Source organism: Vigna umbellata, chromosome 1 (genome assembly GCF_029865625.1).
Source record: "Vigna umbellata cultivar VRB3 chromosome 1, Vumbellata_1.0, whole genome shotgun sequence".
Taxonomy (NCBI): domain Eukaryota; kingdom Viridiplantae; phylum Streptophyta; class Magnoliopsida; order Fabales; family Fabaceae; genus Vigna; species Vigna umbellata.
In genome coordinates, this window is record NC_142165.1 from 85554921 (window position 1) to 85627009 (window position 72089).

Sequence of the window (72089 nt, forward strand, 5' to 3'; positions counted from 1 at the left end):
GCGCCATTCTTCTCCGATATTCTCCTTCAGCCGCCGCATCTCATCGGAGATTGTCCACTCCTCTGTCGCGCGCTGCTCTTCCTCCGCCGCATGCCTCTCCTTCCTCTTCATCGGGTGCTCTTTACGGAAACGGTGGCAGATCTGGGGCTGGCAGTGGCGTGGTGTGGTTTAGTTGTGGGAGGTTCGTGGGGGTAAGGAAGAAGCGGCAATGGAATGGAGGGAGAGAAGAATCCAAGAGCGAGAGGAGGCGAGAGCCTGGGGAGGGAGGCGAGAGCCAGGGGAGGCGAGAGCGAGGGGAGGCGAGAGCGAGGGGAGGGGAGGCGAGGCGCGAGCCAGGGGAGGGAGGGAGGGAGAGCCAGGGGAGGGAGGGAGGGAGGGAGACCCAGGGGAGGCGAGAGTGCGGAGGGTAGGTTAACTTGGGGAAAATTTTGGGGAAAAAAAGAGAGGCTTATATGCCTCGGGTCTGAGCAGTAGAGGCTTATGCCTCGGTCGTTCGTACAAACCGATGTCGTACAGTTCTTTTATTTCGGGTTCCTTTTAACCGCGTCAGAAACTGCGTCAGACACTAATAATTAGGCACCGGTTGTCTTTACAACCGAAGTAATATCTCTTTTTGGCACCGGTCTCGTCTGAACCGAGGCCTATAAAGTCTCGTTATTTACTAAATTGCCACCGTGTCTGAATAGACAGCGGTTTTGTATAAAAAGAGGTCTATTGTGCGAGTTTAAAAGTATATTTTGTACTAGTGAAAAGTTCATCGCATAACTACAACCACTTTGTATTCATATGTTCATGATTAATTATAATTATCATAGTTTCATATATCATTATACACATACAATAACTTTTATAATTTTATTGTAAATAAACATAATCTTTATAGTTTTATTATAAATAATTTCTATTTATATTTTAAGTAATTTTATAATTAAAAAAATAGTTAAGTTTAAAATAATAGTCAAATGAAATAAAAAAGTTAAATTAAAAAATTTAGGTTTAATACCTATTTTGGTCCCTTGAACGAAGACGGTTTGTTTAAATTGATCTTACCTTTCTAAAAAGGTTTACAAAGGTTCATTACAGCGTTAAAAATCTAAAGGTGCAGCTGTTCCCTGGCCACAACTTAATGAGTTGTCTACTTCTTCATTGCATAGGGTAAATTGATGTGTCAAATTTCAATTTTAAAAATTAAATTTAACGACGTGGAAATGTTTTAACAGGGGGTTAAAAGAAAAGAGATTTATGTTAGAATCAATTCGCGATTTGGGGTTGAAGAATATGGTGAAAGTGATGTTGAAATTGGGATCGTGGTGGTTCGTTTTTCAAGAGCATAGTTGAGGTTAGTGTTTTTCTTGGTATAATTTTGTGATTCTTATCTCGCCACAACCACTTTCCTCACCTCAATGGTGGCGCACAAAGCAAACGGTCATGGCTAGGGGTTTTGAAACCCACGCTAGAGAAGAACCAGCGAAAAACAGAATGTGAAACACAAATTAGAGATTTTCCAATTTAGGGTTTTTCCAATTTAGAATAAGGGTTTTTTATTGAGGTTCCTCCATGGTGGCACCAGAAAGGAAGAAAAACACTAGAAAATTGGGGATTTTCCTTAGGGTTTCTTAACAAATGTAATTAGGTTTTCAGATATTACAAAAGGAAATACTTTATCGAGTTTTAATTTCATTTTTTTTAATCAAACTATAATCAATCCATAGAAATTGATTACATATCTAGAATTCCTAATCAATTAAAGAATCACAAATTTGGTTCATGTTATCTCGCCTCTCGGAAGAAGTCATTCCTATCTCGCCACAACCACTTTCCTCACTTCAAGGACGAAGTTGCACAAACCATAACCCTAGCCCCTTTTCTTTTAACCCTCTGTCAAAATATGTCCATATCATCAACCTTTTAAAAAAAATCCAAAATTGACACGTCATTTTACCTCAAAGTGCCACACAATGAGAAGAAACGGACAACTCATTATGTTTTGGTCAGGAGGACAATTGCACCGTTAGATTTTTAACGCCGAAAGCAAAAAGGACTAACTTGAACCGTTTTGTAAACTTTTTTTAAAAGCTAGTACCACTTTGAACAAACATCCTTGTTCGAGGGACTAGAATAGGTATTAAGCCAAAAATTTACTTAAAAAAGTAAAATTAATGAAATAATTATTTTAGTTTGCAAAAAGTTTATTTAAAGAGTAAATTGAAAAACAAATGTGAACAAAAAAAATCTATTTATAAGTATAAATTGTTATTATTATAATTTTATTCAATAATCATATTTCATTTTAATATTTTTCTTCAATTATTAATGCTATTATTAGTAGTAGTATTGCTATTATAATTATAATCAATGGCAAAGTGTTAACCCTTTTTTTCTATGATAATAAAAAATAAATTTTATAATTTTATTATAAATGGTTTTTTTACATATTTTGTAGGTAATTTTATAATTAAAAAAATCGTTAAGTTTTTGGTTTTAAATGGCAAAAATATTTTTTGTTTTACAAAAATATTATATCATCAAAATGTATGACAAATTTTTGAATTCGAGACTCTTAATGCAATAGAAAATAATTTTACTTAAAAATATATGTAATATTATATTTAATAGTATAAATACTATAAAAAAAACTATTACTTTACCAACAAAATAGAATAGTTAAACTTAAAGAAAATATAAATTATTTTCACAGTTATCCAACATAACTATTAATATTCTATATTTACAAAACCAAAAGAAGAGACTAAGAATATTTATAAGATTTTTCTCAAAAGATAACTATAAACTACACATCTGTTTCATCCTTCTCCAGCTTGTTCTACTAAGACATCATCATTCTCTGTTCACACCCACTAGATGATCATTGCAACAAGAACCAAACATACACAAGAGCCAAAGAAAGAAACACACAAAGGGTAAGCTAATGTAAACAGAATCATACATAGAATCTTAAAGTTTCATCATACATTACATTTTATACTAAATTAACCAAACATCCTAATCATGTCATAGACTTAAATCTGATCATTCGGATATAGTATGAATGCCAAGCTATGGTGGGTTATACACTTGTGATGGCATTTACTGTTCATTAGAGTTATTGCTAATGAGTTTTATCCTACCACACACATAAGGATGACAAAAATATCCGCGTCAGGGAGTATCCATGAATAAAATATGTCAGATAGTTGGTACCTGCAAGTATTTACCATCTGCGGGTTATGAGTAACGGGTAATTTAATGTCCGCTTATAAATGGGTCGGGTGTAGGTATTATACTATTCGTACCCGCGGATATCCGCTACCCGCAAAAAGTAAAAATAAAAAATTAATTTATATTTTATTAAGTTAAATTTAATTAAAATTAAAATTAATTTATATTTTATAAGGTTAAATTTAATTAAAATTAAATTTTAATTTATATTTAATTTATATTATATTATATTTATATATTTTTTGTAATTTTAATTAGTTTTATTTTAATAATTTATAAAAATATTTTTTTAAAATATTTGTAGGTATCTATGGGTTTTAAAATACTTGCGAATATCTGCGGGTTTTAAAATACCTGTGGATATTTTTTAAAGGGCTATTTGTGCAGGTAGCGGATGGGGGTAGCAAGTGGATTTTTTTCGGGTCGGGTTGCGGGTAGGCACTATCTGTGCCCGACCTGTCCCATTACCATCCCTACACACACAAAGTTAGTCTATTTTGCGTCTTAGGCTATACTGGAACACCTTAGAATAGGGCTTCCTGCTACTCTTACCACATGCATCACTCTTCTGTAATTGAGAATAAATGATCATTGAAGTGTCAGGATAACCCCAAGACTGAGTTTCCTACATTCATAACAACACTTGATACAAACACTTAGAATTTCTCCTTAGAAATTCTTAATCCATCACTTTAAAACATATATCCACCTCGTTCAAACCATCGATAACATTCCATAAAGTATACCAAATCATGCCATAAAATAGCAATCATTGCTCAGAAGAAACCTCAATAGCCAAAGAAATAGAAAAAAAGAGAGAGAAAACCATGTACAATGGTCCTGAGCGACACCTTCTTGGCGCTAAGCACCATTCCTCTCGCAATTCTGGCACCTAAGCAACATCCCCTTGCTGTTGGATGTTAAATCTCTTACAATTTTGACGTTCAGATTCGCTGACTGTAGCTGAACGTCACACCAGAACATAAAATAACTATAATATATATTCTTTTGATCATATGAAGAGGTTAATAAAGTAGAAATATTCTATTTTTTTAAATATTATATAAATAATTCTTTTTAATTTAATTTTAAGGAGTTCAATTTTATATTAAAATATTATTTTTATTTAATAAACAACTTTTATATTTCCAAGACTAAAATTTCTCTCTTATACCAAATGCGTCCTTAAATATAATTACTATACTATATCTTTCTTTCTTGTGTTAAATATATACTATTATCATAACATATTCAAATAAAATATAATTTTTACTCCATTTAACAAAATCATCAAAATTTGGATAATTTCTGCTAAAAAAAATAATGTTACGTACCAAATCTGCTTACACTAACTTTTTTTTTTCTGTTATATCATATTTGTCTTCCTTTTTACAAAATGCGTGTATAGTTAATTTTATTCTATTTCATTTTTTTGTTAAATATCTAAAATATTCCTTACACTTTCCTATCTTGAAAGATTTCTTATCACAGTTTTTTTTTATTTCAAAATATATACCCTTCTCTTTTAATACATAAAAATTAAACATTTTCAGAACTGTTTTATTTTCAATAAAAAAAATATAATAATTTCTACTAAAAATTGTTTTTATAAGAAAAAACATTTGTTAATTTATTAGCCTATTCTTTTACCAAAACATATGTTACTAAGTTATTTTATTTAAACTATATTTATGGTTGTAAATTAATTTTCATTGAATGCTATCTCTAGTCCTTTTATATTAGCAACAAAATAGGTTTTGTGAGTTTAAGTAGCGTAGAAAGGAAGCAACATTAAGAAATCCATCTAATATTTTCCAATAACAAGGCATGTAAATTATTAATATAATGCGATTCTCTTTAAAACTGAATTTAACTCAGATTGTTTAAATCAAATTTTTTAGGCAATGTTTAGTAGGAGTTGGATTTGGTAGGATTTAAGCAAATCCGTTTATTAATTCACTAAAAGATTATTTGATTGGTTTAAATTTTTGTATTTTTTTTATCTTAAACTCAATCTTGAGTGAATCGAATCAAAATTTTGATTTTTTTATATTTTTCTTATTAAAAATAATTGTGATTTTGAAATATTAACATAATTAAAAAAATTACATAGTTTTTTTTATAGACGCCTTTAAATAAGTTAATAAGTGAAGTAATAATAAATTATCCAAACTAATTTAAAACACCCAAATGGAAAATATATCAAAATTTATCTAAAACATAAATATATAATATAAAAGTAAGTCTGGAGTTATTTGTAAGGGCTGTAAATTTATAAAAAGGGCCATTGGGTCCTATGTGGGGCAGCTGGCCCATCTCTCTAAGTCAATCTGACCTTAAGAAATAGCTCAGCAGATTCTAATTTTCTGAGCTTCTCTCTCTAAAAATTTCAAGCCCTAACTCTCTCTGCCTTCTCTCTAAATTTCCAGCTCTTTGAACCTTTCAATCTTGAGTTGGAGGGTGCTCAGACGTTCATCTCACCGAAGGCTTCCTTTTGAACCAATCACATTTTCGATTGGACCGATGAGTCAACTTTTCCCTTCTCTGTCTCCATTCTCAAACCTAGAACATGAAATGCTACTGGTTGTATGTTACTAGGGGGTTTTGTTTATAATTTTTGTTTGTTAAATCAAGCTCTAAGAGTTGTTACTGTCACCACCTTGGTGGTTTGTAGGGTTTGGTTGAGTTCTCATTTGGTGAAACACCGTAAATGAGCGTTCCTGTGAGCTTGGTAGTTCGACTCTAAGGTAAGGGGAGCTAGTTACAATTTTAGATGATGTATGATATGCTTGTCTGATTTATTTTGCTTTTACTGTTATGCTGTTTTGGTGATGAACATGTTTAAATTATGTTGGTTGAAAGTGAAGAAATTGTGTGATCATGCTGTACTGATGTTGATTTTACCTGGATATATTTGTTGGTTGTACTGACTGTTGTTGGAGAGGACTAGAGTATGTAATGTTGGTAATAAATAGGTGTGCAGGTACTGTGTTAGCTTACGGTAAAGGGAAGTGAGATAAGTGAAATGGGGAAGTAGAGTCTAAAACACTATAGGGCAGTTTGGATAACTTACGTTAATGAATTGGGACTTGTTGAGAGTACTGTGTTGGTAGGATAGAGGAATCTTAAAAGCCTGAGTTGGCACATCCCTGATCATAGAGCAGCCCTGACCTGGTCCAGTACGTTGTGACTAGTCATATGTGTTGGCGCCGAAGGTGAGACTGATGCGTTCAGACATCTGATTCTTCTCCGTTGACAAACTAGGTAGTAAAGAGTGGTTGGAATGGAATTGATGAGTTGGTCTTGTGAAAAGAGTAAAGGGTTAAGAGACTAATGTTTTATGCCTTTTGAGAGGAACTGAGGTAGAGGATTTGAGCCTAAGGAGTCTTGAGTGAAATTGGACAGTGGGGCTGGCTGATATGAGTCTATTAGAACTGGTTAGGGTCATAAAATTGAGCAAAGCCATTAGCAACATGGTAGGATTGAAATTGGGTCCTGAGTTAATAAAATTGGGTTTGGGGTCCTTTAGTTATTGAGTTTGATGTTTTGGAGTAGAAATTAAGTTGGTTTAGTACATCTAATTCCTATCCAAATGACCAATGAAATACTTTACTTTCATCTATAAACATGTTTCATATCAATATTAGTATTACAGATTTGAAATTGTTCATTTGAATATGTCTAAGATGCACCAGAACCAGAAAAAATCACGTTACTGTCACAGACTGATAAGAATAATCGATTATCTCAATTGATAATCAATTATTCTAGTCAGAGAGTTGTATCCTCTTCAAAGCTCTCGCAAATAATCGATTATCACATATGATAACCGATTATTGACGTCGAAAAATCATCCAGGACAGTTTTGGATGGTTTTTGGGGCTCCGAATATCATTTTTGGACGTTCTCTAGGTCGTCTTAGGGGTTTAGGCCTTTTCGAAACTGTTGGTGATGGTTTCAAAGTTATTTTCCTTGTCTAAGTATGATTTTACGGGGTTTTGTACTGTTTAGTGGTTCTCTTGGGACTGTTATTGTCTGGTAATGTGTATTGGATTGATTAATGTTGTTTGCTTGGCAGAGTGTCATGTATGTTTATACATTTGGATTGTCTGATGTGGGTTGCTTAACAGATTATTGTGTACATGTATGTATGATGATGTAAATGAATATGAAGAGGATATCTCAAGGAGAGATGACTGAAAGTGATGTGTAGGGTGATGATGTTGTTCTGTATAACTGTATGGAGCTTTGAACTGGTATGTCTATCCCTACACTCGAAGCACTGTTCATACTCAGATAGAGGAGAGCAGTGTAAGTGGTGAGAGTAGAGGGAGGTCCTCGTCTATAGTCTTAGAGTTTAGACATAGACAAATTGAGGGATTTACCTTGCATAGTATTGGGGAGTGCCAGCTGAACTACGCAAGTGCAAAGACGACCAATAGTTCGACAGTTATACTAATCCGGATGAGTCGCGTGAGTGTTTGAGTCATGGCTTAAAGTGTTATGTATTAACTGTTTTATATGTACTAAGCATGATGATTATTAATTGATTGAATAATATGATTATTGTCTGTTTATCTAGCTCACCCTTACTTTTGTGTTGTGTGCTGCTTGTGTATGTTTTTTTTCTTTGCGATGATCATCCACTTGGATGGGAGCAGATGTTGTTGAGGAAATACCTCTGGAGCAAGAGCTGGAGGAAAATGATGTTGCTGCACAGTCTACTTAGGATTTATATATTTAAACCTTTGGATATTAAATACTCTAAACTGTCTAAGTTTAAAAATCTGTATTATATTTTGGATGACTGTAATTTCGTATTTAATTGCAAGTCATACTCTAATTGTTCTCTTTATTGGAAATGTTGACTCCTAAATTATATAATATGATTATTATATTTTGGGACGTCACATTATTCGTATGAATAGATTAATATAATTGGATTAGATAGGGTTGGATTACGAGATGACTTGATTTAATAGACATGACACATTTATATAAATTAAAGGTTTAAATATTTTTTTGTTTTCAATTTTTTCAATTTTATTTAATGTAAATTATTGTTTTAGAATATTTAATGTGGTTTTAATTTTTATAAGTTAAATTTAACAAAATTGATTAAGTAAAACTCTTAAATAATATTTATTTTCAACGGATATGAATTCACTTCTTCCAAAAAGAAAACCATCAGTGATATCAGTTTCATTTTGGTAAGAATGAAAATAACAAAAACACCCAATACAACGATTTTATTGATGAGAAGAAGAAAATTATTATAAAAGGTTGATATGAGTAAACTTACAAATTTACATAAAATAAAACTACAACAATAAATTTCCTGATCAGAATCACTTCTCCAATCACTTCTACAACAATAATAAGTTAATCTGACACAACAATAAAGATTTAAAAACCAAGGAAAACACATCCAACTTAAGAAGAATTAAAGAAATTATATAATAATAATAATAATTTTATTATTTTTCTTTTACATTTTTCTTAGAAAAAGGGAAGAAATTTTAAAAAAATATAAAAAGTTATAATAAAGTAAAGTAATTTAATGTAACTAATTAAAATATTGAGATTAATTTTAATTTTTAGGGAGAAATGTCATAATAAAACATAATTTCAGTGTAAATAAAATTTATAAAATAGAGTATAATTGAGAATAATTTCTTTTTATTATTGTTGTTGTTAAAATTTGTAAAAACAATTAATGAAAAATAGAAGAAAAATATAAAATTTTATACCATTATGATAGAAACATCAAAATATTATAATCATGAACTAAATTATTTACAATTTTATTACAATGAATTGAAAAATTATGAGTTAAAAAATGGTGTAAAATCAATTAATGCACTGATAGATAAAATTAAAGATTAATTTAAAATTGAAAGTTAATTTTAATTTAATTGGTGTGTAAAATATTTGAATGGTTTTAACCTTAAATATCATTTTCAATGAACTTTTTAAAATTAAAATATTAAAATGAAAACTTAATCTTCATAATCAATTAGTTAATATTCTACTATTGAACAATTTTACTCTAATGACAAACTCTTAGCTCATATATTATTATTAAAGGTAATTAGTAAGTTTAATATAATAAATATTAATGTATTTTATGTTTAGTATAATTAAAAAAGTTATAATGGTCACATACATCTATTAAAGAAAAAAAATAACATTAATATACAAATTAAACTTAAAGGAATCATTAGTTATTTAAAATTTACAAAAAAAAATATCAAAAGATGAAAGACTCTTTTTTCAAGAATAATTGAATATTATAACGATAATTTTTCTTTTAATAAAATAATTACAAAAAACATATATTAAATTTTTTGTTTTAAGATTTCAATTTTATTTCTTATTGTATTAAAAATTAAATATCTCAATATTTTAAAAATTCCTTTGAAATATTTTTCAACAGTAAAAGAAATTAATTATCATAAATAGTTGGACATATTATTAAATTCATAACACTTTATATGTTACATTCATTAATACAACCCAAAAAGATATTTATTTTATTAGAAATACTATATTTATTTTATTTTTCATAAATATAACATTTAAATTATATCTTCTACTATAAAGTATTTTTTAACTTTTAAAGTCTTTTTCTCCTTCTTTTATTTTTTTTTTAAAAAAGAAGGAAGCTTAGGTCGAATTCTATTATGTATAGCTTTGTACTTTCGGTTTTTAATAAATATGTAAGTTCACTCCTTTCAATCTTTTTTAATAACTTTTTTCTTCTCATCAATAAAACTATTGCATTTTGGTGTTTTTATAATTTTCATTCTTTATTTTTTTGCAATAAATTATATGAATGTGATTATTTTGTGTGGTAGAGAGATCAAACTGTTCTCATTCCAAAAACAAAAGTGATGTGATTATTGTTCTTTAGGAAAAGTGAATTTACATCTAGTTGGAAATAACTATAAGGATTTTACCTACCAGGTCTTGTTAAATCCAACTTTTACTATATGCAGAACAGTCATGTAAGTAAATTATATTTATTAGAAAATTTATTAATAATTTTTTGAACTAACCAAATTATATTTATTGTGATTATTTAGATTAATTACTATTTATTAAATAATGATATCTTAAAAGTTTTTCAAGAGGAAATATATTACTTGTAAAATTTCAGAAAATGATATTTTAGAAGTGGTGGTAGTCTAAAAATAGTAAGAGTGTGTTATTTTAATATTAAATGAGTTTATTATAAATAGTTTTGTTATAAACGAGTTTCATTATTTTAAAACTTATCATCTTTTTATAAATCACTTTTCTAGAGTTTCTACATTCTTTCTAAGAGTTCTAACCCATGAGTCACCTCTTTAATGATCAAGAAATATCTAAATGATCACAACGTCAAGGCTTACCTATCCACCCGATCAATTTATGTAAAAGAGAAAATAAGTTTCAGGTCCTTTTTGCTCTTCGTTCTTTATTTGAGTCCATGCATGGAATCTTCCACTGCATGTGTAATATGAACTTTCCTTTGAGTTCATTGTTGATCAGAGGTCCTAAAGACTCTCTTTGATCTCTTTTCGATATTTTGTAGGTGTCTCTAGAAGTTCCTTGTGCAAGAAGTAATCAGGGTGTTCTTAGAGCTTTGTATCATCGGTGTAAGGTAAGGGAAGCTAGTGTTTGTATTTTATTATGTTTGTTGTGTAAATTTAGTGCTTGCATGCATGATAATTTGATTGGTGAAGTTGTAGGTTTGTACTAATATTCATGGTGTTTAAATGATGATCAATGATTGTGTGACGATTGAATGTTTGGGATGGTGTGTTTGTAATGCCTCTGTTGTCATAATTCTGCATGGTGAAGTTGTATGATGATTTAAAATTGAATTCAAAGTGTTTGGGGTAAAGAAGAGTCAATTACTTGGATTTTAAGGTAAAAAATAGAGGTTTTGATGAGTAAGTTTGAGAGATAAGTGTTGGAGTAAGGAAGTAACTGGTTTAACATTGTTATATGATCATTTGAGACTTGTTAGAAGTATTCTTTGAGTGAAATCTGATATGGAATAAAGAGGTAGTTCTTTGGGGTAGTTTTGGAGTGTTTTAGTGTAAAAAAGAGGTTTTGAGTAATAAGATTTCGAATCAATGAGTGTAAACAATTTTGGGCAGTTAGTATGTTGATATGAGACTTATTAGCACTTGTCTAATTGTTAAGTGAGAAAAAAATTATGGTGTAGAACAGTTGGTGCTATCTTAAGGTGAGTTTTTGGGTGTTTTTAGTCCAAAGTGAGGTTTTACATGGTGAGATTTTGAAAGAGAAGGGATGAGAGTAATTTGAGGTATTGAGGTGTGTTAGCAAGTGTAATTAAGCTTAGTTATGCAGTTGATGAACTGATTTGGGTGTGGGGAAAGTGTTCAAAGTCATAAAAAGTGATTTGGCCATAGTTTTTGGTTTTAACAGATTATGCTGATAACATAATAGATCAAAACAGAAGCCACTGTCTAATAGAGTATATTAATAACATAACAGATTAAAATAGAAACAAGAGTCTAATAGATTATGTTAATAACATAACATATTAAAACAGAAGCCACAATTTAATAGATTATGTTAATAACATAACATATTAAAATAGGTAGTTTTGTTCTATTTTGCTTTATATGAATTTTGTTCTGCCTTGACAGATTATATTACCAATATAATCGATTAATAGCACCAATAATATGTAATTTTGATTAATCTAAACCAAATTCACTTGTAAACATATGATTTATGTATTTCATTGTTTTTTTATGATCCTAAGCAATCTTATTATCAATTTTCATTGTGAAATAGATAATCAATTTTATTATCAACTACTTTGTGATACTTAATGGAATTGTGTATGGTTCTGTGATGAATGTTTTAAGGTTTCATGTGATAGTATGCAATGTTTTATGTGAAGTATATGTATGTGTGTGTGTCTATATATATATATATATATATATATGATTATGAGAGGTATATGATGAGGATGAATATATGGACATAATTCCATGATCCTCGTGGAGATGTTACATATTGGTGTCCTGTAGTGTTGTTTGTATGAATGGTCGGAGTTAATTCGAAGGTTTATCCTGAAGCTCTCAATAACCCCAATCTCAAGTAGAGATGAATTCTTATGTGGTAGAAAGTAGCAGGAGATCCTAGTCTATGGTCACCGGTTAGGGACATAGGTGTTGACGGACTAACCTTGTGGATGACATATGTTGGTGTTTGTATTTGGATTTGAATGGATATTGTTGGAAGCCACCACAAGTGCATGAACCACCGTAGCTCGACATTCATACTATATTCAAATGAGTCAAGTCTAATGTTATGATATGATTATGATGTATGTTTAGTATGTGTGTAATATAATATATAATGGAATTTTTATTATATTATGATGAACTGTTTCACCACTAGTTTATCCTTGCTTGTGTGGTGTTTGTCTATTTGTTGTTTTTTCTTTTACAATGATCACCTAAATTGTGTGAGGTTACGGAGATAGTCTTTTTAGTCATTCCAACGAGAGATGAGGGTGGAACAGATGGGGAGTAAGATGATTCTAAAGGTGTAGATCTCATCTTTTGTTAGTGATTATATCATCGTAATATTTTATTTGAGTAGTTTTATATTATTAGAATGAGATGTTACTGTTACTTTTCATTAAAAGTAAAATTGTTATATAAAAAAAAATATTACTTTTCAAAATATTAATTTTAGAAAGATACGATTTCAAAGAATGTCTAAAATTGTATGGCTGATAAAGAAATATTCATCTAACTTTTCTTATAATTAAAAATTAACGTGATGTTTTTACTGTAAAATTTGATTACTTATCACATTAAACGATTTAATAAAAGCAGTACAATATTTTGTTGTAATCAATTTACCAACTTGATTGTTGACACGAATCAGATATGTTTAATGCAGTTTCTTCGACTCTAATTTTCATATAACACATGGACTAAAAATATACAAATAATTTACAATATATCATTTAATCACAACCTACCTCATAATAAAAGAAATTGATATACAAACACATAAAAGTACAACAGACAAACTTGAACTATGGAGAAAGAAATGGATCAAACAGTAAGAACTTGAATTATATAACCAGAGAAGGAGTGAATCCAAAATATATATAACATAACGATAGAAATTATATGATATTTTGTGATAAGGATTTTAATGTTGTTGTTAGAAACCCTACCTCCCTTTCATTTAATACTGGAAAAAACAAAGCTTTTGTTTGAAGATTTCAACCAAAGCAAATGCAGAGAGCTCCCTTGGAGCCATTTTTGACACAGGAAGCACTCATAAATTTTTGGCCCAGAATCTTCTTACATCCAGCAATGCACTCAGGGAGGGTGCAATGATAAATTGGGATTGCAAATGCAGAATCCACAGGTTGTGCCTCCATAGCCACAGCTGTCACCACCAAGATCACAGTCAACATCTTTGCCAAATTTTCAGCCATGAATTCAAAGCTTTCTCTCTTAAACTGATTTAATTTGATCAATTCAGATGTGCAAGAAACAATTGGGTTGTCCATATTTATAGACGTTATAAGCGTAGCTCATTGCTATTAATTGCTTTAATATATAGATAACTTACCAAAGAAATTTTGTATACATATGTGTTAAAAGTAAGTTTGCCTTCCTGTTGGAACTTTTCCATTTTTTTAATAAAAGGGATTTTTTTAGTACTTTTCTTACGTTTAAAAACTTGCTCAAAAAAATTGATTCACTGAGAAAACCACATTGCCATTATATTTCCAAAAAATAGGTTTAATACCTATTTTATTCTCTTATTTGTTAGTTTTATTCAGAGTAGTCTTTTGAGTTAATAAAAATAGTCTTATCGTTTATAAAAATAGTTTAATTTGTTTTTTTTTTGTTGTCAATATTTAAAACGTTAACGGCGTAATGTCCATTTTAGCTAATATTTTTGTTGATTTCTTTGTATACTATCTTACTCTTTTATCTTTGTCTATTCTTATGTGTTTGTTTTCTCTTTTATAATGATCACCTTGATAGGACGAGCTTAGAGAGAATCTCTGATAAACAGTTGCTAGCTGGTAACAGAGTCGAAGAAGTGCTAGCTAGTACCAGAGCCGAAGAGGTGCTAGCTGGTAGCAGAGCCGAGACTTAGAATAGAATGTTTCTGTCGTATTCTTTTTTTTTTTAAGTTTATATTGCAGTATTGATTCCAATGTAGTATATCTCTGTGTAATCTACAATTTTATATATATATATATATATATATATATATATATATATATATATATATATATCGTTATTATATATTATTTTTGAATATTGTAATAACAATTTATATATTTTTTTCGAGTTAAACTGTTTTATAATATTAAAAATGTGATATATCTTATAATAGTTGAACATTGTAAAAATTAGAGATATTACAAATTTTACAATTAAAAAATAGTTAAGTTTTAAAAAAGGTCAAATGAAAAAAAAATAAATTAAAAAAAAGTTAGTAGAATTAATAAAATAGTTATTTTAGTTTAAAAAACTTTTATTTGAAAGGTAAAATTAGAAACAAATATAAACATATTTTTTATATATAAATATAAATATAAATAATCGATAGTAGTATTTTATTTCTTTAATACATGGATGAGATGGAGCTATGGTCTACCTACATGTTAATTTTGAATTAACTCTTTTCTTTTTAATTTAATTGTGAATTATTATAACTAATATGATATAATTTCGACTGAATCGAACGAGTTAATAGGTCGATATATATTCAAACAGGAGGAGTAGAGTTTATAGTGTCATAGTCGAAATATATTTAGATGTGTAAAATACAATGTTTAAATGTAATGTTGATGTAGATTACATTGATGATAGAAGAAAATTGAGTTATTATTTTTAATTATTTGGGTGTTGCTTCCTCCACCACCCTATCCTCCACCTCCCCACATTATTTTAAATACAATTATATCTTTAAGTTAAAAAGATTTTTACTTTTACCCTATTTTAAATAATTTAAAACCCTAATTTTACTTTCGTAGCACCCACCCACGGAACTCTCTTTCCCTTTCCCCATTTCCGTTTCACCTCCCTACCTCCCGCGCTTCCATTCCTTTTTCTTCACTTTTACAAAATCATTACGTTTAAAAACTAATTATATATCACATCTAAAATTAAAAATTTAAATATAAACTAACATAAATATACATTATTAAAATACATTAAAAAATAATAAATCAAAACATTTAATAATAAAACAAACCCTAAAAAAACGAAACCTTTAAACGGAGGTCGTTTAAAGGTTTCATTTTTTATTTTAGGGTTTTATGTCATGGTTTATTCGAGTACACACCTGGAGGAAACACCACACACGCACTACACCACTCCGCGCATTGTACCAGGAGAGCGACACTGCACCACCACGAGAGGGAGACTGCTTGATAATTCTTTCCACCACCACCAACCTTTGCAACTTGTAGTATCTCACAGTAGACCAAAGAAAGAGAGGAACAAGTATAATGTTAAAATGAAAGAAAAATATTTTACTCATACACGGTATTACAATAGGTTATTAGTGAAATAGGTTATGAAGGGATAAAATTAAAAAATAATAACCCTAAAAATAAAATTTTACTGAGGGGCAAAATAGTAAAGAGGAGGTGGAGGGAGAAAGGTGTGGTGGTGGAAGGAGCAACACCCTAATTATTTTTAAGTTAACGCATTGTATCTCCATCACTTGATTGATGTTTACCTATATGTTTTATCTAATTCACAATATACTTTAACTTTAAATGGAAAATATATTTTTTATTTTACAAAAATATTATTTCATCAATGTATGACAAATTTTTGAAGTCGAGACTTTTAATAAAATATAAAATAATTTACTTAAAAATACTATAGACGGATAAAATAAGTTGCACACAAAATAATGTTGAAGAAGTAAAGGGACGGACTTAAAAATTTCTATTTGAGACACTTAAATATTATACATTTATTTTATACTATTTTACCTTTTTTTTTTTTAAACAATACAAAAATTTACACATTTTTTACTATTTTATCTTTATAATCTGTGTCAAATGAATGTAAAAATGTGTTATAATTACTCTTTCAAAAATTGAATTTTTTTGGATAAGAGTTTATTTTATCAGCTTAAGATAGCATACAACAAACATCTTTTACTCAAAAAAATCATTCAATAATAAAAAGTTTGGAGATATGGTCTGACATTAAAAAAAAAAGGAAAGATGGTTATACTATTAAGTCTTATTATTAAATAAAGGTTAAACCTATTCGGAGGTCCCTATTTTAATATGGAAAAATTGACTTAATTGGGTCCTTACTATTAAATCAAGTTAACCCCGTTAAATTTTTGATGATGTGTAAGGGTGGAGTGGATATTATTTCAAATGTGGCTTGCAGAGAATGTTATAGATGGTTTTTATTAATCACGTGACATTTTAAATGAAACATTTTAAAAATTGGGGTTTTTCTGAAAGATTTTAAAATTAGGGTTCATTGAAATTTTAATTGGGTTTAAAATTGGGTATAACGGTTTTGCCGCCATAGATGACGACCTCATAACCATCGGAGAAGCTTTGGAAGCGGTGGCCATAGCGGCGGGGAATAAAGCGGTGGACCAAAATGACGCAGCTGCTATCAGCGCGACAGAGATTAGGGCTTCCGGGGAGAAGAGCGTGAGGTCCGGCGGCGTTGGTGAAACGGCGCAAGGGGAACAAAGTGTGGCAGATTGTGTCTGGGAGTGGATTCAAGTGTAACCGTGCGGTGTGGAGAAGAGGGGTAGATGAAATTTGCGCTTAGGGTTCTTTGTAGGGTTTGATTTGGGGTTCTTGGGCTGTTGCGTGAATTTGCTTTTCTCTGGTCTCGATTTCTGATGCAGGTTGTGTGAAGGAGATGACGGCCATGGGAGGAGCTTCGCGTCTTTTGGTTCATGATGAAGATGGTGATTTTTGGTTGTTGATGCGGATGCGCAATTCTGGGTTGGTTTCTGTTTGCAGGTGAATCTGGGCTTGATGATGAACGTAGAACAGAGATACTTCCATGGTTGACGTCCTGCCAATTTGAAGCTTCAGATTTTCTCTTCTCAATTCAAACTTCAATTAACCCTAATTTTAAAATCTTTCAGAAAAACCCCAATTTTTTAATTGTTTCATTTAGAAAATGCCACATACAAGCTTTTCATTAATAAAAAGCCATGTATAAGGGTCTATGCACGCCACGTCTCCAAAAAACAAGTTGATTTAAGGGCAGGGACCCAATTGATTCAATTTTTCAATATTAAGGACTTAATTGACAAAACTTAAAAGACGGAGATATTACTGGAACAACCTCACGAAAATGGAGACCTCCGAATAAGTTTAACCTTAAATAAACGATTTCTTCATGTGAATCTCCACGTTACTTAAAAAAAAATAAAGAACTCAAATAACAATGAAAAAAATAAGATGATGACATTAGCATACATTTCTAGGTAGAATGCTTTTTTTTACATTAATACTATATTATATTATCTTTAATCCCTTTTACATGTTTTTTTTTCTCAACTAAAATATTTGTAGTCTTTGTTGTTTGCCAATTTTCCTTTCCTCATCTTTATATTTTCACTTAATTTATTTTGTTTCACATTAGTCTGAAATTAATAGTGTTGGGAAGCACTTGACTTTGGTAAGCTCAAGATATGTTTTAGGAATTATTTCCGGATATAAAAGCGTGCTGTAATGTTTTCTTTAAATATATACATATATACATATATATATACATATATATATACATATATATATACATATATATATACATATATATATACATATATACATATATACATATATATACATATATATACATATATATACATATATATACATACATATATATACATATATATACATACATATATATACATATATATACATACATATATATACATATATATACATACATATATATACATATATATACATACATATATATACATATATATACATACATATATATACATATATATATACATATATATACATATATATATACATATATATATATATATAAAAAGGCATCTTAGTTTTCTTCAAAACTGTATCTTGGTTTTCTTTTTAAAAAAAGCTAGTTTTCTTGCATTAGAAAGCAGAAGTCAAACGTGAGATGAATGCTTGGGGAATCCAAACACCGGAGAAGAAGCGTGGAATCTTTCATGCTACCTGTTGCTGTTCTTCCTTACCTTCCCTCCCAATAAACCCTTTTTCCTCCTCTTCAATTCTCGCAAACCAAACACTGCCTCTCCAATTCTCTTGTCCTAATGAAGTTTCTTCCTCTTCGTTTTTCCTTTCTTTTTGCCTTCCTAATCGCGTTCAGCCTCGTCCAAACCTCAGCAACAACGCTTCCCAAACATCACAAGAATGAAGAAAGCGATGGGCATAGTAGACTTCATCGACCCTCTTCACGATCCCTTCTGTCTTTTCCACTGTCAGTTCCCTCAACTCTCGCATTTTCTTATCCGCGGAAAATAATTTATGCCACAATTTAAATTCTTGTTTTCCCCCTTTAATCTTGAAGTTCTTTTTCTAAAGAAACCTTTTTTGTTTTGTTTTTATCTAATATAGTCAAAAATAGCATCATGAGTTAATAAATTATAGTATTTTATTGCACGTGTGATAACTTCTACTCACATTTGTAATATTGATTCCTCTTTTGAGCCAAAAGTTGCAATCTTTTGACTAAGGTTCTGTTGTAAAATTTTGAAGATTATCCGTGTCTTTGTGTGCATGTTGATTCCATGCTTTATAGGTCATCGTGGTTTTGTAATAGCGTTAATTGTTTCTATTGATCAGTGGATTTCTAACCGTGTCATTCTGTTTGGTAAAATGTTTGCGTTTATAGTAGGGTTGCAACGACGGCACTGGTTGTGACCCTAGATGGGACTATGTATTTGGTGGACAACTCTCCTGGTTCCATGAAGGTGATATGGTCATTCTCTACAGGATCGCCCATCTACCAATCGTATAGAGCTCCCGTAGAACGGGATACTGATAAAGAAAATGCATCTGCAACACTAATTAGTGGATTCGTGGAATGTGGGGATGACTGGTCATTGTACATGCACGACAGACACTTTGGTAAAATGGTATCTGTTTTAAGATATATCTGAGCATTCTGACTGTTGTTTTAATGCTTTTCTTAAGTGAAGGCAAGTTAGTGGTGCTTTAAGGCAAATTTCGTGACTTTAACTCTTGCTTGGAAGCTGGACTTTACCCTTGTTTTTTGTTAGCATTTACAAGTTTGAAATACGAGTTGACATTTTATAGAAACAACATAGACTGATTCGTCATTTGAACAATAGTATAAATGGATATATGTTCCTAGCACGTGATTTCCATGATGTAGTGCTTCATTTGGTTGAGTGGTGGTATTGCTGGTGGTGGTTGCGGTGATAGTGTTGTGGGTGGTGACAGTTTGATCTTTCTCGCCGCCCCACCCCTGTAAATGAGAAAAATAGAGATAGTTTTTGTGGCTTACCAATTACTGAATTCAAAGAAGCAATCAATGCTTTTTGGCAGAAATACTGTTAATTGTCCAGATTGCTAAATTGAAAGCCTTTCAGTGTCTTGAGTTGAACTTCATGGTTCATGCTTTGATGCTTACAAGAAATGCAGCAGAATTCATTTTGTGGTAGTTGAACAGAGACTGAAATTTGTGAAATGCTTTATTGTAGAAGCATTTCAGCCATGCTTACATATACAATTCTGAATTAATTACATATATTATTTTCAAGAAGCGTAAATGCAAGAGCTGCCTCTTAAGGACATGGAGAAGGCAACATGACTGAAAAAAAATCACGAACCTGAAGGCATGTTGGTTTCAAGACATGTTGTGGACCATGGTTGTTTTGTTTTTTCCTATTTTACAGTCTTGTATCTATAACTAAGAAAACAAATAGAAAAATAATTTTAGTGGTACCCTGGATTATTCAAATATTTTTGTGCCATGGTGTGCAACAATTACTTATTCTAAAATTTCTTTTGATAGATCAATTATGTAGGGTGATCTTTGTTTCTTTTTAATAAAAAATGTTATAATATTTAATATGACAAGTAGTGTTTTCAAAGTTATGTTTGTCCAAGTGCCTCTATTTTCTTATGAATACTGAACTTCATGTTCTGTTGATTGGTTTGTCATATCTGCAGAGAATATCAGAATCTATAGCAGAATATGTAGCTCGTACTCCTACCCTTTCAGATGATGGAGCAGTGACACTTGGATCTAAAAGAAGCACTTTGTTTGAAGTTGATGCTAAAACTGGATCAATCATTCAAGTCCATGCGATGCCTGATCCTGTTAAACCTTGGAGTGATGGGAGGCAAAATGTTACAAATAGGGATCTTGCTGATCCTGTGAAACTAAATTCACCACAGCTGCTGCTTAAGATTTTTAGGACAGATTATTCCCTTCAATCTGTTAGTCCGAGCTCAGAAATAGTTTTGTGGACTATGGCATTAGCTGAATTTCAGGCTGTATTATTATGCCAACATTCCTCTTCTGATATAGAGGATGAATATGTTTCTGATAGTGGCCTCAATTTCACCATGCCATACCCCTGTCAAGAGATACGACAAGTCTTCCGCCTGAAAAAGAATTTTCTATTTGAACCTTCACTAATGCTTCCTTTGCAGCCAAATATTGATAGATTATTCAATGGTGACGATGATAATATGATGCTCCCTCAACCTCTCATCAAGATTACTACACCAAGGGAAGTTTATTTGAACAGGACAATTGAATGGCCAACTCCATTACCTCTTGTATTGTTTACCATCTTTCTGTTGGTAATTTCACTCATCTATCCTCTAGTGATTAAGGATCAAGAAACACCGAAGGACCAAAATAGTGAGTCTGAATTAAAAAGTTCACCTGCTAAGAAAAAGAAAACACATAAATCAGGAAGGAAAAATATGTCTTCAGAGAATGAGAAGGTTCTGACAGAAAAAGATAATGATAGAGAAGTATGGAAGCACTTCAATCATGTTAATGAAAATGTTGATGGACGAAGGATTGGTAAATTATTTGTTTCGAACAAAGAGATTGCTAAGGGAAGCAATGGCACCATTGTGCTTGAGGGTATATACGAAAGTCGAGCAGTTGCTATCAAACGTCTTGTCAAGGCTCACAATGACATAGCTTTTAAAGAAATAGAAAACCTTATCATGTCTGATTGTCATCCAAATATTGTTCGATGGCATGGTGTGGAGAATGATAACGATTTTGTTTACCTTGCTTTGGAACGATGTACATGCAATTTAGATGATTTGGTTCAAATTTATTCAGATATATCAGTAAACTCTACGTTTAGGAAGGACCAAGGTATTGGATGTTTGATTAAGTCCCAAATGGATACGTGGAAGGATAGTACACAGTGTCTTTGGAAGGAAAATGGCTATCCATCTCCTCTATTACTAAAACTGATGAGGTATTATGTATTTTTTCTTTGATGATTTATAATAAGCATATACTATACAAAAAAAAAATAAATCGTATTTTGCATGATATTAGATCTGTGATAGGTTTTGGTACTATCTTGAATTTGGACTAGGCCTAACACAATCCTAAAAGTTATCTTATGAGGTGAAGGTTGTCAAAGCCTTTGTCAGTTTTAATTTGGATATATCTATAGTAAGGAAACAAAACTACCAAAAAAGAAGGCAGATGGTAAATGTGGGTAAGGTAATTTCATTAAGTAGAAGATTAGATAAAATTGACTAAAATACAGTTTTTGGTTTTGAATGCAATAGGAGGAGAAACCAAGGAGATGAAATGGGTATGGAGGGTGGCACAAAATAATAAAATGAAGGTAATAAGTTATGATTACAGTTGGAGCAAAATGTAGTGGTTAATAAGAAAAAAAGCCTAAGAATAAGCATATTCAGTTACAACTTAGATTCGTGTAGTTGATCCAATTCATTTGAGGACCGAGGCAGATAAATCTTCCTTTTATGGAAGCTCATGCATGGAAGTTGGCTATCTAAGTTTATAATATTACCTTTTTTATTAAACTAACTTTCATTTTTTTGTATTGTGTTATAGGGACATTGTTTCCGGGGTCATCCATTTGCATGAATTAGGAATAATACATCGAGATATGAAACCACAAAATGTTCTAATAACCAAGGAAAGATCCTTATGTGCTAAACTTTCTGATATGGGAATTAGCAAATGTCTTCTTGAAAATATGTCTTCTCTGGGTAATAATGCAACGGGTAAGTATTCTTTATAAGATAAAAAATTTATTTGTTTTCGTAGCATTTTTAATGGGAATAGCTACTTAAATCTAGCATGAGATGTGTATATTTAGATTATTGTGGTGATGACATCTCTTAATATCTTCGAAGTATTTCAAAATGTTTTCGATTATCCTATGCATATTTTATAATATGATTATAGTTACTTCATTGAATTTGTGATCTAATTGTGGAAACAATCTTAGGAGTTGTTTCCTAATTTGATTCCTTATTTAATTTGGGTTATTAGTCTTATTGAATCAACATTCTATTACTTGACCTAATTATTTGTATAAATAAGACATTTGTTTAGTATTTTGTATCACATTATTTATACCATTTCTATCTAAAGTCATTATGTAGATAAATATTTGTCTCATTTCCCCTTCTCTACCCAAATTTTAGTTCTTCTATGTTATTTGAGTGATTATTTTCTCTTACTTTTCTGAGTTTGCTTGGAAGCAAACCAAAGTTTGACAAACTTATGACAGTCAACATTGCTATGAGGCTGGTTATGATTTTACTAGTGTCACTATTTCTTGAAAGTTTGATGGTCATGTGTTTACATAATTGACAACTGTTGCACTTTACACAACTGCCTGCCATGATCCCTCAGTGTTTCCTAGATTGCTCCGCCAACTACATTTGAGACTTCTAGTCCACCTACTACTCTCTATTAGCCCATGTGGGTTATTTTAGGTGGTTTGAGTTATGGGATTCTTGTTGTTCGACAATTGGAAATTGTAAATTTTAGTCTATCTTTAGAGACCAATGTGTGAATCCTAATCCTTAATCCAAGCGATTTCAATTTCAAGAGGTTGAATAAAACCATAAAAAAAAATTATAGAAACACTTTGTTGAAAATTAAGGATTGAGAAAGGCATAGGGTTCAATTTTCACTAACCCTCAACCCCTTAATTATATAAACTATGGTTTACTTCTAGTTGATTACTCTATCGGATTTACAAAAATTGGTATTCAACCCTTTTTTGTAATGGATATTGATATTTCTCTGGAGTTGATGGACTTCTTTAATCAAGAAGTCAATAAAGCCTCTAATTCTCAAAGAACAGACCCAAACTCAACGAATAGCCTCGTGTTATTCAATGAATAGAAGAATACAATGTACAAATTACACTCAAGGAAGCCTAACCTCCCTCCACTGGACAAAGTTCCAGTAAACTCAACAAACAAAGAATACAAAATAGTCCCCCAATTCCTCTAACTAACTGCTAACTGAAACTCTCTACTTCCCGCCTTTATTCTTTCTCATGTATACTTTTAATCCTCTATCAATACCCTCCTCCTCCTCAACAGCCTTGTCCTCAAGGTTGAAATCAGGAAACTGCGTTTTGATGTACCTAGGTGGCTCCTTCCATTCTTCCTTTTGCCACTGAACCAAAATCTGAGATGTCTCCTCTCCTTGCTGGTTCCTGCTTCTCCTTTGTAGTACTCTTTTGTAGGCAACTGCAATTTGAAAGCCACTGGTCCCACTTGTTTTTCAACCAGGAAAGGACTGTAATATCGAGCAGACAGTTTGGAATGCAACCTGGCAGACATAGACACTTGCCTATTGGGTCTAATCTTAAGAAAGACCCAATCCCTTTCTTTTATACTAGACTCCCTCCTCTTCTTGTTTTCATACTGCGCCATCTGATCCTGGGCTCTAGTTAAGGGATGTTGCAGCTGCTTGATAGCCTCATCCCGCGTCTGCAAATCTTGTGCCACTGCTTTATAAACCTTGTTAATGCAGGTGGCGGGCTTCCTTAAACCGTTTCAAATGGAGTTCACTTAGAAGCCCCTTGATAACTGGTGTTATACCAGTATTCAACCCCTGGTAACATAGTGCTCCAAAGCTTGGGCTGTTCTGAACAAAAACACCTCAAATAGGTCTCAAGTATCCTATTCAAAACCTCCTTCTGACCATCCGTCTCTTGGTGGTAGGCTGTACTCATTCTTAATTGGGTACCTTGTATTCTAAAAAGTTCCTTCCAAAATATACTGATGAAGCTGGGATTCCTGTCACTAACAATTGACACTGGTATCCCATGCAAACGCACCACCTCTTTTACAAAAACTTTTGCAATTATCCTGGCTGTATGAGGATGTTTTATGGGTATGAAAGGCCCATACGTACTTAGCCTATCCACCACCACCATTATCGTTTCAAACCCCTGAGATTTTGGCAGCTTGACCACAAAATCCTTACTCACCTCTTCCCAGATTGTCTTGTGAATAGGCAATGGTTGTAAGAGTCCCTGTGGAGATGATGCCATGTATTTATGTTGTTGACATACTGTTAGAAGTGGACTTTAAGCCTAACTCAAAAATTGAAGAGGAGATTTACATGGAATTGCCCCTTGGATATGAGGGGAAAACAGCTGCTAACACTGTTTGCAAGCTAAAAAAAGCATTGTATGGGTTGAAACAATCACCGCGAGCGTGGTTTGGAAGGTTTACTAAAGTTATGATAAGTTTGGGCTTTAAACAAAGTCAAGGAGATCACACCTTGTTCATTAAACACTCTAAATCAGGGAGAGTTACAGTGCTATTGGTTTATGTAGATGATATTATAATAAAAGGTGATGATGAGGAGGAGCAACAGCTGTTAGGCCAACATCTAGCCAAGGAATTTGAAATTAAGACCTTGGGAAAATTGAAGTATTTCTTAGGGATTGAAGTGGCCCATTCTAAAAGGGGAATATTTATATCTCAGCAAAAATATATCACAGATTTGTTGAAAGAAATTGGGAAGACATCATGCAAGCCTGCAAGTACACCAATTGATCCAAACATGAAATTGGGGAATGTAGAAGAAGGTACTGCAGTTGACAAGGAAATGTATCAGAGGTTAGTTGGTAGATTGATTTATTTATCTCACACTAGGCCTGATGTTGCATTTGCTGTAAGCCTTGTTAGCCAGTTCATGCACCAACCTAAGGAGGTTCACTTACAAGCTGCACTAAGAATTGTGCAATATTTGAAGGGAACCCCAGGTAGGGGAATTTTGTTTGAACGAAACGGGAGTGTAAGTGTGGAAGCATATACAGATGCAGACTATGCAGGCTCAATTGTGGATAGGAGGTCAACTACAGGGTATTGCACTTTAATTGGTGGAAATCTTGTGACTTGGAAGAGTAAAAAACAAAATGTGGTAGCCAGATCTAGTGCTGAAGCAGAATTCAGGGCAATGGCACAAGGGATATGCGAACTACTGTGGTTAAAGATCATCTTGGAAGACTTAGGAATAAAGTCAGATGAATCAATGAGACTTTATTGTGATAAAAAATCTACTATTAGCATAGCTCATAATCCAGTGCAACATGATAGAACCAAACATATCGAGATCGACAAGCATTTTATCAAAGAAAAATTAGATAGTCTAATATGTACTCCATATGTCTCTTCACAAGACAACCTTGCAGATATTCTAACAAAGGGGCTGAATAGTAACAACTTTGAAAGTATTGTTTCCAAGCTGGGAATGGAAAATAGTTATTCAACAGCTTGAGGGGGAGTGTTAGAATCTGTTTATCTGTATTAAAGTCTTTGCATTTATTAATTATATTTCTTCCTTATTTAGGAGATTATAATTATCAGTTATGATTAGGATATCCGTGAAATATAGGGATTCTTTCTTTAGGAGCTATTATTAGACTTCCTAAGATAGCTTTCTAGCATTGTATATATGGATTTGTAATATCAGCATAATAATATGTACATTTGATACCATCTCATGTAAAACGTATCAAATGTATATATTATTATGCTGAGATTACAAATCCATATATACAATGCTAGAAAACTATTTTAGGAAGTCTAATAATAGCTCCTAAAGAAAGAATCCCTATATTTCAGGGATATCCTAATCATAATTGATAATTATAATCTCCTAAATAAGGAAGAAATATAATTAATAAAAGCAAAGACTTTAATACAGATAAACAGATTCTAATACTCCTCCTCAAGCTGGTGAATAAGTATTTTCCATTCCCAGCTTGGAAACAATACTTTCAAAGTTGTTACTATTCAGCCCCTTTGTTAGAATATCTGCAAGGTTGTCTTGTGAAGAGACATATGGAGTACTTATTAGACCACTATCTAATTTTTCTTTGATAAAATGCCTGTCGATCTCGATATGTTTGGTTCTATCATGTTGCACTGGATTATGAGCTATGCTAATTGCAAATTTGTTATCACAATAAAGTCTCATTGATTCATCTGACTTTATTCCTAAGTCTTCCAAGATGATCTTTAACCACAATAGTTCGCATATCCCTTGTGCCATTGCCCTGAATTCTGCTTTAGCACTAGATCTGGCTACCACATTTTGTTTTTTACTCTTCCAAGTCACAAGATTTCCACCAATGAAAGTGCAATACCTGTAGTTGACCTCTTGTACACAATTGAGCCTGCATAGTCTGCATCTGTATATGCTTCCACACTTACATTCCCATTTCGTTCAAACAAAATTCCCCTGCCTGGGGTTCCCTTCAAATATTGCACAATTCTTAGTGCAGCTTGTAAGTGAACCTCCTTAGATTGGTGCATGAACTGACTAACAAGGCTTACAGCAAATGCAACATCAGGTCTAGTGTGAGATAAATAAATCAATAACCTCTGATACATTTCCTTGTCAACTGCAGTACCTTCTTCTACATTCCCCAATTTCATGTTTGGATCAATTGGTGTACTTGCATGCTGTCTTCCCAGTTTCTTTCAACAAAACTGTGATATATTTTTGCTGAGATATAAATATTCTCCTTTTAGAATGGGCCACTTCAATCCCTAAGAAATACTTCAATTTTCCCAAAGTCTTAATTTCAAATTCCTTGGCTAGATGTTGGCCTAACAGCTGTTGCTCCTCCTTATCATCACCTATTATTATAATATCATCTACATAAACCAATAACACTGTAACTCTCCCTGATTTAGAGTGTTTAATGAACAAGGTGTGATCTCCTTGACTTTGTTTAAAGCCCAAATTTATCATAACTTTAGTAAACCTTCCAAACCACGCTCGCGGTGATTGTTTCAACCCATACAATGCTTTTTTTAGCTTGCAAACAGTGTTAGCAACTGTTTTCCCCTCATATCCAAGGGGCAATTCCATGTAAATCTCCTCTTCAATTTCTCCATGTAGGAAGGCATTTTTTATGTCAAATTGTTGCAAGTTCCAACCATAATTATCTGCTAGAGATAATATCACGCTAACTGTATTCATTTTTGCCATTGGAGCAAAAGTTTCCATGTAATCCACTCCATAGGTTTGAGTGAATCCCTTAGCCACTAACCTTGCTTAGAACCTCTCAATAGACCCATCAGCCTTGCATTTTATAGTATATAACCACCTGCACCCTACTGGTTTTTTTCCATTCGGGAGAGCCACCAAATCCCAAGTACTATTCTTTTCTAGTGCTTCCATTTTCGTGTCCATAGCTTGTTTCCATTTTTTATCACTCAATGCCTCAGATAAAGAGGTAGGTGTGGTTGTGGTGTTTAGGCTTGTGAGGAAGGCTTTATGAGTAGGTGAGAAGTTTTTAAAGGATAGGTAATTAGCTAGAGTGTACAATGGCTTGGTAGTGCATTTCCTAGTCTCTTTCCTAAGGGCAATTGGAATATCTAGGTCCTCATAAAGGGATGCTGGACTGGATTCAGATTCCTGTATATTTGGAAAGACAGATTCCTGTATATTTGGAAAAACAGAGTTTGATGCATTGGAGATTAAAGGATTAGGGATAGTTACCTCATGTAATGTTGGGTTGGATGGTTGAACATGGACAGACTCTGGAATGGTCTTTGTCTGCCTTGTATAAACCAGATTTTTACCAAATCTTACATCAGCCCCATCTTGAGTCTTAGCTGTTACACTTTTAGTCCCTATTTTTGGTCCTAAGCTTAAGTCAGGAAGCATAAGGATATCATCTTCATTTGGTGCAGGCTCCCCCTGAAGATGATCTTTATAGAAGTAACTTTTGTGCTCAAAAAAGGTGACATCACGAGACACGGAGAATTTTTTGGATGGTGGGTGATAGCATTTATATCCCTTTTGTGTGGATGAGTAACCTAGGAAAACACATTTTAAGGCTCTAGGATCAAGTTTACCTCTATCACTACTGTGGACATGGACAAAAGAGACAACCAAAGATGTGTGGAACAAGGTGGTTGGATGTGGACACATTAGGATAAAAGGATGACAGGACCTCCATGGGGCTTTTAGAAGCTAGAATACTAGAAGGTAGTCTATTAATTAGATAACAGGCAGTGAGTACAACCTCCCCCCAAAAACTTTTAGGAACCTTATGTTGAAAAAGGAGAGCTCTAGTTTGGTCAAGAAGGTGTCCATTTTTCCTCTCTGCAATCCCATTTTGTTAAGGAGTTTTGACACAGGAGGACTCATGAATGATACCTTCCTTTTGACAAAAAGAAATAAGCCCATGATTAAAGTAATCTTTGGCATTATCAGATCTAATCTTCTTAATGCTAACACCAAATTGATTTTTTACCATTGAGAAAAAACTTTGAATCATAGAGCTTACTTCAGATTTTTGTTTTAGTAAGAAAACCCAAGTGACACGAGTGTAATCATCTATAAAGGTAATAAACCAACGAGCACCAGAAACATTTGTGACATTTGAGGGACCCCATACATCAGTATGAATTAAATAGAAGGGAAACGTGCTCTTATTATTACTAACAGGAAAAAAACACGTTTGTGTTTAGCAAGTTCACACACTTCACAATTGAGACTTGCCCCATCCAATTTGCTAAAAAGGGAAGGGAATAATAATTTTATGACCCTAAAGGAAGGATGTCCAAGACGATAATGATGGAGGAAGATCTTCTCCCTGCTGGTCTTTATTGAATCAGAGAAAAAAGAGTTGCTATTTCCCAGGGCTGATGGCAGATTTGGATTGTCCAAGTAATACAAGCCATTCCAGTCTCTAGCATGTCTAATCGTCCTCCCTGATTGTTGGTTCTGTATGATACAGTCATTGTTAGAAAAAATAACATTGCATGAGAGATCGTGTATGAGTTTTTTAATGGAGACTAAACTAACAGATAATTTAGGAATATGAAGGACATTTTTAAGAGTGATAGATGGGCTTATTTGAACATCTCCTTGACCTGCTGCAGTCATCAGAGAGCCATCAGCTATGGATATTTTCTTGTTGCTAGGGCAAGGGGTGTAAGAGGAGAAAATGTTAGATAAGGGTGTCATATGGTCGGTAGCCCCAAAATCTAGTATCCAGTATGGGTTAGGTTGTTTATCTGAGGCATTAAAGTCCAAAAGAAGGAAACTCACCAAACGTACCTGAATGCGCTAGAGAACAACTACCTGGTGATTTATCCAACTTGTTAAGGAAGGAGCGCATTTGTTGAACCTCATCCGGGTTTAGTGGAATTGGTCCGCTGCTATTTTCTTCATGTTTTGCAGCACCTAGGTGTGTTTGTCCGCCCTTTCTACTGTTGTCGCCTCTTTTTCCCCACTCCTTTTCACGATTTTGGGATCCCCAATCTCGACTAGGAGGTTTTCCATGTAGCTTCCAACATTTATCACGAGTGTGGCGAGGTTTGTTACAAAAGGTACACCACACTCCTTCATTTTTCTTTTCCATATTGGCGAGTCCCCCTTTTGGGAATCAACTATCTTGGCTGATCCGGTTGCTATCATGGCTGAGTTTTCCATGGTTGGGGATTCTAGTATTATTCCCCTTTTGCTTTCTTCACTTCTTACCATAGCTACCACTTCATTAATTTGTGGAACTTTGTCTTTGCCAAGAATCTGGACTCACTTGATCAAAATCAGAGTTAAGCCCTACCAAAAAATCATAGACTTTATCTTGCTCAATATATTCTTTGAGCATGGCAGAATCATCTGAGTACTTGGCTTTGATGACCCTGTAATGGTTTAATTCCATCCACAGTGATTTGAGTTGATTGGCATACTCTGTAATAGTCTTGGTTCCTTGTTTGGCAGCGATAGTCTTCACCTTCACATCATATATTTGGGCAGCATCTTTAGCTTTTGAGTATGTCTGCTCCACTGCATTCCAAATCTCCTTTGCAGAATCAAGAAACATGCAAGTATCAGTAATTTCTGGGATCATGGAGTTCCATAGCCATGCCATGATCATAGAGTCTTCTTCATCCCATTTTGTAAATTTGGGATCTTCTTTTGGAGGAGCATCATCAGTCAAGTGGTTAGCTTTCCCTTTACCTTTTAAAGTTATGCGAACAAGCTGGGCCCTTTTCAAATAATTCGTTCCATTTAAGCGGTAGGCAGTGTTGAGGTTCTGGAGTTGTTCCTGATTGGTTTGTGATGCAGTAGGCACCACTTCACACCGCGCCGCTTTCGGTCGACTCGTCGGACCTCCTCCTCTCTGTTCTAACCCTCCATAGCAACCATTGATGTCATCTTCGTTGTCTCCACAACTACCTCCTTCAGAAACGCAAACCTCGAACCTTAAGCTTTCTCTCGGGTTCGGTTTTTATTTCTCTTTGTTCCGCGAAACCCTAGGTTGTATTTTAGATCTATTTTCGTCTCTCCTTTCCGATCCTCTTAATTCGTCTTCGATTAGCGATTAAGGATGGTGTCGGACACTAGCAAGAAGAAGGCTGTTCAAAAGAAGGCTGCCGTCGCTGCCGTCGTCGTCGCTGTCGCTATCGTCTCTCATTGCACGCTTCTGCATCGCCAGACCTCCCTCTCATTTCTATGTTCTGGTTTGGTGCGTGCGTTTTGGTTTATGCCTCCACCAAATGACCAGGACCTTTCCTCCCCCTATCACCAATGGGTTCTCATTTCGTTTCTGTTTCTCAAGCAACAGTGCTTCGTTCCGCTGCTACCACAGTCGGCGTAGGGGCAGTCAGCCGTCGGCGCAGTCATTCGCCGTCACCGCAGTTAGTTGTTGCAACCTCTGCAGTTTGTCGCTGCTGCCACATTTTCTTTGATCAAGAGTTTCCGCTGTTTGCCGTGAGGGGAAATATTTTTCAGCCCCTGCCAAGAACTTTCTTCTTGGGTTAGAGTTTAGCCCGTACTTTTGTGATACAGTGTAAGTATCACTATTTGGGAGTAGTCCAGTAGAGAACTTAGGACCTCCAAAGTGTCTTTGATATTTGGTGTTTTTTTGGTTTCTACTTCCATCACTAATGTGAAAGGCTCTCTTCACCGTCAATGCTTTGTTATAACAGCTCACTGAGAGTTGTTCTTTGAGACCGCCCGCTGAATTGACTCTTTCGAAGTTATGGGATTTAGATTTGTCCCTCGTATGGATCGGTTCTCACCAGTTCTTCCACCTTCACGTTCTGTCATTGACGTGCATATGTTGTTCAGTTGTGAGGGGAAGAAAAGTTTCAGCTGCCGCAGGGTAGTTAGTCCCTGAAGGTTTGTTGTTGTTTCAGCCGCTGTAGGGTGGTTAAGTCCCTATAGGTTTGTTGCTGTTAGCCACTGTAGACAGTTCAGTTCCTGCAGGTTTGTTGCTGTTCAGGGCAGTTAAGTCCCTAAAGGTTCGTTGTTGTTAGGGCAGTTAAGTCCCTTAAGGTTTGTTCAGGGTGGTTAAAGTCCCTACAGGTTTGTGGCTGTTAGCCTTTTAGTGCCGCTGCAGGGTAGTGTAATCCTTGCAGGTCTGTTGTTGTTTAGGGCAGTTAAGTCCCTGAAGGTTTGTTGTTGTTTAGGGTAGTTAAGTCCCTACAGGTTTGTGGTTGTTAGCCTTTGAAGGCCTCCCATATGTTACTCATGGAAATCATGTTCTTGAAGTTTTGTTGTTGTTCGCCACTATTGATGGCAATCCAGTCCCTGCAGTTTGTTGTTGTTCGCCGCTGGAGGCCCTTCATCTGTTCTTGTAGTTTGTTGTTGTTTGCTGCTGCAAGTTATCATCCATTTTTTATGGAAATCTCCCTCGTCCAATCCTATCCAAGTTGAAGTTTCATGGTGCTAGTTCGCCCTCGTCCATTGCTGTCCAATTTGGTTTATTGACGTTCTCTACAATTGAGTTTGACTATTCCAAGATTGGTTCATACAATCTTGTATGATCTAGCTTGAGGGAGAGTGTTGTAATTTGAGATAATATCTTTAGAATCTTCCTAATTAGAGGAAATAGATATATAATCTTTATTGTATTTTACTTTCCTAGTTTCCCTTTATTTTACTTTCCTAGTTTCTTTATTTCCATTTTTAGGAGAAGTAGATTATTACCAATAGAAAGTATCAGAATGTATTTTTTATGATTGAGAATAAAAAATCAGTCTTATTTTCCACAAATCTGCTAGGCTTTAATTAATGTATTATTCTCGTGGTATAAGGTTTACTGGCTTAATTGTAGGTGGTGGCAGTTCAGGTTGGCAAGCACCAGAACAACTTGTTCAAGGGCGTCAAACACGGGCAGTAGATATATTCAGTTTAGGTTGCGTCTTCTTTTTCTGCATTACTCGGGGAAGACATCCATTTGGAGAACGTATTGAACGGGATATCAATATTTTGAAAAATCACATGGACCTTTTCTTAGTGGAGTTCATTCCTGAAGCCAAAGATCTTATTAGTCGTTTACTAAATCCTTACCCTGATCTAAGGTAAATCATTCTCATTCAGTGTGTTTTCTGGAGAATGGAAATATATTTTCATGTACATTCATAATTTTGCATTCTTTTGACTCATCTATTGATATGTCGTATGAAACAGTGAAGTCTCAAAGTCCAAAACTGATATAACTTTATGAATAATAACACAAGATGAAAAGTGTACCCTATTTTAGCAATATCTAATGATAAATCTAAGTATGTGTTCCCAAAGATAAACTCTCTTAAAAGCTTTAGCTTTTAGATAGAGGTCCATGAATGTTGTTATATCCCTAGCATTAGGTGTGGTTACAGGCTAGCAATTTCATATAAGACTTTGTTTCCAGGCCAAAGGCGACTGAAGTATTGTACCATCCTTTTTTCTGGAGTTCCGAGATGCGGCTTTCCTTTTTGCGTGACACCAGTGATAGGGTGGAAGTAGAAAATAGAGAGACTAGTTCTGATCTTTTGGTGACATTAGAAAGCATTGCCACAGATGCCTTGGGTGGAAAATGGGATGAAAGGATGGAACCAGCTTTCATTGCTAACATCGGTCATTATCGGCGGTATAATTTCAACAGTGTTCGAGACTTGTTACGAGTTATGAGAAACAAACTAAATCATTACAGAGAATTGCCTCAAGAAATCCAGGTTCTTTCTTCGTTCATCATTTATCAAATAAATTTGTTCTTTCGTGTTTATTTTGTTGGATAAGCTTTGCAACATGGTCGGGTGAGATTTCACTAACTTACCCGGTGGTGCACATTTCTGGCCCAAAATGAATTGTTTTAAGGTTTTCGATCGAAAAGATTGTGTCTCGATATTTTATATGATTTTCTCATGACTTATTTGTATCAAATCTCCCTGAGAATTCCCCTTGCAAGAACCCAAGTTGTTACTAAATTTATATTTTCAAATCGATTTTACATTGCAATACCAAACAAACTACTCTTATTGATATAGAACAAAAATTGGTACGTCATGCCGCAAATATTTACCTGGAATGACATTTTTATATATTGAATTCTGAGGGATAGTTAGACTTGTTAGTGTAGTCGACCAAGACTTTTCCCTCATCCGAACAAAAATTTTCTTGATTTGTGTGGAGTTCAAACTTTGTACTGTAATTTGAGGTTCCTAGTGATCCAATTTTAATGTTTATAATCTTAATTCTTAAATAGCTAGCTTGTTTCGGACTTTATAAAATTTCTTGTGATGATTATGAGTTTGTTCGTAAGGAATGAAAACAAGATTAACAAAGATGGATCAAGGTGAATGAAAAAGACAATATTGAATTTGAATATTGATTCTGCACACGCCTCGACTGTCTTTGATATAGGGTCAAATATATAGCCCAAGCAAAAAAATAGCTATGTGTGGTTGTGTAAAGAAACTGCTTTAAGAAACCGTAAGACGTTTATTATAAGCTGTAAAAATGGCTAAACTACAACATGCATATATGGAGTCTATTATGAGAGTTCTCCACCTAGACTCTATGTATGCATCTAACTAGGTGATCGAACATCTGTGAGCCTTTTCCCTTTTGGAGTGAGTTGCTATCCTTGTCTCATCAAAAAGTTACATCCTTGCTAATGATCAATTTTGAGGGTTTTGGATCTAACCTTCACAGTCTGTAACCCTGAACTCCTTCAGCATATTCAACGAAGATACTCTTCACAACTTGAGTTTCCAATTTGTCCCCTTTGGCATGAGCAAAAGCCAAAGAACTAAACACCCTCAGGTTAGAGTAATCAAATGACTTTTCACTCCAAACCTCCACTGGTGTTTTGTAATCGAGAGCAGATAGGGGCTCCTATTGATCAAATACACTATTGTGTTTGCAACCTCTCCCTAAAATGCATTGGACAAACTTGCTCCAAGAAGCATACATCTAACCCTTTCAAGGATAGTTCAGTTCATCCTTTCTACAAAACCATTCTATTAAGAGGTACCAACAAGCGTCTTGTGCCTCTTGATTCCTTGGGTCTTGCATAAATTATGGAATTCTTCTGAGACAGACTCCAAACCATTATCTATTCTTAGAACCTTTAGGTTGGATTCCTATTGATTTTCAATCTGAGTATACCATTCCTTGAACTTTTGAAATGTCTCAGATTTGTTCCTTATAATGTAAATTCATACCCTTCTTGAAAAATCATCAATGATACTCAGAAAATATGCTCCTCCACCATGGGTTTGTGTTCTTGTGGCCCCCACATGTAAGCATGTGCATATTCAAAGGGTCAGGTTGAAGTATGCTTACCTGTTCCAAACTTCACCCTGTACGATTTCCCTAAAACACATTGATCACAAAAATCCATCCTTTGAAGTTTTTCACCCATTAGCAAGATTTGCTTTTCCAACTCTACCAAGCCTTTCTCCCTAATGTGACCCATCCTTAAGTGCCGTAATATGGTTTTGTCTTCCATTGTTTGACTCGCAACTAAGGCATGTGCAATGACTGTGGATCCTTCTAGGATGTATAATCCATTACTTCTTTTGCCCTTGGCTATGACAACATCTCGAGTGAACCTTCATTATTCCATTCTTAACCTTCGTGGAATATCCCATAAGATCAAATGAGGTTATGGAAATCAAATTCCTCTTCAGTTCAGGAACATACCTGTGGAAAATAAAACTGATTTATTATTCTCAATCATAAAAAATATATTCTGATACTCTCTATTTGTAATAATCTAATTCTCCTAAAAAGGGAAATAGGAAAACTAGGAAAGTAAAATAAAAGGAAATAGGGAAACTAGGAAAGTAAAATAAAGGGAAATAGGAAAACTAGGAAAGTAAAATAAAATAAAATAAAAGATTATATATCTATTTCCTCTAATTAGGAAGATTCTAAAGATATTATCTCAAATTACAACACTCCCCACAAGCTGGATCATACAAGATTGTATGAACCAGGCTTGGAATAGTCAAACTCAATTGTAGAGAACGTCAATAAACCAAATTTGACAGCAATGGACGAGGACGAACTAGCACCATGAAACTTCAACTTGGACAGCAATGGACGAGGGCGAACTAGCACCATGAAACTTCAACTTGGACAGCAATGGACGAGGGAGATTTCCATCAAAAATGGATGATGACTTGCAGTAGCAAACAACAACAAACTATAAGGACTGGATTGCCATCAATAGTGGCGAACAACAACAAAACTTCAAGAACATGATTTCCATGAGTAACATGGGAGGCCTTCAAAGGCTAACAGCCACATACTTGTAGGGACTTAACCACCCTAAACAATAATGAACCTTTAGGGACTTAATTGCCCTAACAACAACGAACATTTAGGGACTGAACTGCCCTAACAACAACGAACCTTCAAGGACTTCACTGTCCTAACCTTTAGGGACTTAACTGCCCTAACAACAACGAACCTTCAAGGACTTCACTGTCCTAACCTTTAGGGACTTAACTCCCCTAACAACAACGAGCCTTCAAGGACTTTACTGTCCTGAACAACAACAAACCTGTAGGAACTGAACTGCCCTGCAGCGGGTAACAGCAACAAACCTGTAGGGACTTAACCACCCTACAACGGTTGAAACTTTTCTTCCCCTCACGATTGAACACACGTCAATGACGTGAAGGTGAAAGAACAAGTGAGAACCGATCCGTATTTGGGGACAAATCTGAAACCCCTAACATCGAACGAGTCAAATCAGCGGGTGGTCTCATAGAACAACTCTCAGTGAGCTGTTACAACAAGGCATTGGCAGAAACCAAAAACACCAAAGATTGGGACTTATGATGGCATCAAAAGGCCAAAGACATGTTGGAGGTCCAAAGTTCTCTGCTGGACTACTCCTAAATGGTGATACTTAGCACTGTATCACAAGAAGTACGGGCTAAACTCTAGCCCAAGAAGGAAGTTCTCTGCAGGGGCTGAAAATATTTCCCCTCACGGCAAACAATGAAAACAACGGCTAGTGCACTTCATGAGGCACTCTTAATCTTGACCAAAGAAAATGCGGCAACTTATTGAGGCGGCAGCGACAAACCGCAAAGGTTACAACAACTGACTGCGCCGGCGGATGATTGCGTCGACACCGACTGTGGTAGCAGCGGAACAAAGCACTGTTGCTCGAGAAACAGAAACGAATGGAGAGGTAGAGAACCCTTTGTAATGGAGAGGAAAGAACTGACGCGATGGCGTCGAAAGAGGTCTCCCTGTCGAGAGTGGGTCATGAAGTATATCCCAGCGATTTAGTACAGTGGCGAGATGATGGCGTTAAAGTGACATATAAGAAGGAGTAGATTACAGAAATGGCGGCGCCTGCGGAGGCTTCTGGGAGGTGGATTACCAGGGTTGAGTCGCGCTCCTTGAGGCGCACCCAACCCTTATCTTCGTCGGAGAAAATGATGACGTCGACGGCGGCGACTATCGGACTGATTTGGCGCTCGTGACGGCACGAGAATGAGAAGTAGCCATCGGAACTAGCGCGGTTGGCCATCGCTCGAAGAGACGATCCAGATCCGTTGGTCATCGGTCGAAACTGCGACGGTGGCCGGCGGCGGACGATGGTCGGAAAAAAAGGATTGGGCATCACTTAAAATACCCATTCTGAGATAAATTCTAAGATAAATTCTGAGATAAATTCTGGAAGTATAGTGTTAGGTTCCTGGGTTTGGAACCTAACAAGAACACACTCAAAAGATAGAAATAGTAATGGAAGAATGTGTTTTGCTATTATTCACCGTAAAAGAATCTCTTTACAAGGACTGGGTTTGGGAGCGTAACCTCCCTCTAGAGAGCCTAACCTCCCCCCTCAGGATGATAACCCTGTTAGAACTACAACAAAACAATTCCCCTCCTTACTACAATCGTTTATTAGCTATTTATACAACCCCTAACCCCGCTCCTCCTAACTACTACTACGGTAGTTAAGACAGTTATGTATTTAATGTTTTATTCCTCCTCTAGTAAATTTTTCATCCCTAACATTACACCCCGTTGCCGAACAACCTTGTCCTCAAGGTTGGAAACGGGAAACTTGTCCGCTCAGTCTCTTCTGCGGATACCGTTCGGTTGTCCCCCGTTACCGTTCGGCTTGATCCGGAGGCTTGGGTGGTGGCCAATGCTCCTCTTCATCGTCTTCTTCATCCTCTGCTAAGAGTATCACCCTCAAACTCTTTTCTGGACATTGGTGACGAGGGCCGAACAGTCCCCCGCATCGAAAGCATCGCCCCTCTGCTCTTCGCTTAAGGAACTCAGGATAGGGTAGGTTCCTCACCGTTCGGCTTCGATTGTCACTCCCTCCAGTATCGTTCGGTCTACCCATACCATTCGGTCTAGTGTTGACGCTCAGTCCTCCCATAGTGTTCGGTGCTTCTCTTCTCACCGATGCTACGCTTTCCACCTCGCTTGGTCGACTAGGATTTGGGCGACTGTTGTCATTTCTTGTCACTACTCCGACCGTTCGTCCCCAAGATTGCGAAATCTAGGTATCATTCCAACTTTCCACTCTTGCTCTGATCGCCGTGTCCTCCACATCTCTTGCAATTCTCATCGCGACCATTAGCTCTTGAGGATCAAGAATTCAAACCTGCCCCTTGATGTCCTCGCGCACTCCGGCGAGGAAATACCCCAAAACCTGCTCCTCCGATACTCCACGGGTTTGTCCCACCAACACCTCAAATTCGTGAATGTAATCTTCCATGGTTCCCTCCTGCCGCAACGTCGCCAATCGTTCGAAAACGGTTCCCAAGAACGATTCTTGGCCTTTTCTTTCCAAAACTTGAACCAGTAACTCGCGCTGCCCTCCATGCTGATGTACGCGAGTTCCACCTTATCCTCCTCCGCCACCTTCTGGATATCGAAAAATCGTTCAGCCCGATTGATCCAACTGTGAGGGTCCAGTCCTTCGAATGTGGGTAAGTCCACCTTCTTCCTCCAATTATTTTGCACCTCCTGATGATCGCCGCCCCTTCTTCCTCCAATTTCCTCATTGCGCCTCCGCTAGTTTTCAGACAAGCTCTGATACCATGTGGAAAATAAGACTGATTTATTATTCTCAATCATAAAAATTACATTCTGGTACTCTATTTGTAATAATCTAATTCTCCTAAAGAGGGAAATAGGGAAACTAGGAAAGTAAAATAAAATAAAAGATTATATATCTATTTCCTCTAATTAGGAAGATTCTAAAGATGTTATCTCAAATTACAACAATACCTCACACCTTGCAACACCATTTCATGGTTGTCAAACATTCTAAGCCTTATTGATCCCATACCCTGCACTTTGTAGGCCTTGTTTTTGCTAAGAAGTACAGTTCCATACTCTTTTTATTCAAGATTCTCAAAGTAATCCTTCATTGGACACATGGTATGTGCAACCTAAGTCCATGCCCCAATTTTTCTGAGAATCTTTAGATGAAGTCACCAGAACACCAACTGATTCATATCCCTTGGAGGCCTCATCAACATCAGTTGTTTCTTTCATCAGAGTGCTTTACCTTTCTCTAGCCAATGTTTGTTGATATGACCAACCTTTTGGCACTTGAAACATCGAACTTGTTTCTTGTTCTCTAGTTTTGTCTTTTTTCACTTACCTTCTTTCCTTTCCCTTTCATCGTTGTTAGACCTGATGAAACCTCCTCTGTTGCCTTTGAATCTTGGAGTTTTTGGAACTCTTTGGTTCGAATTGATGTTACAACATCTTCCAAGGTAATCAACTGATCTTTTCCATACAGCAAAGCATCTTTAAAATGTTAAAAAGTTTTGGTAAAAGCATTCAAAATATTGACAGTGTTATCTGTTGGAACAATTTTCCAAGAACTTGGGGAAACAAGATGAACAACAATGTAGACTTGATATAATCTTTTAGGCGTGAATACACACTTTTCTAAAAGCAATATTTCGTCCCTTATAAGAGTGAAGGGGATCACGAAATCCACTTTTGAGATACAAAGAAGAAATACAACGATAATACTCACTCTTAGTATTAACGTCAAACAAGAATAAGATTTTCATGAATTGATTTGTGTGTTAAGTGAATGACATAATGTAGAGAAAAGGTCTCTCTTTATATGTACATCAATAGAGCACAAAATCCCTTTATATAGATGTTGATCAAGCATCTTTCAAATCCAAGAGATACCAGATTCTTATTAGTTACATTTCTTCATAAATGATTGTAACTTTTCATGAATGGTTGTAACTCTTCATGAATAATTGTAACTCTTCATTGGTTATAACTCTTCATGAATCCGAAAACGATCTATAATACTCTTAAATTCCAACAATCCTCCACCATTTGAGAGTATTGTATAATTACTTAACACAAACATCAATTTAATAATTGCAATCTTACACATAAATGAAAGTGTACATAGACTTGAACTTTCACTTAGTAGAATACACATTTCAGGAATTCGTATTTTATTGGTGTCGAAACGATTGAACCAACATAATACATAATGAAGTCTTGAAGATACTCTACATATAAGATAAATTACATATTCTTGTTATACTTGACACAATAGGGCCATGCGTCCATATCTATTCATAAGTGCAACAAAGTCATGCCCCCTTGACTTCCTGAAGCGGCCAAACTTCGCACTTACATAGGTTGATTTCTTAGGTAAACATGTTCCTGTGACAAAACATAAATTCAAGAAATCAATTAAGAATTAGTCAACCTCTTAAGCATCACAGATCTAAAGCACTCTTGAAATAATTATTTGTGCTTTCAATCATCAAACAAGATATTTAATCTTATTGAACTTAAGACTCAATGTCATATTAAGCGTTAAGTTAAGATTCCCTTACTTGTGATTAATCGTGGGTTCCATTCCTATTCCAATTGTCATTCTGGAAATGGAATCTTTAGCCAATGCCTTAGTAAATCCATCGGCCAAATTAAACTTTGTTCGTACGAAATCTACTGTAATAATTCCATCTTTGATGAGTCCTTGGACATAACTATGTCTCACCAATATGTCTTGATTTGCCATCGTATACTTGACTATAAGCCTTTGCCAATGTTGCAGCATTGTCACAATGTATTGTTATTGGTGATATTGGTTTTGGTAACAATGGTATTTCGAACATGAGATTCCTCAACCATTCGACTTCCTTTCCTGCCGAGGCTAGAGCTATAAACTCTGAAGCCATAGTGGAATCTGTAATGCAAGTTTGTTTCTTGGACGACCAAGAAATTGCACCTCCCCTATGGAGGAAAATCCAACCACTAGTTGAAGAATGATTTTCTGCATTTGTAATCCAACTTGATCAGAATATCCTTCCAAAACTGAAGGATAACCACTATATGTTAATCCATAATTAATATTTTTCTTTAAATACTTAAGTACTCGACGTACTGCTTGCCAATGTGATAGACTAGGGTTACTAGTATATCTACGCAATTTGCGTACCGCAAAAGCAATATTTGGCCTTGTACTTGTCATTGCATACATTAAACATCCTATTACCCTTGCATATTCCAGTTGTGAAACTGCTTTATCACCATTAGGTAATATCTTTAAACTAGGGTCCATAGGGGTTGAAACAAGAGAGCATTCATAATTATTGAATTTCTTGAGTACTTTCTCAATGTAATGAGATTGAGACAAAATTAATTTCTCATTTCCTCTCTTAATCTTTATTCCTAGTATAACATATGCTTCTCCCATATCCTTCATAAGGAAACAAGATGATGAAAATGTTTTGGTCAAATTAACTTGATCTAAATTTGTTCCAAAAATTAGCATATCATCAACATATAAGAAGATTATGACACCATTACCGCTGTCATCAAATTTACTATACACACACTTGTGTAAGTTATTAAAATTATTGGTCTAGCATCAATCATTTTGTAATTATTAAAATTACTAACCAGGAATTTCTAGCTTGATGCATCTTCAAAAATGTATTTGCTTTCAAGTTGATTCCAAAGTTCTTTTGCAGAACCTATATATTGATATATGTCAAATAAAGGATAAGACATACCGTTCAGAATGTGAGCACGACATATATAATCATCATTCTCCCATTTGTTCCTTTTTCGTTGTTCCTCCAATGTCTCTGTTTTGCTTTCTTTGGGTTGGGGAGAACTTAGAACATATGCCACGTTTAGAGCTAAGAGAAGGAAATGCATCTTCTTTTGCCATCGTCGGAACCAACGCCTTCAAACTTGTCTAATTTGTGAAAGTTTGCAGACATCTCATGAATTGTTGTCATCTTAGAGAATATATTGCTTTTAGACTGTTGGAACAATTTTCCAAGAACTTAGGGAAACAAGATGAACAATAATGTAGACTTGATATAATCTTCTAGGCGTGAATACACATTTTCCTTAAAGCAATATTTCGTTCCTTATAAGAGTGAAGGGGATCACGAAGTCCGCTTTTGAAATACAAAGAAGAAATACAACGATAATACTCACTCTTAGTATTAACATCAAACAAGAATAAAATTCTCATGAATTGATTTGTGTGTTAAGTGAATGACATAATGCAGAGAAAAAGTCTCTTTTTATATGTTCATCAATAGAGCACAAGATCTCTTTATATAGATGTTGATCAGGTATCTTTCAAATCCAAGAGATATCAGATTCTGATTAGTTACATTTCTTCATAAATGATTGTAACTTTTCAGGAATGGTTGTAACTCTTCATGAATAATTGTAACTCTTCATTAATTATAACTCTTCATAAATAAATGTAACTCTTCATGAATCCGAAAACGGTCTCTAATACTCTTAAATTCCAACGTTATCTACATCTTCTAGCTTTACACCAATATTCTCATGGTCATCAATAGTGTTGTTGAATTCTGCACAAGTTGTTCTTCAATCGTTCTTGATTTTGCCATCTTGAACAAATAAAGTTATTGTATGAGACACAACCTATGAACCAAAGATCTCTTCATGTTATAGCATTGTTCACTGAAATTGTATGAGCTCCTATTTGATTTATAATGTGCTGATAATATTCTAATACATAAAATTTCAACTTGCATCTTTGTTAATATATGACGTGTATATAATCTTCTAAGCATAAGTTTCAAGGATACCAAATAATTAAAGGATAAAAAGACTATAAGTTGGATATATTTACTCTTTAGGAAATGATATGGCTTCTGATTTCTTATTGATTTTTCAGGAACTTGTAGGACCTGTTCCCGAAGGATTCTACGAATACTTTGCAAATAGATATCCAAGACTCTTGATTGAGGTGTATAAAGTTATACTTCATTATTGCAAGGAGGAAGAATGTTTCCAAAGATATTTTAGATGTGTTGATTAGGGCTTTGGCATGGGTTCAGCATGAAGCTGTTTATGTTGATATTTTATAAATGTAATAATGTATATATACGTGTATTAGTCCAACCTAAAGTTACTTGTCTCTTAAGTTAAAAGAGTACAAGCTAATCAAAATTATCTTTAATCTCTAAGATGGCATAATAAAGATTGTAATGAATTAATTGAGACAACTAGGGTCAGAATGTTGTGTTTACTCACCCAGGATTGAAACGTACGGTCTATATATCCGTTCTAATTGAGGATTATGCATCAAATTTCTTCCTACACGTACCAAACCGGATTTTGCTTTCTGAAACAAACTAAACTAATTCAAAAAGATTTCCGAAGACACTCATGTCACCCTTGTTACAGATAAAAAATTCTGTAACAAAAATTCCGGAAGTCTGTGATGGGGGTGCAAGAAGAAACACACTCATCTTTATTAGGGGTGGACAAACTGCACTATTTATACTGTACTATAAATCTATTACAATTAACTATAAAATAGTTTAAAAAAACTGAAGTACACTAGAAAATAGTTCAAAAAAACTGAACTAAACTATTTTTTAGTTCAGTTAACTACAAAACAATTCAGTTAACTACAATGCACCTTTTTCTAATAAATAAATGTAGTTTTGCACTTGTACAACTGTCAATGGCTAATTATCGATAGAGTTAAAAGAATTAGTTCAATTTGATTTTTTTTAATAATTACAAACAAATAAATTAATATTCAATAACATCACATCATTTAAAAAAATTAAATTATAAATTTATATAATTAGAATTAGTAAATAATTATAATAAAAAATTTAAAAAATTAATGAAATATTATTGGTAATATTTTATCATATTATTAAAATTAAATTAATAACTATAATTATTTATCATTACTATTTATTATTAATTTAAAAATATAAAATGTCTAAAATTTGATTTTCATATTAAATATAGTTTAATTTAATAATATAAATTTGTTTATATATTATTTTATATAGATTAAAAACTTAATCTCTAAAAAATATTTTTGTTTATCTCTGTTTTGCGTTATTCGAAATATTTTTAATTTTGACAATTATCTAGTTTAATATAAAAACTCTCATCTTTCTTCTCTTCTCACCTTTTTCTGAATTCTCATATATATATAATATTATATTTTATAATTATTTACATAAGTACTTTTATCTTTTTATTTTTACAATTATAGTTAATTTTATTAAGTTATAAAAATAATTACCAGTTTTTGAAATATAATAAAACAGTTATTTATTTATTTATTCATATTATATATATATATATATATATATATATATATATATATATATATATATATATATAGTTTTATTAATTTACAAAATAATTATCGATTCATAATTATAATATAATAAAATTTAGTTCTTTTAAAACATATAATGAATTTTAGTATGAATTTAATAATATTATTTTATTTTAATAATTATTATATTAACTTTTTAAATAATTTAAAAACAGTTATTTATTTATTTATCTATATTATATATATATATATATATATATATATATATATTTAATTTTATTAATTTACAAAATAATTATTGATTTATAATTTCAATTTAATAGAATTTAGTTCTTTTAAAATATTTAATGAATTTTGGTATAAATTTAATAATATTATTTTATTATAATAATTATTATAGTTAACTTTATAAAAGTCAGTTATTTATTTATTTGTCCATATTATATATATATATATATATATATATATATATATATATATATATATATATATAATCTAAAAGATAGTTCAATGTTTATTTATTTTGAAGAAAAAAAACTAAACAACATAGTTCAGAGTTTAAAACAGTTAACTATACTCTTAATAGAAAAAGTTTAGTTTTTTTAAACTGCACCAAAAAACAGTATAATTCAGTTTTTATAAAAACAGTTCAGTTTTTATAGTACAAAATAGTATAGATTATCTATAGTTTACTGTATCTAAGTTAATTATGCCCAGCCTTAATCTTTATATAGGGAAGAAAGATGTCAACTGTCATTTTATTTCTGTTTCTGCCCTTGGAAGTTTTATTTGAAGCATTTGGGAAGGTGCAGTGGCGTGGTCTGGATAATGGATTCCATAAAGGATCTGGTTGATTAGAAATTCGATTCGGGAAAATGGATTATGAAAGGGAAAACACGTTTTTTATAAAAGAGATTCTGGAAGAGGTAAGTCAATCATAAAAAAAATTTGAAATTTTTTTTGGAAACGTTTTTCTTTTCTGGAAAAAAAATTCCAGAATATGTTTTCTATTTCAGATTACATTTTTCGGATGTAAATTTCAAATAAGGGCAAAAGTGAAAATAAAATAAATTGATAGGATGTAAGAAGAAAACATAGGGTGTAGGAAGCAACATACCAAGGTTTTGTGTATTCATATGACATGCAACATTCTTATAGACAAAGGTTATCTAAGACCAGCTAATATGCTAATGAATGAAAGTCAACAATTGGTCTATTGTACTATAAATAAAAATGAAATGATTTCATTAATTATTATGTATCCTACACAACTATCAGTACAAACAATAATTGCAAAGCCAACTTGTCCCCACGCTTAGATTACAGTCCCACACAAAATGATATATCTTACACTTATATGTACTAAAAAAGAAAACCACAAAAATGTAGGAAGCCAGCAGTTGCAACGGGGGATGGAGAGTGATGCACAAGGCGTTAGTACAAGAAGCTACAAAATTATGAGGAGCAAACAAGTATGCAACAGTTAGATTTCAGTAGCTGAATCAATTCTGTTTGATGATGCCTGAGAAAATCCTTTGTTGGAGGTGATGGATGATCCTACTTCTCTTGTGCTCCTGTAGGACATACCCTCTATTTTCTTTCTCTTCACACGGCTCTTAACAATCTCTTCCTTTTCATCTACAAAGGAAAGGAATGTGCGCAGACGTGAAGATCCTGAGCCATTGCCAGAAGACTCAAGTTCCTCTGGACCGTGCTTAGAGTACTGTCTCATGGTCTGAATAAGATATATGAGAAGAGCAATCACACATGCCAACCCACACACCAGATAGAGGCCCCAGAAGCTTCTCAGCTTGAGTCTGTCCACTTCAAGCTTTGCACCTTGTGATAAGCAGGCACTGCTCAAAAGCCATTTGTCATGGATCCTTTGTAAGTCTCCGTTCTCTGCCAACTCCAATATGGCAGTTGAAAGATCAACTGCCAACGGTGAGTCCCGTGGAAAGGCCTAAGAAAAATGAAGGGCAACAAACGATTAATCATGGTGTAGATTCCAGTGCTAAACAAAACTGTTGGATCTATTGAAGAGGAGGTTCATCTAGGAGACACAATACCAAAGAGATATGAGCTCAATAAGAGATTGACACCACTCTCTAGCCAAAACCTTAAGGCAATGGGTTAATGGATCTCTCATCTTTATATAGTGTTGTACTCTCTCATTTCTATCCAATGTGAGACTTAAGACTCGTACTTGGATTCCCAACAAAAACATGAAATTAGAAATGGTAACTTCCTGCCAACTTTTTCTGCCGAAACTAGAACAATTTAGCTAATTTAAGGAGTTCATAGGTAAGAGACTATGCTCCAGCTAATCAAGTAAAGGTTCCATGACCTCACCTGAATGGTTACAGTTCTTTGTTGCAAGGTTACAGGTTTCAAAGAACAAGAACTTAAACATGTGTAGTTATATTCTTGAGTTGAGTTAGGAAAGTTGCTGAATAACAACAAAAATGGGAGGAAATTTCAGGTGCAAACATTGAACAGTAGCTACATCTATTAGGATATATCTAAACTAAGATATGCATATATTACAATGTAGGATATTTATTTTAGACTCTGGCACAGCAGCATTTCTATTAAACCACAAAAATGAGGAGTCAGAAGCAAGCTTGGACATTATGATTTGGCAGTGAAGTATTTATTATCTGTGTTTAGTACAGATAAATCACTCAATCCCTTTTCCCCAGTGCTTCATGGTTGACTGAGTTAATGAACAATGTTTAAAGCAGAACAAAGTTTCAACCAGAATTGTCAAGTGAAAAATGCATTTACGCTTCCTTTAGGTAGAGATGAACAGAAAGTAAAGAGAACAGTGTGGCACATTCCAAAGTTCACTGTGAAGGAAAAAAATAAAGAAAATTAGGACTATTGGTAAGGAGATACTTACAAATCCCCAACCATTTCGGGTGAACTCTTGACCTACAATGCTAAAGTCGCAACGGCTTGAAAGGAAAAGTTCTATGTAAGCACGCTCATCAACATATGCAGCAACACCACCCTTCTGGGGACCATTTTTCAGTGCTGTTGCAGTTTCTTCCGGTGTTTTTAGAGGAACCAGTCTGGATTCATCAATACCAATTTCTTCAATCAAATAAGTTCGAGTAAATGAACCCTGCAAGTAGCCAATAGGCTCTTTGCTATTTATTAAACTGTCAATGCCTTTAACAGGTGAAGAAAGTTGTTGCACTGTGAGGATTGATGTCAGGCTAGCTGTGTAACTTGAGTTAATTATTAGAACTACAAATAACCATATAAGCAGCACAAAGCGACCAAGACTGCTCACTGTATTTTCCCCTACATAGTACAGAAAAAGAGTATTTCATACACCCAATGTAGTCACCACTTATACTCGGGATTGGGACCAATATATATCACAGAAGACAAAAATTGGCACTTACTGTGAGCGAAGAACATGGTCGAAAAACTAAACCTGTCAAATAAACACATGGATAGAAGTTATAAACATATCCATTTAAGTTGATCCAGAGTGAAAAAGTAACATTGATAAATTATTCATCAACAACATACACAACAGATTCAATATAGTGAGCTTGAGAAAGGGAGAGAGAAAGACCAGATTCCCATACCACAAAATTGTGACCATTTGTTGTTTGGGAGTTCCCCTAAAATCATCATTCAGTCTATGCTCTAAAATCCAAACAACAGCTCCCACTAATAGAAAAAAGATAGCTGTGACAGCCCACATCATTGGCGTAAATGGTTTAAAAAAGGCCCAAGCATTGGAATCCGTCTTCTTAACCGATGCTACTACCACCAGACCAGACTCAATATATGGCTGAGTAAAATCCACCATCTTTGTTCTTTCTGTTGTAATTGTAATGTCACCTACTGCAGCATCAAAAACCTGTATGCAAAGAAAAACTGGTCTCAGAAGTACCCATAAAACTTCCAAACTCCTAAAGTTATTGTAATGATACTCACGTCCGCTGTGATAAGACGGACAAGTTCAGTGTTACTAGGATTGCTGTCACCATCCCCATATGGAACAAATTTATAGGGGACAGCATAGGGCAACAAGTTCACTGCAGAAAGAAATACATCAATGCAGAATCCCTTGAACATGTCAGTGCCTTGTACTTGAGAGACAAAATCCCGGTAACTAACCCTCTTTGGCACTCCAATTTTTAACATCCTTCCATTGTTTGGAAAAACCCAACCACGGGGCTTTTGGGTTGTTTCTCCTGGCCAAAACACAGGGAGTAAATTTTGGCTTGCACTGGATCGATTAGGTGGCTTTGAATAAAGTGTTTCTGGAGGAACAATGGATAATCCAGTGTAATTAGACCAATAACCAATCCTCCGTGTTCCTGTTCCAATCACATTGATGATTTCATAAGCTGGATTAACAAGGTTTCCATCAGAATCATACTTGAATAGGCCTGATACTCCAGTCATATTAACCTCATAAATATGTTTACGCAGCAGATTTCCTTCGTTAAAGATCTTCACAGCATCAAGATGCATGTTGTCTCCACGTATTTGAGATAACTTTGGATCATGTGAAAATGTAATTTGATTCCCTCGTTTGAAAAATGCATCAAGTGCATGAGCAAGAGCAAAAACAGTATCATATGCAAAGATACCATAAGTACTCAAACCAAGGGTACCATTACCATTCTTTCCAGAAGTAGTCATGTTTGTCCACCTAGAAATAAACCATCTTTTGAGCTTTGAATCTGGTACATACATACGTAGTGCAATGACCCCTTGCATGTCATTTGTTGCATCTGGAGATAGGGGACTATGTATATCCAGCCAAGTAGACAGAAAAGTAGTTGTTATCCAGACATAACCATTTTCCATCATCCCCAGAGACTTTGCCACACTTAAGACTTTTGGACCCCAAGCAGTACTTGTGTGAAGAACTATAACCCGGGATTCTGCCAGGGCCACCTGAACAAGTACATCAGTAATCTCCTCTCTAGTTGCCTCAGGAGTCATAGGTGCTTTAAATGAAATCTTGCAACGCCTCTCGGCAAGCTTATCCCCTAATGCACCCATTCCATTCCTCCCATGGTCATCGTCACCATAAACTGCAATTACCTCTCTCCATTGAAAGTAGTTAACAAGGTCTGCTATTGCAGTCATCTCATAGACGTCACTAAAAGCAGTTCTAATAAAGAATGGGAATTGAAGAGAAGAAAGGGTAGGGTCAGTGGCTGTAAATGATAGCAGAGGAACTTGGAGCTCATTTGCTATATGAGATATGACATGAGCCGTTGTAGAGGTCTGGGGACCAATTATAGCCACAGTTTGTGTCGCCATGAGCTGTAAGGCTGTATCACACACAGTTTATGTCAAACGACAATTATAATCTGCCAAACTTTGAACTAACTTGTCTAACAGAAAAAGATGTTTTTAAGTTTTTACACACAGAAAAAAGGGGATATTCCGACATACCCTCAGCAATGCTCAAAAATCCTCTGTATTTGGTATCTTCTTGCATTGAGAGCTTCAACTTAGTTTGAGGAAGAATAGATGGGTCAGAATTTACATCTTCAACCGCCGCTTCTACAGCAGTTTTCACCATTTTACCAACACTGGTATTGAAAGAATAGAGAACTCCAATGTTTACCAAAGCAGGTATTGTGGAATTATCTGATAGAGCTCCAGCTGAAAATAACCCTTCAAAGAGAACCATCAACACCATAATCTCAACTCTAGTCATGGTTGCGGTTGCCTTTTGCGAAGCCAGTATCAATCACACTGCTCAACAAACAAGTAAGCACCATCTTCAGAGAATTAAAAAAGGGGAGATACTTATAAAGTGAAAAGCTAAGCATTCGTGCCCAAAACTGTGGCTTTCAAAACATTAAGAATGAACCGCACTTCTCAATCAAGAACTTATTTGGCACGCAAAGTTGGTCCCAGGCCAAGTAACCCAAAACAAAAACACAAGCACAGAGTTGCAACGCACATCTCAAAAGCAACCATGAAAGGGAAAAAATACAACAATAAAGTTCCACCCATTAAAGCAAAAAGGTAGCTGATTGCAAGGATAAGTAAAAGCATGTGAATAGCAGAACTTTAATCAAAGGGACCAGTTTACCTGAGTTTGATTCCCAAGATGGTAGCTGGTATCTATCTATATTTAGCAGCAAACGAGTCCAGAAAACCTGACGTTTGATTCAATTTGGGAATAAAAATATAAACTTTACATGTATCCAAAAACAAAAGAAATAAACTTTAAGGTGAGACCATGGATGATAGATCTTAGAAAATTGTGCTGTGGGAGAGAGTGAAAATAATGTTCATAAAGTTGAACGGTATTTCACCTGAGGATGTTATTCCTGTGATATTACTTTTTCCTTAACTTTCTAGCATAAAGCCAAAAAGAACACTCGGGACAAAATATCTTAAGGAAAGTTCTCATAGGACAACCTCCTCATTCCATTCAAATACCACTCTTGTTCCTGTTCCTGTTCCCGTTCCTGCTACTACTCCCACCTCAAACCACCGTCACTATGAAACGGGAAAGACGGAGAAAGGTAAGACTTCTGCTGAGAATGGTGTCAATTACTCTCCATCTAACTAATGACAGTTTTAGTGAAAAATATTATGGTCGGATATCGCGTTTTACATATGTTTTTATATCCACGTGTGTGTTTTTCATGAGATATCTTCAGTTGTACGATAATTCTTATAATTTCTTAATAATTTGTTAAAAAATAGTTAGTAATTGTTACGATAATGAAATTTAATGTTGCTATATGTGAAAGGTAAATGGAATATTGGTATACTCTGGCATATGATTAATGGTAATGACTCGTGGGCCCCGCTAATGGGTGTACTGTACAGAGTCTCACTGCTTTCAGAAACGGGACAGTGACTTTCCTACGGGACATCACTTCAATCCAACACGTCAATTCTTCCAACAAAATTCAACCTCATGTGTGAAAAAATTCTTAATGTCAAATACTCTTACAAATTTATTACAAAGACGTTTCTTTAACATAATAAAATTCTCACGTTTTATTGACTTTTTTCTGATAATTTTTAAAATTATTTTATTTGTATGTTATTATAAATATATAGATATTATATATATATATATTATATATATATATATATATATATAATTTATATATTTATATGTGCTTTAATTATTGTTAAGAATTGAACTTTAAATTTAATTCAAACTTAAAAATTGATTTGTAAAGTAAGGCTTGCACTCACTTATATATTATAAATTGGTTTTATTTTTAGTCGATGTAAGACTTTTAACACACCCCCTTCACGTCGAGGTATATACATTCATCCCATAAAACTGATTTGTAAGGTGAGGTTTGCGTCCACTTATATACTTTAAATTGGTTTTATCTTTAGTTGATGTGGGAATTCCAACCAAGGGAATCCGAGCATACATTTGGACAAAGGGAAAAGTGTACATGACAAAAAAATCCTCTTTATTGCTCCCTTTCTTATGATAAATGTAACACATGCAGCAGGGGTAGAAGGGTCTAATGAAAATACAACTCAGCAGGGAATAAGGAGGGGCACAAGAAACAGACTAACTAACTCCAGGCTGGATGACTTTTATTGGTCTAGGACCTAATCCATATAATTCGTGGGTGAAAGGGGGAAAGGGGTGCAAATTTTGTTGTCCCTTGCTGCATCCTTTCTGTGCAAATTCTCTGTTTTGGTTTATGTGTATTTTTGTTCTGACCTCTTAAGGGAATTATTCCAAACATTCTCTTCGTTCCTTACTGGAATCTTAATAATACTAGTATTCAGAGCATTATTTCATTGCCTATTTTACGTTGAGTGCAGTGTTCAATTTTTTTACTGTTCCAGAAATTATCAGTACTGTTATATCAGTACTGTTACAATAAACTCGTTCATTCCCTTTACAAACCGTTAGTCTAATCAGTGCAACATCCTCTTCATTTCGCACAATATAGATCCGTTCGAGCCAATTCTATAAGTTCATTCTCGTGCGAAAGTAGGTGACGAACTCACCCACTTCATGGGACGCCTAGGCTACCAGAATGGCACATGGCACTCCTTCCCTTCATTTGGGCATCAACTTTCACCCCTCCATAGTACAAACCGACTGCGAGCCATGCACGACCTTATCATTATCTATACTGCTCGAGTCGTCAGTCGAGCCACTATCCCGCTTAGTTGTCTCTAAGATTGAGGAAGACACAGAGCTTGGAGATAAGAATCGCGAGTCAGTGACATCGAACCCCCTACCGCCCATTCGCTATGACTCCTCAAACAAAGACAACTGAAAAATAGGCATTTTATTACCTGAAGGAATAATCACACAATATGCAAAGCAAATAAGGAAAAATGGTGAAAATGACGAGGAAAGCCCACCCCTATTTATAGGAAAATAGGCTGTAACTATCAAAGGTCATTTACTGTTAGATTTGACCGCATCTGACAACAGTCCAGATAACCCGTCTCTACGACTTCTCCAAGGCACGAAACACGAAGCAATGCATGTCTCTTCTTGCCAACGACCATCCCTAGCCACATTTCAAGAACAATTAAGCGGGGGAAATCCGCCTAAGCCAAACATGAACCTCCAATGCACACGGCCAACCTCACCAAAGGAATCCAATGTCAAACCCCAATGTCAGCTACTTCTAGCTCTAGTTTAGGGAGTTTGTGTATCGTATGATCGTGTGATCAACTATCGACTCGGTGGCCTAGGACAAATGTTCTACGATACTCGTTTGGTCAAACCCCTAGGACGACCGAATAGTCACAAACTCTAAGAAACCTTAAGTATCATCTATAATCAAATTTACTGATAAAATGTACTTACCAAATATTGGGCCATGATTATGACAGTGCTAATCACAAGCTTATATCTAAATATAAATATAAGTTTGATGTAAAAGGATATGTGATCACATTTATTGTGAATTTAAAATTTTACTTTGATAACTAATCTACTATGTTATTGACTTCAGTCTGAAAGTGTCTTTGACATATATCCAGCGCATAGTTTGAAGTAGGAATATCAAATACTTAAGAGAACTTCATTGTGAAAATTGAAGACGACATCAAGAAACTTGAAAAAAAATATAAAAATTTGTTTTGATTATGACCCGTCATTCCACATCTGAAACACTATTTTTTTTTTAAATTTTCAATTAAATGTAAGAGAATATTAATATACACATGTATATGATTAAAAGATAAATGAATTCAGATAAATTACAACGGTATTTGAGAAATATAATAAATATTCAAAACTACATAAATAGTATACTATACTTTTTCTAGTGATATAGTTTCCTCACTTAGTTCGACACGTATTTGAGGTGATAAACATATTTGTCAATAAAAATGGAAACGTGATCAAACAAAGTCAAGACAATGATGATCAATGAGAAACAACTTTTTCACCACATTTAAAATTTAACAAAAAAAAATCATTTAAAAAACGAGCATCCTGAAAAAATAAATCATTTTAGTTCTAAAATGAAAATGGTGTACACAAAAATATATAACTTCATTGTTGAAAATTGGAAAAAAAAAATTGAAAACTTACATCTAGCAATAATTTTTATTTTAATAAGTTTGTCACTTAAGGTAACATCTACATGGAGGTTTCCAACATCTCCATTATATAATAGAAAAAAGGTTTTGAAAAGAAGAAACATCTATACTTAAACATTTTTTATACAATTTATTATCGTCAACTGAATTTTTTTAAGAAAATGTGTTACTATTATTGGCCGTACAAACATTAAAGATATCTCATTTTGTTTGCAGATTGAAGAGGAAAATTTATGCTAAGATATAATAATATGAAGATGTGAAATGATGTAAGAAGAATTATTCTAGAGACCATTAATAATTGCCTCATGGCATATATATTAATATCAACTTGCAGAAAAAGTGAAATATTCTTATTTGATAAATAAATTATTTTAAAAATACCAGTGCTCCGCAATCCGCGTGATTCCATATTGATAGTAGGACGACTATGCTATTGAAACAATAAAAAGAAAGAAAGTAGTGTTTCATACTTAGCTCAATACACAACTTACCGAAAATACCAAACACCGTCTCAAACATTATACATTTATTTATTATAATACAATCTTAATATTTGTTAAAATTATTTAATGTGCTTAAATCATATTAATATAATCTCTTTATTTAAGTTTCTAGTCGTAAAAAAGATGTGGCAGGACCGTATGAAGCGTTGTGTCATGTTGAATAATTATATTATATTATCTAATTGTGTAAAACAATAATATATATGTCCAAAATATATTATTACAATAATATAAATAGAATCAATTTAAGGTAAAATTATATATGTTATTATATTTTAAGTTTATGAAGTATACTCTATCAATACTCTTTCTTTATTTTTGTATTAACAAATTATTTATTATTAACTAGAACGTTAGGGTTTTTGAACGTCATAGCTTTTACAGATAAAATTTTCCTTTTGAACGACTGAAGTCTTAGATACTCGTCAACTAACAAGTCAGTCCATCTCAGATCAAATTCGATTAAATTCGATAAGAACAACATACTATTACATTGCTATTCTTTAAACAAACATGCTAATGTGTTTCACAAATAACAATAAAAGATATTGGTGTCACTTTAATTAACTCAATCATATTAACTAATACCATATATCATTTACATCATCACCTTTCCACCTTTCAAATACTATCAACATTAATTTATTGAAAGAGATTACATCGATTTTTTTTAACAAATATAAAAACTACTTTAAAAGATCACATTAAATAATTGACATAAAAAATATATTAAACATTTATTTATTTCACATCTTTTATACTCTTAAACATTAAAGTAACTATCATCTCAACTGGATGGAATATAAATTAATTTTTCACTTTTGTTTTTATTTCACGTCCTTTATCTATCCAAATATTACGAAATCATAAAATATATAAACTACCTATATTAAAAGTTCTTTTTTTTTAGAATTTTATGAGACTCAATAGTAAAATCAATATATAAGTTGATGTCTTCACGTTTGAACAAACTAGTCAATCTTTCGAGATGAATCAAATAAGTCTTCATATCAATTGACCGAACTCTGAGTGATTTTTATGTCAATTGATTGGTCTCCAACTGGTCATTTTCAAATCCAAATGTTGTTCAGTTTGAAAAGCCTCTCGTGTGTCCAAATTGTTTGAATCATACCTACAAAAGGTACTTTGATACTAAAGTCAGTAGGTGACAAAATAGAAAAGCATTAGTTACGATGATGCATGTGTTGTTCATATATTTGAAAGCCATGCCTTAGAGTTTTATTTATAATAGTTGTTATGGACTTTTACCCTTTTGTTGATTTAATCATGTCCCAATCATATCTTAATCAACAATAAGTTGATTCAGGATTATCATTTGTGTTAATCTAACATTCATTTGGTAATTGGTCAGTCATACCGTTTGGTTAAGATGGTCGACCGAGGGTGGTCAGCCATGGGTGATCTGCCCAAAGTTCGACCAAAGGGTGGTCGACCAAGGTTGGTTGGCCTAGATAGGTCAGTCTAGGTGATCGACTCATAGTGGTCGATCAATGATCATCGATACACATACAATACACAGGCCCTCCAAACCTGAGTATTAAATAATTTATGAAGGGGTTTGGTACGTTGAAGTCCAAGTACCTAAAGTTCATGTAAGCATAATGTTGTAACTCTTGGGAGGGGTTCCTAAGTTGAAACTCGTCTTAACCATTACTTGTGCGCTTTGTTGTACATTTATTAGATGAGCTTCAACCATCTATAAGATGAGCGGTTAAGTAGAAGTTCTTTTCTGAACTCTTCCTTAACCGATCGCTTGACATAGATTCTTTTAAGAACTTTTTCTTGATTGTCTAAGTGCTTCATCATCAAGGTTTTTTTTTTCAGAACTCTTTCTTGATCAATTACTTAAAAGGTATAGTAGGAATTCACTTAGATGAATTCTTCCTTAATTGACTTGTTGATCATCTTAATAAATTGAGATATTAGTTTGACAAGATGAGACCGAGCTTTTAATAATAGAGTGGACTAAGATGTGAAGACTACCATGTTATTGAGTTGAATAAAGTAAAGGTCGAGCAAAACTAAACTATCAGTGGACAAACATAAGGCTGAAAAATTTGAATCGAGTTGTGAAAACTGAAAAATCTCTATAATTTGAGGCCGAGAAGTCAAACTGTTAAGTTAGTTGGTCCGTAATAATCAACCAATAGTGATCCATACACATACATAACAGTTACCATACCAACGATTGTTGGTTTATGTTTATCCACATTTGCTACTTTATTTTGTTGTAGTTTGAAAACTCAACCCTTTCTAAAGACAATTGTTGGGGCAGAGTGCCCATTTTGGGTGGCTTTCCTTTGTGCTCACAATGGCATCGAATCCAGCAACTTGCAACTCAGAAAAGTGTGCTGAAAAATGTGCCAAAGAAGTATCATTAGATATTTTAGTGTAATCGATGAAATAAAAAAATACTTTTGTAATACTTTATTCCTTTTTAGCAATAATTATTAATTAGATGGACACGCAGTAGGCACTTTCTAAGATAGAGAGAATATGCTACCAATCTATTAATATATTCAAGTATTGGATTCAACCCATTGTATATATTATAGTCAGTCTTAATTAAATAGTTAAGCATACTTAATCTAAATATGATAGACAACATTGAAGTACAGCACCGGAAGAGCTTCTATTGAATCTAAAAATAGATTTATAATTAATCCATTTTTTTTATAGAATACGTATATATTTTGTAACACCCCAAAAGTACAACATAAAACCATATAATAGAATAATTACATATTAACAATATTACAGTTCAGTTTTTCAAAAGAGAGTCAGTACGAATATGGCCGAATGACCTTACAAAGTAACGACGAATTAAAACTTTACAGAAATACTGACTAAATCGAACGGTTTTCCAAAATTACCTACACCGAACGATTCTACAAAACTAAAAGCAGAATAATAACCGAACGGTCCTAAGGTTCGGTCTTCACTTCCACTTTTTCCAGAGCTTCTTCCAGCAGCTCTTCTCCTTCTGCTCACATCCACAGGATGATCATTGCAACAGGAATAGATAACCAAACGATAATACAGACAAGACAGTAAATAGGGTAAGCTTATGTAATTTAATTAATTCAGTAAAACATACATTTCAAATAAATCTAACATAATTCAATATGCAATCATGTAACATCCAATCATGCACTTCAAATCCAAATTTCAAGTCAAAGCATGCAATGAGCGACCTCTTTACTCTAACTGTCCGGACTGTATGAATTCTGTGTAGCTACGACGTCTTTGCACCCGGGTGATGTAATAGCTGGGATACCCTCAACAGCTGCCACCCGAGGTTAGTCCGTTCCATCCAAGTTCACCTTATGGACTAGGACCTCCTGCCATTCTCACACATGACTTACTCTTCTCTACTTGAGAATGAGTAATCATAGAATATCAGGATAAATGCCAGCTAAGCTTTATCCACATTCATACTTTACCATTCAATAACCAATCATGAGATATTCCTCCCTGGAATACGCTTTCATTTCCATACTATTCCACTTATATACCATCATCATTATTCATCAATACTATCAAATCAAACCAGTACAAACGGATTCCATCTAAAATCAAAACTGAAAAATAACATTCCCCTAGAGATAAGACCGAACATTTTGAATACATTATAGACTAACACAGTTGGACACCTAGTGTAAGATCGAGTGGTCTTCCACTTATACACCGAACGATCCATTCTAGATAGGACTCCTCATAAGTCGAACACTATCATCATAAACCGAATGCTCGTGATAATATTTGGACGTTTACTGGTTACTCATCAGTTACTATAGGACGTGATTTTACTAGAGAGAACTTCTAAGAATGTACCGAATACTAAAGAATAAGTGTATTTTAGACTTGACTGAAAATTTTGATAAATATTTGTGAAACCTAAGAAATTAAACCGAACCCTACAGGCTTAAACCAAATACTATGGACTTGGACAAAACACTCTTAATTCAAAGATAGTAAACAATGGAGTATTATATAAATTCCGAGCGCTTGGTTAAAGACCAACCACTATTGAGACCGAGTGTTTGGTTCAAGACCGAGCACTACTGAACTTAATAAAAATGAAGGAATATATATATACAATTACACAACACTTATTTTTAATGAAGGATAACAATAACGTCTACGACTTTAAGTATTATATAATACATTAACTAACTGTTTAGGAAGCATAAAGAGGAAACTATGCTTAGACCGAACGCTTACTTACAAGCACACTAAGAGAAAATCGATCGGTCATTAACTGAAATTTTCCAAAGAATAAGAATCCAGTCCAAACCAAATACTCAAGGATAAACCGAACGGTCAATAATGACTCTCGGTTGACGACACAAAATTACGCAATATACTATATACTTAAAATCAAAATCATATCTCAAACCAGTTTCTCATCATTTAAAACTCATACATTCATACAGCCAAACATGCAATAATAACCATGCTTCATACTCATCCAACGATCAACAACCATTCAATCATTCAAACAAAGAATCATAATCAAATTATATAAGCTTTCCTTACCTCTAAACGTAGTCGAACGCTCACAGATGCAGAATAGGGTTCACCTCTACCAGTCTTATACACTTAGAGCTCATCGATTTAAAACTAAACCAAATACAAGACCAAAGTTTCTATCAGAATAAGATAATACACTTATGCAACCATAATTTGGATTTTCATGTGATAGAAAACGAACGGTTTAAGAAGAGAAGTACTCACCAGCTTAAACCACAACTTGATCGGTGCAAAGTGTTGCTCTTGGCACCAGGAATACTTAGGTGTTGCCTGAATGATGATCGGAGAAAAAGAAAGGTAAGAATTGGTAGAGAGAAGATGGAGGAATCTAGAGAGAAGGAGGAGAAAATGGAGTTCAGCAGTTTGGAGAAGAAGGGTGCATGCAAAAAGTGGGATCGAATTTCAAAATTTCCACTTAAATACCTCCTGCTCTAAATCGATCGGTCCATTCTCCTGCAGCCACCTGTCTTCCACTTACTGAAAATTTGAACCCTTTCCTTGATACCTGGCTTCCACTAACTTAGAATTTTTAAGGATTCTGACATCTTTAGCTAGAATATAAGATAAATAATAGAAGTAAGAAAAATTTATATGGAATACACAGTTATTAGATGAGAGTTACAAATTATGAAAAGGAGAGAGAAGCTCGAGTCAAGCAAAAATAGGTATTATGGTGGTTTGAATAGTTTGCTTTTACAAATAAAAAAATGAAAAATATGTTTTTTAACCCTGATAAATTTGATTTTAGTCTTTATATTTTTGAAATAATAAATTATTTTCTAAATTTAATAAAATGTAGTATTTTTTTAAATTTTGTAACAATAAAAAATGTCATTAAAAATACTAAATTAAAAAAATTCAAATGTTTCTTGAAGACTAATTCATCAAGTTGAAAGAATACTGACAAAAACTAAATTTGAAGAAACACTAGTAGGTGAAGGAGATCAATGAGGTTGGTTGTTTATTCCCAAAAGGTGACAATGATCATATTTAGGATAGTGTGTCCTATTTTAGATTTGTATAAAGAGATCTAATTAAAATGTGATAGGCTGGAGTGAAATATTATAAAAAAAAATATTTCTTCGGATATATTAAGGTGGCAAAGTTCCTATGAAATATTAAATAATATATATATATATATATATATATATATATATATTAACTGTTTTTTTTAAATGTACAAATAAGATAGTTGGGTAATTTATTTTCACAAAATTGTTTTCTCTCTATTATCACTCTTTTTTGGTCTAATTGTTTCAACAAACGGATTTGCAATGATAATCTGTAAACACTAAAAGCACAATAAACGAAAAGAAAAAAAGTTAGTAAAACACGGAAAACAATGCAAGTTTGTTGTTGTTGTTATTTTTTGCACTAGGAAGAGATTTGTGGTGAAATGTGAGAAAATGTCAAAAAAAATACAAATGTAATTTATGACATTATTAATTTATAAATACATAGTAATTTATAATAATAATATAAATATATTATAATATATAATATATATTAAACTGTTGCGATTATAATAATAATAAATAATATACTATAATCATATAAATAATTATAATAATATAAGTAATAATAATGAATTATATTATTATAATTTTAAATAAAAATTTCAATTTCATTTTAATATAATTTCTATTATTTACATTAAGATTTATATTATATTTATTTTCAAAAGTAAAAAGATAATAATATAATTTTATTTATTAATTTTTTTTAATTTATCATATTTATCAAATCATAAAAATTTTCAAATTTTTTTATTTCAAATTCATTCAATTACACAATCTTTTCCTTAATTCAAGTAACTCCACGTTCATTTTCTTTTCCTCTCAAATTTACTTTCCTAAATACGTCTTTAAGATCAAACATGAGTTTCTTTTAAGACATAGATTAAAACTCTGTTGACTTTTAGATACAAAAGTTGTTAGAAGCTAATAAAGAAAGAGAAACTTTACTTCTTCATATTGGTGAACAAATAAATCTAAGTTTACTTATTTTAAGAGTTTATCTAGAAATAATTTTTTACTTTTTGATGAATTTTCTAACTGAATTGAGTTTGTGGGATAATGCTGTCCAGGATTTTGGGATGAAAGAGATCTAAGACTTGGGTCACAATATTCCTATTTGAAAAAATAATTCAAAAAACAAAAAAAATTAAGAGGAAAATTAACATTTTAAAAAATAACTGGAATTTATGGTATGCAATTGTTATAGAGATTTTAACGTGATAAGTCTGTTTTGAAACCTTATTTGTGTATTACTTTAGATGTTTAAGTCATTGTTTGATTGTTTGTTAAAGATATGAGAGCGAAAAATGTGCTTGTTGGGGTTGAAAATGAAGGTTTCCTACATGTGAGAGAGATGTTTCTAAATTCCAAAGATAGGCTAAAAGATGAAAAATCATTGGTTGCATATACATATATAATTTCATATCGTAAATAGAATTTTGTACTTTGTATTTGATATAATTTATATGTATATGTTATGACATTCTTATGAGTCAATGTAAGGTTCAATTGTGCACTCTTTATGATAACAGTAACTATTTATAGGATCATTAAATCTATCTCCTTTCTTCAAGAGCGAAAGAAAAATAAACAATGGAACTTTTATTTCATTTTTGCATTCCTTTCACCAATTTAAAAAAAATAAATTGAAATATTTTATAATAAAATATGTTGTTTGGGTAAAAAGTTTTAAAACAAGTTAAAATTTTATAATTTCATTAAAATAATTTAAAAAATTTCAAATTTCACCTAAAAAGTATTAATTGGAATTCTTCATATTAAATACATGTTTTTTTTTCTTTTTTTCTTTTTTCTTAATTTAGTTTTGGTTGGATGTCATCAATTTAATTAAGATTAAGAAATTGTTGGAATGATTACTTTTTTTTTGGCGATATTAACTAGAGATTTTTTATTAATGTTGATAGGATTTATTTTATTATTTAAATTTATAGATTTTTTTTGTAGACTTATTTCTTATTTGAGATTAATTAGGAGTTTTTTTGCAAAACTCAGGGACTAGTTTGCGGATGTGAATTAAATTTTTTTTATTAACGTTTGTTGTGATTTTTTTTAATATGTTTATCGTGATTACTTTTTTTTTATCATTGACATAAATATTATTCTTTCTCAATAATTTGTAAGGATTTTTTTTTCTAATGTTATAATTAGGAAATGTTCTAACAACCCCCAACCATGAATATGATAAAAAAAAAGTCCTTAATTGATATTAGCATAAATAATTGTAGTAAATATCAACCGAAAATAACCTCAATTGATGTTAATTGAAAAAAGGATGTTTTACAAATATCAACTAGAAAAATATTTATCTAAATAAAATATTTAAAAAATGAAATAATTTAAAATAAAATGAATTCAAGTTTAACATGTTTTAATATTTTAAAAAATAAAATTTTCTATTCAAACAAAAGATTAGGAGATTTTGCTTATTGAGAGTTTTCTGTTACCATCTTTTTGTAGTATCTTATTATACTTGTAAGTTCGGCCAAAATTTGCTAGTGCTCAGAAAAAACAGTTGTAGATGCGGGTTTGATGTGTACTTTTAATTTAGCCATTTGTCGTTCGGTGTGTCAAATAGAAATTTCATAGTTTTTCTATAAGTTCTCCCTGTAAAATTATAATATAAAAAACATGATACCAAGAGTTTCATTTATCTTAAAGGGTCTGAGGTAGAAAAAGAGGTCAGATTTTGAGAGAAAAATCCCTTCGAGCAAACAATTTGGCCCAATTGTAGCCCAAATTAGGAGTGATAACGATGAATGGGTAAAAGATGGCAAAATATTTGTCAGTATACTCGCAATGGTGCATGATGATGTATGTATAAAGATTTTTAATCTTGAAACTATGTAAAGAAAGATGCATGGGATAAGTTGCTAGGAAGTGAAATAATGTAAATCTTGAACTTATAAGAGTTTCAAGCTGTAAAAATGAATGAAACTAAATCAATCAAAGAATATTTCAGACAATTTTCTAAGCTAGTTACATAAATCAAATTGTTTGGTGAACAACTTTTGACAAACTGGGTGTGGAAATTTTTTTGGGAAATCTGTGTCTGAGTAAAAAATATTCTCCTTAGAAGAAAATAAGGTTTGTTTTAAATATCAATTATAGAGCTTGTTGATACCTTCCAAGCTCTTAGACATGTTGGAATTCAAGTGTAAAATTAAAGTTTTATATTGACTAAAAATGAACAAATTAATAATATATAAGAAGGAAGATACATAAAAAAAATTTATGTTAAAAATAATATCAATCTTTATTTAGATTTTATTCATGTCTTATTATTGTCCTCTAATAAATTTTTTTGAAAGATCTAATAAAGATAATTGTGAATTTCTAAAGTAAAAAAAATAATACCTTGTTAGTAGTTATTGGACAGATAATGTCTCCATTAATAAAGAAAATATTGAATGTATTGTTGTTTTTATCATGTCCAATTTAAATACTTATTTCTCATTTCATCATTTATCTTATAACTTTGTTTAACTCCATTAAAAAAAATTATCATATTAAAAAGTGTAGGCATACGATCAATTTGGCCACTCGGAGAATGTTTGTAAAGATAAAATAACTAACCGTTATTATAAGTCCAAGACGTTGAGCATGAGGAACAATTTGAGAACCTTTTATTGTTGTTTGTGACTTATAAAGAATGGTTCCATAAATTATATGATTCACAATCCTGACATTTTTAAGTAAATCAATCTGTCCTACTTCTCTACCATCATCATTTGTAATGGAGAAAGTGCTAATCTCAAAGGAAAAAGAATTTCTGCGATTGAAGCTTTAATAGATACAAAATGTATTTCATATGTCGAAGTTTTTTTTTTTTAGTTTGGGTCAAATGAATGCTAGAAACGAATTATTCCTTGTGTTTTGAAAACATGAGCTTTTTTAATGGGTGTGAGCTTATGTCCATTAAAATGAAATATACAAATTTTCCAATTGAATATAAGAGAAAAAGACTTGCATTATGTTTTATACGGAAAGACAAATACTTTAAAACATATCACTCGAGGAAACGTTTCAAACTTCCAAGTTTGAATCAAATGAACCCAACAAGAGTTGTCGGAGAGAATTTGGAAATTTTTGGCCCGGAAAAGGAAAAGAAAGAAAACAAATCTTTGAAATTTTGTGGACTTGTGTTGAATATTTTTCATAGTCATAGAGAGGAGTTAACAATTATGACCATTGTTTGGCATGTATGCAATAGGACAAATCTATATTAGACCCAAACTTGATTTCCAATAATGTTTCGATACAGGGATTCATGGGTATTTTTCGAGAAGATTAATTGGGATGATATAATAATAATAGTAAAAAGTTGTCACCTTTAAACTCATATTTGGATTCCAACATAAAAAAAATGTTGAAATTGTCATATTTCTTCTTATCAAGTAAATTTTCACAATAGAATACAATATTGATAACATTGCTAACTGTTATGTCTCGTCTAGTACCAAAAGCCAAGGTTCTTTAGAAGGATCGATTTAGATACGATTGCAGGTATTTGTTCAAGTGATACAAGTTTTGTTACTGCATTTTTCTGCAATGATTACTGCATTTTTGAATTACCTTAAGATCCATCTTCATGCACTACTACCTTTGTACAAGGGCAGTTGTCCTTTTGTCCTGCTTCTTTTTTATTAGCAAAGGAAAGGAACGATCGAAGACGAGAAGAGAATGATGAGCCTTCAAGGTTACTGTTAGAGTGCCTGTTATAACGGTAGATCAATCTAATGACATAGCAAAGGAGACCAATGAAGCAGGCTATGCCACTCAGCAAGTAAAGCCCCCAAAAGCTTTTCAGCCCAAGTCGATCAATGCTTTCTTTTGCGCCTTCTGAGCTGCAAGCCATTCCTGTTAGCCATTTATCATGAATTCTCTGAAGATCACCACTCTCTGATAGTTTTAGGATGGCAGTTGACATGTCAACTGCTAGGGGAGATTCCCTTGGGAAGCCCTGTATGCAACATTTAAAACATGTTCAAGTTCCTCATCATCATATTTATCACATATATGTTTATAAACAACCATCTGTCTTAATACTTACAAAACCCCATCCACTCTTGGTGAACTCTTTACCAACAATACTATATTCACATCTGGTTGCTAGGAAGAGCTCCATGTATGCACGTTCATCTATTATTGCAGCAACACCACCACCACCTGGTCCATCTTTTAAGGCTTTTTCATATTCTAACATGGAGTTCAGAGGAACAAGCCTGGATCTGTCCATGTGTAGTTCCGCAGTTATATAATTTTCAGTAAATGTATCCTTCACGTAGCCAACGGGTTCATTATTTGCTATTAAGCTTTCAATTCCCTTGACTTGGGATGAAAGGTGTTCCACAGTTAGGATGGAGGTGAGGCTTGCAGTATAACTTGAGTTGAGTATCAAAACCACAAACAGCCATATGATTAGTACGAAACGACCAAGAGTGCTGACAGTCTTCTCTTCTGCATACAAGTGGACCTCGTTAGATGTAGTAAGACTTATATTTACTACACCGATTTTCACCTTCAAGATTTGTTATTGATATGGCATTAAAGCATTAAAAAAATAGTGTCATGAATTGGATTCTGGCAGTCCATCTTCACAGTTAAATAGAATATCTTCCTAAGTTAACAGTGGAAAAGACAATTTGTCAGAAATATTGTTGGATGTTAAATCATTCATGTGCTTCCAGGTAATAGCACCAAGCTTTTAGAATGAATGTTTCTTCGGAGTTTGTCAAAAAGTTGAGTTTCTGTTCTCTACAAGAGGAAAGCAGCAAGCAAGGATAACTAGCTAAAGCAACTCTCCAACCACTTACTCTGTGTTGAAAATAGGGTTGAGAAGCTAAACCTGCAGAGATAAATGAATAAGATTCAGCAAGAGTATGCAAGTGACATACGATGAACCAATCAAAGTAGTTAGCTAGACCATATTTTAAACTGTCTTGCAAACATAGTTACCAGATAATGGTGACAATTTGTCTTCTTGCGGGGCCTCTAAATTGATCGTTTGTACCACGCTCTAAAGTCCACACGACAGCTCCCACCACCAAGAGGAACATTCCTGTCACAGACCACATCATTGGAGTGAATGGTCTGAGAAAAGCCCAAGCACTGGATTTCAACTTCTTGACAGGTGCCACAACAACTAGCCCAGAGTTAATGTATGGCTGTGTAAAATCCACTATCTTTGCTCGGTTTGTACTAATGGTCATGTCCCCCACCACACCATCGAATGCCTTCACATAAAAGAAGCAATTCCAATGCAGGAATTTAAAACTAACAAAGTAACATGATGCAAAAAAGAAGATAAATTAAGAAAACTTGAATACTCACACCAATTGTGACCATGTGAAGAAAGTCTGAATGTGAGGGGTTGGTTTTACCATCACCAAATGGAATAAACTCGAATGGTGTCGGGTAAGGCAACAAGTTCATTGCAGCAGTAAACACATCTATGCAAAAACCACTAAGCTTATTGGTACCCTCAATTCTTGACACAATCTCGGGGAATGTAACTCTAACTATCACCCCAATTCTCAACTGTCTTCCATTGCTGGCAAGACTCCAACCGCGTGGTGTTTGAGTTGTTTGACCTGGCCAGATGACATCATATAGTCTTTCACTGGAATTGGAATGAATAGGAGCTTCTTCAGTGTGGAGGCCAGAGGTATCAGACCAATAACCAATCCTCCTAATTCCACTGCCTATCACATTAATGATTTCATACGATGGATGCATTAAATTTCCATCTGAGTCAAACATCATCTGGCCCGTTAAACCACTTGTGTTCAACTCTAAAATCTTTTTATGCAACATGCTACCATTGACGAAGACCCTCATAGCATCTAGGTGAAGGATGTCCCCAGTTAACATGTTAATTACTCTCGAATCATTTGAAAACGACAAAGTTCCTCCATCCTTTGAAAGTGCATCAAGTGCATAAGCCAGTGCCCAAACAGTGTCATACGCGTAAAGACCAAAGATGTTTAATCCAAAAGGATTCTGATTAGGATTTTCTTTCTGGATCAGTTTGGTCCATCTAGAAATAAATTTGTCCTTTATGTCTGAATCTGGCGTATGCATGCGCAAGGTGACAACACCTTGGATGTCATTCATGATGGCTGGAGATGTGAACAGGGATGGGTCAGAATCTAATAGTGTGGTTAGCCAATCTGTGGCTATCCACACATAACCACTTTGCATCATGCCAAGTGATTGAGCCACATGAAGTACTTCTACACCAAAAGAAGGGTATATGTGAAGGATTATTACTCTTGATTCCATTAATGCTGCTACCTTAACTAATGCACTGTTTATTTCTTCTCGGGTTATATTAGATGGCCTAAAGGGCAATTTGTGTGATATTTTACCTTTTTTCTCTGCCAGCTTATCTCCTAAGGCAGCCACTCCATTTCTTCCATGGTCATCATCTACGAAAATGGCTATGACATCTCTCCATTGAAAGTGATCAACAATTTCTGCCACAGCAGCCATCTGATGCAGATCACTTTGCGTGGTCCTCACAAAATATGGGAACTGCATTGAGGTCAGTGTAGGGTCTGTCGCAGCAAAAGAAAGTAGAGGCACTTGCATCTCGTTTGCTATGTGTGAAATAACATGTGCCATGACCGAGTACTGGGGACCAATTATGGCCACAGTGTCACTCGCCATCAACCTCAGTGCTGCAATAAAAAAAAAACAAACTCTAAGATAGTGGTTAAGAAATATGTTTATGTGGGAAAACGTAAAAAAGGGTGAAGTGGAGAAGTATGATGTGTATGAGAAGAACATACAAGCAATGATTCCCAGGAATCCAGTGGATAACTTGGTGTCAAACATTGAGATATTAAGCTTAGTTCCGTTGAGAATGGTTGCATTGGAATTTACATCATCCACAGCTGCTTGCATGGCAACTTTAGCCACTCTTCCAACAATAGAGTCGAAAGATAAAATTGCCCCGATATTAACGGCACTTGGTTTTGTAGAAACATTGGCGGTTCCTTTTGAGAGAAAGGCACTGTAGGGGATGAGAAGGGCAAGAACCCAAACTTTGCTCATGTTATATTTTACTGGGAACATGATGGGGAAAATAAAGCAAAAATCTTAGTATATTTTAGTATTTGTGCATCTAAAAGAAAAAGGAAAGAAAAGAAAGTACATGGAATATCCTTGCTGTTCCCAAGTGAGGCATGGCGTTAATGCTTTTATAGGAAGTGGATCATGCATCAGGTGTTTGGTGCCTCGTAATCTTCTGGTTCTCCTCAACAAGGGAATAAACTTGAATGGTGTCGGGTACGGCAACAAGTTCAGAAAACACACACAAAGCGGTCACAACTATAGCCAAAACAAACACACAACCAACAAATAGAAACATAACACCCACTTCCCACGTATCACTAGGCTCAACTTGCTCAGTTATACAAAATTTAACAACCGAGATTAGTTGAATTTTCTATTAATTAAAACATCTCATAATTAATATCAAGCAAAAGAAATTACACGTCATAAATTAACATTAACATAAGTATAGCTTTCATTTATCTACATCTCTCCAAGACTATTTCTTACTTACGTTGTTGTTTACGTACAACACATTATCATTATAATTATATTAGATTTATTTAAGATTATATAAACAATTTTATATTATGATAATAATAAAATATCATACATATAATTATATTCACATATCAAAATATAAAATATAAACCAAATAATATTACAAAGATAAAGGTATTTATGGCTCTTTCATGCTTATCATACATCATACATGATTTTTAGAGGACTCAGTGTATTGATTAGAATATGAGACCTTGCACCTGTTATACTCACCCTCACCTTCCAAGGGTCCTTGCTATCCCATGGTCACATTCATACCAAGGAGTATATCAAGATAAATAACTCATATGTAGATTTAACCATGAATGTCAAATCTACCAATAAGGATCTCCTTCAACTCCCACTCTAAGTATTTTCCTCTAAGGATGTTAATAACGTCCATGTTTACGTATTTTTATGTGTCTATTGTCATGAATAAATAAACTCTATCTTAGTTTTAATCTTGTTTTATCCTCAAGTTTAATGTATTTTGTATTGTTTTGTATTTTAGTTGTTTTATGTTTGTTTTATCTCTAATTTCTTCGTTTGAGTGTATGAAATAAATGAATAGGAAACAATTTTAGTGAAGAAGAACAAACAAGAACTCAAGAAAGCATGATTGGGACAACAAAAGATGGATTTTAAGTGAAAATTCACACTAGATGCCATAAGAATCACGTTTAGTGCTGCGAACACAATGAGTAAATGAAATTATTTCGATGACACTGTTCACTATTCACTTGACACTATTCACGCATTGACTGACAATATTCATTCGTTGACCGACATTGTTCACTTGTTGACCAGCAATATTCATGGATTGACCGACACTCTTCACTCGTTGGGCAAGTTGACCTTTTCGCTAGGCGAGTTGACCAGCTCGTTGGTCGAGTCTGTCAAACCAGAAACGCATAAAATGGGTATTTAGTCATGTTTTCACGAAGGTTTTGGTGATTCTTCTCCTCCTACACTTCATTCTTCACCTAGAGCGACTAGAAGAGCCTCGTGGAGCCTGTTTGGGGGTGCTGGGAAGCTCTTCCTTATCCTATTTGAGCTTCAATCTTCATCAATGGTGATTTTTCCCCTTTGTGGTTGAGGAAGAAGATGAGTCACGAATTGGAGATAAAAATGTGAAGTGGAAGTGCAATTAGAGCATGAAGCAGTTGCTAAGAACCTTGGGAAAGGTCATACATCTCTCTATGGTTTCAATTTCTTCTTTATCTCTTCAAGTTTGTAGAACCCTAAGTTCTCCACCGTGGAGGGTTTTTCCTATTTGTTGATTTTAGATATAAACACATGAAATTCTTATGTACGTTGTGATGTTAATGGTATATGTTTTTCCAATTCATGTTAGTATTCAATTTCCATACATAATGCTTGCTTTCGATTAGTCACTCATGCATGATTTGTGATGAAGTGTTGGAAAATGTCTTGTGAACCTAGAATTGAAATTGAACACCTAATGGATATAATTGAGATGTTTGTGAATGCATGAGAATGAAGTGGATGAATTGTAAATACTCTTTGTTAAATTCCTTGCACACCAACTGTTTGATAAAAATACCAAAAAGAGTTTATTGTGTTCCTTTTGCACTTTGATGTCTAATTGAGTTATGAAAGGAAGAAATGTTAGGTGTTGCATAAGTCCCTTGGGAGAGAACAATATTTATCACTTACCATGTTGTGACCGGTGCACTTGTTGGTTTTGCAGTCAACAGAAGTCCAATACTTAGTTGAGTTAGGATAGTCTTACATAGAACTCTAACTACAATACACTCCACACAACATCCAAATAGTAGCATTCCTACCTTGGAAATTACTAAACTCTCATTCCAAACCATGTAAATCAAACCAATAAGAATTTCAACTAAAACATAGTATATACATCATTAACACATGTCACACCTCTTTCCTTTCATCTATAATTCATTCATGTCATACATATGTATCTTATTTCAATCAAAACTCACCACATATAATTTAATTCAATTGAAATATGAATAATACAAAATTTATTTCTATTGCATTATCATAATATGCAAATACAATAACAACAATAATTATATCAAAATGACAAAAAACATTTCTCTAACCACAAACCTCAAATTAAAGATCTCAACAGTCAAAGTGAAGAATAATATATCTAGGACTGGATGTCAAAATTTCAGCCTAATGAATTGGGAATTGAAATTTTATTGAGACTTCCCAAAACCCAAAGAAAAGTGGTGCGCAACACCTTACACCTAGTGCCAAGTGCCAAAAGCCTTGATGTTCATTGTGAAATGGGCGCTTAATGATCCTAGAGTGGCGTCTAGTTCCCTAGACCACTGGAACCATTTCACTTGGGAGCACCCAACGATCCCAGACTAGTGCTCCACACTTTGCACCTCTAGTGCTCATTGTCTAGGTTCCCACGAATGGCCCCAAATGGTTTTGTGGTATTACGCGAGCTATATTAGACTTTTAACTTCCAATTTGACTTGAATAGATTGTCTAACTTGACTATCTATTCAACATTAGTTCCTTTTTAGTTTAAAATACCCTATTTTAATTCAAAATAACCATACATTAGATTAAGTTTGAATGTAGCCAACTCAAACGAGCTTTATAGACAATAATAAATTCAACAAAAACATCAAGTCAAAATAGCACAAATTCAAATACTTATATTTTTAGCTTCTAAAAACATAACATATGCTCAATTTTACATAGTCATTTTATCACAGATTCACATACTACATAAATTTTCACTCAATTAAAATAAATCACATAGTTCCACTCCTGCTACATATAACAATAAATCTATTCAAATTTCACTCATCTAGAAATATCATTTCAAATCATCCTCTACACAATAGATTATAACACTCTAGCATCACACACATATCACAACTCAGGATAGACACTCCTAGACTCAAAAGGTGCTCTCCACAAACTATACTTACACAAGTTTCTCTACCTACACATAGAAAACTTTAATCTACAATCAGCACACATCCTAACAATCCTAAACATACAAAGATTCATGCTGAGCTCTTAAACACCACTTTCAAGCCGGAAAAACCTCACATGCAACAGATTTCTTAAAAGACCAAAAAGAAGAAAAAAAGATTAACTTTGTTCAAGATTCTTAAACACCACTTGCAAGCCCAAAATACCTCACATACAACGAATTTCTTAAAAGATCAAAAAGAAAAAAAATAAACTTACTCTATTCAAGATTCTAATCCAA

General features: G+C 33.6%; 3 protein-coding genes across 8 annotated transcripts; 1 reads left to right on the top strand and 2 right to left on the bottom strand.

The window, feature by feature from the left end:
- The first annotated feature begins 18337 nt into the window (after positions 1 to 18337).
- On the top strand, positions 18338 to 43528 carry LOC124834365 (serine/threonine-protein kinase/endoribonuclease IRE1a-like). Of its 2 annotated transcripts, XM_047309035.2 has the most exons (7): positions 18338 to 18710; positions 19125 to 19368; positions 20429 to 21708; positions 22323 to 22495; positions 32839 to 33085; positions 33418 to 33721; positions 43198 to 43528. In XM_047309035.2, exons 1-7 carry the CDS (start codon positions 18544 to 18546, stop codon positions 43339 to 43341), a joined length of 2559 nt encoding a protein of 852 aa, XP_047164991.1. In that variant the 5' UTR covers positions 18338 to 18543; the 3' UTR covers positions 43342 to 43528. The 2 variants fall into 2 exon arrangements, with proteins under 2 accessions (XP_047164991.1, XP_087960675.1); XM_088104549.1 differs by lacking the exon at positions 18338 to 18710 and having other exon boundaries at positions 19191 to 19360.
- A 2301-nt stretch (positions 43529 to 45829) lies between these two features.
- On the bottom strand, positions 45830 to 51188 carry LOC124834363 (glutamate receptor 3.6-like). Of its 3 annotated transcripts, none has more exons than XM_047309033.2 (8): positions 50925 to 51188; positions 50699 to 50765; positions 50050 to 50355; positions 48571 to 49925; positions 48216 to 48493; positions 48027 to 48058; positions 47516 to 47922; positions 45830 to 46576 (listed from the first exon to the last, which is right to left on the bottom strand). In XM_047309033.2, the coding sequence occupies exons 3-8, from the start codon at positions 50315 to 50317 to the stop codon at positions 46097 to 46099; spliced, it is 2820 nt and encodes a 939-aa protein (XP_047164989.1). In that variant the 5' UTR covers positions 50318 to 50355; positions 50699 to 50765; positions 50925 to 51188; the 3' UTR covers positions 45830 to 46096. The 3 variants fall into 3 exon arrangements, with proteins under 3 accessions (XP_047164989.1, XP_087960674.1, XP_087960673.1); XM_088104548.1 differs by having other exon boundaries at positions 50699 to 50801; XM_088104547.1 differs by lacking the exon at positions 50925 to 51188 and having other exon boundaries at positions 50699 to 50910.
- Positions 51189 to 64617: 13429 nt separating this feature from the next.
- LOC124839191 (glutamate receptor 3.6-like) lies at positions 64618 to 68627 on the bottom strand. Of its 3 annotated transcripts, none has more exons than XM_088104551.1 (7): positions 68418 to 68627; positions 68053 to 68276; positions 66593 to 67941; positions 66218 to 66495; positions 66076 to 66107; positions 65313 to 65719; positions 64618 to 65222 (listed from the first exon to the last, which is right to left on the bottom strand). In XM_088104551.1, exons 1-7 carry the CDS (start codon positions 68483 to 68485, stop codon positions 64836 to 64838), a joined length of 2745 nt encoding a protein of 914 aa, XP_087960677.1. In that variant the 5' UTR covers positions 68486 to 68627; the 3' UTR covers positions 64618 to 64835. The 3 variants fall into 3 exon arrangements, with proteins under 3 accessions (XP_087960677.1, XP_087960676.1, XP_047170891.1); XM_088104550.1 differs by having other exon boundaries at positions 66593 to 67494; positions 67630 to 67941; positions 68053 to 68430; XM_047314935.2 differs by having other exon boundaries at positions 68053 to 68430.
- Between the last annotated feature and the right edge of the window lie 3462 nt (positions 68628 to 72089).

Bases quoted from the DNA above. Each gene is read 5' to 3' on its own strand.
- LOC124839191 (XM_088104551.1), bottom strand. From the start codon at position 68,485: ATGCATGATCCACTTCCTATAAAAGCATTAACGCCATGCCTCACTTGG. The intron at 67,942-68,052 runs GTATGTTCTTCT...TTTTTATTGCAG, and splicing joins ATTCCTGGGAATCATTGCTT to CACTGAGGTTGATGGCGAGT. The intron at 65,720-66,075 runs GTAAGTGGTTGG...ACTTGTATGCAG, and splicing joins AACCCTATTTTCAACACAGA to AAGAGAAGACTGTCAGCACT.
- LOC124834365 (XM_047309035.2), top strand. From the start codon at position 18,544: ATGAAGTTTCTTCCTCTTCGTTTTTCCTTTCTTTTTGCCTTCCTAATC. The intron at 22,496-32,838 runs GTAAGTATTCTT...GCTTAATTGTAG, and splicing joins TCTGGGTAATAATGCAACGG to GTGGTGGCAGTTCAGGTTGG. The intron at 33,086-33,417 runs GTAAATCATTCT...CTTTGTTTCCAG, and splicing joins AATCCTTACCCTGATCTAAG to GCCAAAGGCGACTGAAGTAT.
- LOC124834363 (XM_047309033.2), bottom strand. From the start codon at position 50,317: ATGACTAGAGTTGAGATTATGGTGTTGATGGTTCTCTTTGAAGGGTTA. The intron at 49,926-50,049 runs GTATGTCGGAAT...TGTGTGATACAG, and splicing joins ATTTTTGAGCATTGCTGAGG to CCTTACAGCTCATGGCGACA. The intron at 47,923-48,026 runs GTAAGTGCCAAT...TGTACTATGTAG, and splicing joins GACCATGTTCTTCGCTCACA to GGGAAAATACAGTGAGCAGT.